The sequence below is a fragment of the Ochotona princeps genome, chromosome 13, assembly GCF_030435755.1.
Source record: "Ochotona princeps isolate mOchPri1 chromosome 13, mOchPri1.hap1, whole genome shotgun sequence".
Taxonomy (NCBI): domain Eukaryota; kingdom Metazoa; phylum Chordata; class Mammalia; order Lagomorpha; family Ochotonidae; genus Ochotona; species Ochotona princeps.
In genome coordinates, this window is record NC_080844.1 from 15,590,276 (window position 1) to 15,662,364 (window position 72,089).

Here is a 72,089-nt window from a genome sequence, read left to right on the forward strand (position 1 = left end):
TCACCCACCTTCCTCTAGCCTTTGACCCTAGCACCCTAATCAGTGTAAGTGAACTCTGAGCCTTGGGGAGGAAGAGATTTTAACAGTGAAGTGAAGAAGACATGAAGGAGTCCTGTAAGTTACAAGGAAGCCCAAATGAATTCAAGTCTAGTGTTGGGGTCTCACTTATTTTCAAAGTGCATTCTAGAGATTAATCTTCAAATATAGATTACCATTTCCGACATGTGCCTGCCTTTTGCTGTGTCCTCAAAAACAGACGTACTGATGACAAATACTGCAGAAAAGTTGAAAAGGTGCTTCATTAAGCTAAAAGGGAATTTTAAAGAAGTACTTTCAATGTCCCCTGAAAGTATGTTCAAATCTGCCTGTTTAATAGATACATTAAATAGCAAATGGCCCAAAATTCCAACAGGTATACATGGATGAAAGGGGAAACTTTATCTTTAATGTCTGGAGATGTATTCATTTTATTGTCAAAAACACGTAGTAAAGAAAGACATCCAGAGAGTTTCAACTCATGAACTACAATATGACAAAAACAGTAACTTGGGGACAGCGATCTTGCATCTCTCTGGGAAGAATAAAAGATTTCAACAACAAAAGATATTCTGTATTTTCAGAATGAAGGAGGCAAACATTTTGCTACAGGCCCAAAGTACAACACCAATGTTTCTAACATCTGATAACATCCATATTAATTCCTTCAATAACATTGTATTCTCTTTCTTCCAATATTTCTCAGAGTGATGGGCCTCAAGGCTTATATTCTCCTCTTACATTGACAAGAAAGAGAAATGTGAATAAAGAATTCTGGCTTATTTACTAGAGCAGACAATAGCTGAGGAAATAGGAAAGGAAGTCAATACTGTTCTAAAACACGTACGGATAGAAAAGAAGATATTGGGCCCGGTGGCGTGGCCTAGCAGCTAAAGTCCTTGCCTTCAACGCCCCAGGATCCCATATGGACGCCGGTTCTAATCCCGGCAGCTCCACTTCCCATCCAGCTCCCTGCTTGTGGCCTGGGAAAGCAGTCGAGGACGGCCCAAGACTGGTAGACCCGGAAGAGGTTCCAGGTTCCCGGCATCGGATCGGCGCACACCAGCCCGTTGCGGCTCACTTGGGGAGTGAAACATCGGATGGAAGATCTTCCTCTCTGTCTCTCCTCCTCTCTGTATATCCGGCTTTCCAATAATAATAAATCTTTAAAAAAAAAAAAGAAAAGAAGATATTTCTAGGTTTCCCTTGTTGTTCTAAATGTGAACGTACTAGAGGATCATCCTATGAAAGAGTGACAGTGTGAGAAAAAGCACTGTCTACTGGTCGCAGGTATCAGGAGCTACACGAATGCCTGCCTACCCTGCAAAGCCTGATGGGCTTGTGCTGGTCAGCTTTTCATTAATTAACTACAATCCCTGACAGGAGCAACTCAGGAGGTTTGAAGATTGAACTGAGCTCATGGATTTGGAGGCTTACAACCTGAGCTCTTCCAGCCTCACTGGTACAGACACTTCATGTGACAAGAGGATTATAGACAAAAGATCACAGGATGATCCACAAAACATTTCCTCCCTCCCTTTGGGCACTGTCTGCTTATAAACCTATCCCAGTTCAATTGTGGGGCTCCAGCCTAATAACCCACCACAGCCCAAATACCCCATCATAATTAGATAAAGCTGCCACCCAAGTCCATCAACTATGATCCCATTAATCATTGACACACAACTTTGGGGTTTAAACATTTGCATGAGTTTGGATAGCCAAACGCTGTTTAATCTACCACATGGTTCTTCCAATAACCAACCAGGTCTGTCTCCTCCTGCAGTGGATACAAAGCCAGAGGTGGCTTGGGTAAGGCTCGTCAAAGTAGTAGCATGACAAATGACAGGGTTACAGAACATATCCTTCTGGACAAATACCTGGTCTTAGCCATGCTCAGTTTCACCTGGGAATGAAAAGCTGAAGAAAAGTTAAAAGAAGTGTGCTTCAAAGAAAGTCAGACAGATTTATGGATGTTTAGGGATGGATAGCATGTCTTTTTCAGCATCCTTCAGGGTCATTAACCCTTCCCCACAGAGAGAAGGCACTATTTGTTCTTCATCTACTTGTCCACCTGTAAGATCAAAGTGGCAGATGGACGATAGTCCTCAGGCATTTCCAGGTTTGAAATTCTTTCTCAAGATCCATGGTTTTTCTACAGCACAGTCTTTTTGATGGTACTGTCTGTGTAAGCACCAACAGCAAAATGATTTTATAACTGTGTTTGTGATATTGAATAGTACATGAGAAAACATTTAACACAAAAAAGTGGATCCTAATCCCTAAATAAAGGGCTTTAACATGGCATATCTGCATTGTGAGGAGGGGATGTTCCCAGCTCAATTTGTTGCACATTCTTGTCTTTGCATAAGAGAAAGAATTCCAAGCAGTGACAAATAGGTAGGACCCTGTTTGCTGTACCCATTATTGGTAGGGGATGGGGTTCTAACTGAATGTAGAAATGGGACGGATTGGGGGTGACGCTCTGTATTTGATGACCTCTGGGAAGGATTTATGCATGCCAAGAGGTAGAGAATTTAGTTGTGCAGGTCTTTGGAAATCCCTCACTCTTGGTCCTCACTGAGCCTCTGCCTAGGTCAAACCATCTGTGTTCAGGTTTCATTGTGCCTTTAAGTGAGTATTAGGTTGGTTGGCCTCCAAGGAATTTTTGGATTTCAATAGTTGACTTTATCATTTCCAGATTCATTCTTTTCTCTTTTTTAATTTTTTTCTTAATTTCCATTTGAAAGGCAAAGCAGAATTACAGAGTCTGGGGAGGGAGAGGGAAGGAAGAGGAAAGGAGAGAACGGAGGAGAAAAGGAGAGACCTTCCATCTGTTGGTTCATTCCCTTTCAAATGGCTGCAGGCACTGGAGCTGAACCAATCCAAAGCCAGGAGCTTCCCTCCAGTCTCCCAAGTAGGTGCAGGTCTCAAAGCTTTGGGCCATCCTCCACTGATTTTGAAAGCATAAGCATGGAGCTGGATCAGAAGTGGCATATCTGGAACTGGATGTGCTGCCCATATCAGATGCCGGAGACAGAAGCAGACACTTAGCTTTTTACAGCTCAGTTCCAGTTCTACTTCTGGGCTCATTCTAATATGTCTAAGCACTTCCCTATTAGCCTATAGTCTGAGTACTCAGAAAAAGGTAGATTGTACCCTTTAAATAATGCTTTTGGACTTGCAGCCAAAAATGTAAAGCAGGTTTGTCACAGACAGCCTTTGGGGTTACAAAAGTCTGGTTTACTCAGATGGATTTGAACTGATATCATGAGGATATCTGCAGCAAACTACATCTCTCCAAAACCACCAAATTAGGAAAACAGGGTTTTGTTTGGTTTTTGTCTTTATTGCCAAAAGCAGCTGCCTCTATTTGACTGGCTTAAGAATAAGTACAAACCAAAAATAAGCAGCTTACTTTTTCCTGTTGAAAGCTATGAAAGCCCCTCCCCTCTCTTTTTAGAACATTTTCTTTCAAAAACAAGCAAGTTCTTTCTCTGTTCATTTGAGATATATACAAATAATTTCAGAAACTAAAAAAGCCTTTTGTTAGCCTTATGGCCTGGAAGAATCCAGGAGCCACCTCTTCAAAATGTAAACATCTGGGGACCTAGAACTCCTGACTCCAAGTTTCTGTGAGAAGACAGGAGTCTAATTTTGATGGGCACCTTGTTCCAAGTTATGAAACTAACGCTGGTTCCCTAAGATACACATAACACATAAGCAGAGCTTGCTTTTCCTCTGGATATAAAGTCAATTAGTTAACATAGATGGTTACCCCCAATTACGAGATGAATTTAAAATGAACCATGTGTGACAAATGGTGTTGCCAAGTTCTCTTACTTGAAGATTATTTAACTGTTTATCTTGAAAACATGCTTGTTGTCTGTTCTTCCTGTGTGGCCATATATATACATGTGATGTCATTTATCCTTACAATCTTTTAGCAGATCGAACACTGTGATTTAATACATGTTCAACAATAAACGGTTTACTTTGTCTACTTTCATTGAGAAGAGGTGTTGTGAGCTGGAAGAGCCTGCCTTGAATTGCATTTCCCCAACAACAGGTATTCTAGATCACCCATCCTCAAGCTCTGTTGTCTGGGGAAAATGACAAGAACCTTCTAAAAGCAAGTGATGTTGAACTGTGTCATGTCCCCCAGTTTCCTGTTTGATTGACTTTATAAATTAGTGCTCCAGGAAACATCTGTCTGAAGTCAGGGTGCCTCTGAGTAAACAATAATAACGTTGAAAAATTTATTGCCTATTTTATATCTATATTGTAAGTTTTCATTTACCATTTCTCTTCAATGATACAAGCCTACTGATAATAAATACTTTACCTATGTGTTCACTGCTAATTTCCCCTAAGCTGAGAATAGTCCTTGAAACATAGCAGATGCAAAATCAGCTTGGGTTGAAGTAAGGAGTGATGGAGAATATGAAAGACATGCCAAAAGAAGAGAGAATGGCCACAAAGGTTTATAGAAATGCCTTGGACACAAAATGTGTTTCACTTGTATCTGCGGCCTCCTTGGATTGTCTGTGTCCAAAAAATGTGTGAGCCCAAAGATATATATACATATACATATATATATATATATGTATATATTATATATATATTATAATATATATTATAATATATATAATATATATTATAATATATATAATATATAATATATATATTATAATATATATTATAATATATATATTATATATATATATTTTATATATATATATATATATATATAATAGTACTCTCATATTTAAACACACAATACTACATGGTGACCAAAAGAGCGGGCTTCACTGTAAGACAGCTTGGATCAGCTAGCTTTGTCATGCCCAACAAGAATCAATCTCCTTGCAAGGAAAGAATCTTGATTGAATTTGAACTGTAATACTGCATCAAGGTGGAGGAATCCACCAGGGGGGAGGGGAGGGGGAGGGGTAGGGGGATTCCCAAAGCCTATGAAACTGTCACATAATGCTAAATATTAATAAAAGAAAAAAAAGTATAAAAAAAAAAAGAATCTCCTGTGGCTCAATTTCTTTTGCTATAAAATGATAGTAATATTATAGCTTAACATCAAAACCATCCTTTAATGTATGCAAGATGGACTCCTGTCCTGTGTCCAGGCCTTAAAAAACCCTACAGATCACAAAAGGTGTGAGTGTGTTTGAGGAAAGAGTTTCAAAATGTCTCTAGACAAACCGAATTAAAAGATCTGTTTATTTTTGGTGCAGAAAAAGCTTTGCAATCCTTTCATAGCTTTTCTATTTTGGAGATTCCCATGAACTTTTTGAAGAGCTCAAAATTTTATGCATCAAATAAAATCACAATGGAGTAAGGTCCCTCTCCTTCAAATATCTCAAAATGGGGCTCCATTTCTAACTGTACAGACTTGGTGGACAACAGAAATACATCCCAACCACAGCATCCTCCTTTCACAGCTTGGTAGAGAAGGTGAGTTGCCTGAGACAGAATCCAACAGGCCATACCACATCAAAGGGTCAGTCTCCAGCTCTGTAGCCATGAGAAATGGATTTCTAACTCATTCCTGCCTATCCCTCAACATTGTAAGATTGTTGTATAGCCTCTTGAAATGGAGTAAGATAGTCTAAATTATAAAAAAACAACCATTTTGTAGACTTTACCCTGGATCAGGTATCATCCAAGAGACTATATGTATATATAAAACTATATACATATAACTATATAGTATATGATATTTACATATAAATATATGTGTATATCAATATATAAGTATAGTTATATACATGGCTATATATAGCATATATACTATAGTTATGCATATATGCAAAATATATATTTACAAGTATATAGTTATATATACAGCTCTATAGTTATATATAGTATATATACTATGCAATCATTCAGTTATGTGTATATAATTATACATATATATACAAAATATATAGTTACAAATATATATCTACAACCTCAATGAAACCTGCCTGCAACATTTTCTAGATGAACAAAGTGAATCTTAAGGAGGTTATATTCTTCACTGAAGGTCATTTAGCAGCAAAATGTGAGAACCTAGATATGTTTTATTGCAGGGAAAGTGATGTGTTCTTTAATGAAATTTTCTAATATAGTTACCTTGAGGGTCTAATGTCTAAATCAGCTCCTTTTTGAGATAAATGTATGTATTATGATTGACTCATGCATTAAATCATTATTTTAGTTCTTTCTTCTGTACCTTAAGATTCTTAGTGGTCTTTGGACATTTACACACAGTCAATAATGAAACGACTCAAAATATTTTCCATTTCAAAAACAAAAATTTAAATTTCATAAGCCATCTTTCAGTTCAATAAAGGTCTCAGATTGTTAAGGTTAAGATCAACCCAGAAGTGTGTATAAAATTTACATAAGCTTTTATTCTTCCTTTCTCTTTTCCTGAAAGTGAATGACTTTGTGGATATACACAATTACAAAAATCATGTTGAGATGGTTGGTTCTCCCTGTGACATGACCTAACTCACTCATAATGCAAATGGAAAGTCATCAGCTTAAAGGTGGAAGGATGAAATGGGAAAAAGAACAAAAGCACTAATCGTGCAACCTTCTTTTAATCAAAGAATCACACTGACCCATCAAGGAAGTACATTATCCTCAAGATGTACTGGCTGCCAAGAACATACATCATTTTTATGAGGAGTGGCTCAAATATCGTCATAGAGAATTGAGACCCTGCCACCCTGGGCCAGGCACCATCTCCTCCTCCTCACAGCTCACAAAATTCATGCTGGTCCAACCGTCCACCAATCAGATGTAACCTGGCATCTTACTTGAGATCTCTACCCCCGAATCTCGTGCAGGACCCTTCCCCAACCCTCGCCCACTTACCAATCACCCTTAGGTAATCACCTGTAACTATCTCAGGTATCAATCCCCTGCGGCCAGCTCTCAGTTCCTCCCAATTCCCTGACACCTTGCAGGCTGAGTGACATAAATGGCCCCCAGTTGCCTCCCCTCTTCCTCTTCGCTCTCCCATCAACCCCATTCCGTTCCTACCCTGCTGGAATTAAACCTCCTAAAGTACCTTGGTGTGTCTGGTTTTTTCAGCTTAAGGTAAAAAGACTTCGCTGTGTGTAAGAACTTTAAGTGCATTTAAAAACATAACAATTTTTTTTATATAAATCCAAGTTTTCTAGAATTAAAGTGTCACACCAACCACAAATATCCATCATCTCTGAAAACTCAAACCCACCCCTGACACCTGCTAGGGCAAAATCAATCACTTTTTCTCAACTTCTGGAAGTTTTTCTGTACCTCAAACGTCCAACAGCCTTGTTTCAAATGCCATCTAATTTAGGAGGAAATTGATCTGGTTCTAGTTTAATCCTCTTTATCTCAGCACGGTCTAATCAAGTTGAGCATTTTAAAAAAGAAAAGAGGCCAGAGAAAATAGTAAAGCCAGCCATCCACCTCTCCCATTCTTCTGTCAGAACGGAATATGCCAATCATCCAGGCATTCTCTTTCTTAGGTTGAAGATGGCTGACGGAACATCTAATAGCAGCTTCTTTAAATTGCAATTCGTGTAACAAAGCACTTGGATAAGGAAAGTTGCAGGAATGCAGCTGGCCTTAGGTAACCAATCATGCAGATGGCTGACCTGCACAGCCTATCATGGCACTACAGAACTGTCCTTTCCTAGCCTTTCTATCCTGTCCTCCTGCTCTTTCCATTAGAAAAGGCCTAATCCCCTTGTCTGTGTCCCAACTTACTGTGTGTGAGAGAGGTTCACCAATCAAAAATTCAAAGAAGGCCCTGGGATGATAATTTACTTACTGAAACTTATAACATTTATGGGCATAAAGTATCATTCAATTAAAATCTACCTTAAATTCAGGAACTCAGAGATATGTTATCAATCAAAATACACTCAACATACGTTAACATATGTACTTATGTACATATGGGTCTCATTAACATATGTTAAACATATGTACTTACGGGTCTCATTTTGATTTCCTTAAACTGCTCACACAGGACATTTAGGGCCCTTTATCCTAAGGATTACACCAAACATATCTGTATACAATAGTGTCCTGCATGGACAAAAATGAGATATGCATCCATGTCTATCTTTTCCATATGCAACACACATTATATGTTGAAGCAGCAACTTGTTTTGCTGGGAAGTAACTTATGCTGCTTTGTAAAAGCTCTGAAGGCTGACCCCCTCTAAGCCAGATTCATTGTATTACTCTACCACACCAATTTCCTACCTTCCAAGTTACTGTGGAAAGGTGCCATAATGATTGACATGAAAACCCTTTGACTCCAGGCATGGGGAAGACATGGACTGTAAGTGGGCTACAATTTGAGTTTTAAGCTGTCCATTACTGACCAAAAGAGATACACTGAATAATAATGATTATAATATAACATTCAGTGTTCATCAAGTACAAGCATCATGTCTAGATCTAAATCTTCAGTGCATAAGCTTGATAAATAACTACAAGATCACTCATGTTACAAATCCAGCTATGATGAGGAAAGCAAAGCACAGAAATTAGACATCTCATCCCAGTGGGCACTGCAATCCAGGTTGTGAGGAGTGATTTGAAGGTCATCATGGAGACTGAAATCCTGCCACCCTGGACCCAGCGCCATTTCCTCTTCACAGCTCACAAAATTTGCATCAGTCCACTTGTTCACCAATCAGACAACCCAGGATTTCACCTGAGAATCTCACCGCCATCTTCAAACCCCTTCCCCAACCCTGCCCACTTACCAATCATCCTTAGGTAATCACCTGCAGGTACCAAGCCCCTGGGGCCTGCCCTCAATCCCTCCTAACCCCGCCCGAACATAAGGAGCCCCAGGTGCCTCCATCTTCCCTTCTTCCTTGCTGCTCTCGCACTACCTCCTTCCTGTTGCTGCCCCGCTGTAATAAACCTTCTAAAGTACCCTCGTTGCATTTGGTGTTTTCGGCTCACTGTCAAAGAACCAGGCCACGGAAATTACCTGTATGTAACAATGTAAGAACTAGAACTTTAACTGTCTTAAATAACTAACACAAGTGATCTGACTGCACAAGTAGACTTTTAAACTCCACATTCTCTGTAGTGATTCCCTCTATGACACTTGAAAGTTTTCAAGATGTAGTATCCAGAATGTTCATGTCTTTATGTGGCTTCATTTGTGATGTCTGTCATCAGAAGTAGGATTTGTTGGCTTGCCAAAGCTTATCCTCACATTGCACTGCTCACATTTCCTGCTTGGGCCCTCCTGATCACTGACTACATCTGTGGTTGGCGTACATGACCTCAGGTAATCCTTGAACACACATTTATTGGAACCCAGCAGCATCTCAGAGTACTATCTATAGAAACCAGGAAATCAGTACTTCCCAAAGAACTGAAAACTTTCCAGGAAGATTCTATGGCTACCCAAAATCTGAAAAATCCACTAACTCTTGAACTTTTCCCCTACAATTCAAATATCTGAAACTCTTTTGCAGCCTAAATTGTTTCTTACCCCAAGGCAAAAATAAGATTAGCCAAAGACTTCATTTTGCAGCCTTCCCTAGCCTTCCAGATTCTGAGAGTACTTCCCTGTCTGCTATAGAGAGAAACATTCACTTCCAGCCTAATCACTGGGCAGAAACTTTAGAATAGTCCCACTGTGTTACACATGAAATCGAATAATAATGCTGGTTGCAGTAGCCAAAGGAAAGTTCTAATCCTAAACTGCTACTGCTTTACTACAGCCTTATACCTATTTAGTCCCTCTCATTGGCCAACCAACAGCACCAGAGTATGCCAGTAATAGAACAGAACACTCACTGGATTATTTAGTTTCCATTCTACTTGCCCGTAGGGATAAGGGCTGGCAAAACATTTATGTGGGTTGGAATACTTTGATACATAATTGTGAACCAGAAACTACCCTAGGGTCTGTTTCTTTCCAATGTTAAGAAACAGATTTTAAAATCACGGTATGTGTTTTAGACTTAATGGATCCAAATTTGAAAGATTCCTTTATGCCCCAAATTAAACTCTAAAATAAAAGAACATTGGGGGAAAAAAAAAAGAAAGATCAGGTAAGCAACATAGTCAAGGTCACTATAAATGCACTTTTCATTATCAGTTGAGTCTCCACCTCCCATAACCAGTAGGCTTAATTATGCCTAGGCAGTAGCCTGATCTCTGCTGGTTGTATGACTTTCAATGAGAATGCTTAGTTGTCTGATCTCTGTTTAGTTATCAAAAAAAAAAGAGGGGGGAAGATAACATTCTCTAAGATACAATTTATCTAAAACTTGAGGTTTGCAATTAATACATACCAATATTTGGATCTGGACTTCAACATTATAATAGCTATGTGAACTTGATGGGGCATAGCTTCTCTAAGACTCATCTTTTTCATCTGTAAAAGGGGCACCTAACTTACAGAGTGTTACAAGAAATGAACAAGATGCTGCACATAAATGAATGGCATTAAACGAAATTCTATCACTCCTCCCCAGAGCATGCTCAACGATATCTGGAGACATTTTCTGTCGCCACAACTATGGGAAGGTGCTGGTATCTAGTGAGTAATGGTAAAGGATGTGACTCAACTCTCTCTCTCTCTCTCTCTCTCTCTCTCTCACACACACACACACACACACACACACACCCCTACCATAATAAACGTTAAATCCTGCAGAGGTTAAAAATCATTGGATACAACATCTAGCTCACTGAAAGTTACAAAAATTATGCTGGTTGATTATGGTTGATGCCAGATAATAAAACATTGCAAAATGTTAAAAATGGTTGGAGTATGTGAAAGTCTCCATATGCACACGTTTTGCTCTCAGAAAAGAAAACACTTCCTCCTGCAGATCTCTCCCCTGATCAGACCAGAAAGGATTGAGGGCAGCAACAGGCCTGCATCTTCATGCTTAAGTCATACAAACGTCAACAAAATATTTACCACATATTTTGCCAAGTAAGGTAAGGCCCAGAAATTTTCCACTATGCTTTCAGCCTAGCCAGGAAGAGCTCTAAACTTAATTAATTTGCATTAAAATTCCTCCCATTTCCAAATTAATAATTTAGTGAGGGTCAACCATAAATCATTTACTCCAAAAAGTCCTATGCAGTAATCACTCCTTTCCAATACAGTGCACTAAATTAGATTGTAATTGTTAGTCACACTTGCAGCTTTTATTTATATTCCAACTCCAGCCAACACAAAACAAATGTTTGCAATGTTTATAAGCACTTTCTTTCTCTTTAACTGGACAGGCTTCTTTATATTTAATAGAAATCATTATACAAAATTTGCGTTTGTTTGCCATCATGCAAATTAGAACAAACAACCTGGCAAACATCTACCCACAGACTTCCATAACCTTTTTAGACCTGATAGGACAGAAAAAAACAGTATTACACACAGCGCAGTGAGCGGTCTACGGCCCTGGAAAGACTTTTGGAAGTCTCATGGATTTGTGATTTACTATAGACCTTCATCTCCAGAAAGAAGCAAAGCACAGTGATAAAAAGAATAAACTTTGAAGTCAGATTTCATGACATCATCAACCAGAACTCACCAACTCATCTACCAGTGAGGATACCTTGGGAAGCTTTTTCTCTAAGACTTGGTTTCCCATCAGAAAACTGCACAATATGTATCAGCAACACAGAGTTGTGGTGAGAGTGAACAACTCTAGGATTTAGGAAGAACTTGATAAATCGCCAAGTTCTAACTTAGGGATTATGAGCTCAGATGCTAAATTAATAAATAGAGGCTACTGACCAGCAGGGTGGCATTGACCAACTGATCCAATTACCCTCAACCTCAAAATGTTAATCGACAAGGAGGAAGGATTATTAGAAAATTACATAAGATAATATTTGTGTCAAAGCCTGACACAAAGTGTTACTGAATATTGTTTATTACTATCATTAAAATTATCACCATTATTAACTATGTGTTTCTCTTTCCATGCTTTTTTATATTTAACATATTTAATATTTTATATATAATATATTTAAAAGAAATGAAATCTACATATGAGAAAAGTGACCTGTGACCTTATATGTTGCACAATTTACAATAGTGGAGGCATGGAAACCACCCAGATGTCTGTTAAAAGAGAACTGGATAAAGCTGCTTTATGGGATACTACATAGTCACAAAAAGGAATAAAATCCTACTGTTTGCAACAAAGTAGTCCCAACTGGAGCCCATCATGCTCCATGAAATAAACAAGTCCCAAAATGAATAATATATGTTCTCTCCAATATATGATAGCCTTCATGTAAAATGTAAAATAAACAGATATATAGGTAAACAAGAAATGCATACATTCTCATAGGTGAACTACGTAATGAAGACTGGAATACTGGGAAGTGAAGATATATTGCAGTCCACATCTCTATCCCCCAGAAAAAGGCAGCCTCCCAATGAAGCTGTTCAACATACTCCAACAGTATGATACTAGATTTTCTACTTCTACCTGTAATTACCATGTGATGATACACTTAAATACCAGAAGGTTAAACTTATAACTGTTATTAAGGGACAATAGTATTGTGCTAATAAGGAGTAAAATGGTGGCAGTAGAAAATAAGAAGGGAGAATAGAAGAGGGAAGGAGAAATCCTATACTTTCTTTTTTTTTTTACTTCTTTTTATTATTATCATTTTATGTACAATTCCATAGGCCCTGGGATTTCCCTTATCCCCTTCCGAATTCCCTCCCCAGTCACTGAGTTCCCCTATATCATAACCATACTACAGCTCCCCATACACAGTCATATGTCCATCATTGCGGGCATGGGCACTGGCAGAGTCCAGCATCCTACTGTTAAGATACAGTAAACAGTTTCATTGGGAGTCCACCTTTGTCTGGAAGTAGAAATACATACTACATTGTATCCTCACATCTGGATGTTAGTCTCCTTAAATGAAAAGCCACAAATCACAATCAAAAACAGGAAGAAAAAAAGGAAATTAACAACACCATGAAGTTAAATATCAAGCTACTGAATGACTAATGTGTCACTGAAGAAATGAAAAAGAAAATCAAGAAACTTCTTGAAGAAAATGATGATACTATATGATCTATGAGTCACTGAAGAATTTGATCAGAAGAAAGTGTTTTGAAGAGACGAAGCTAACAAAAAAAACCAAAATCCACAAGATATAGTTTTCACTGATCTTTGTTGGAGAAATGTGTCTCCTGTAAGCAACAAATAGAGAGGTTTTGTTTATTAAGCCAGTCTGCTAATCTATGACATTTGACTGATGAGTTTAAGCCATTTACATTCAGGGTTAATACAAATAGGTGGTAAATTGATACTGTCATTTTAGCAATAGATTGTTCATTGATTTAGTCTTCTGTTGTTTTTTTTACTGGGATGTTCTTCACATTTGTCTTTGGTTCTGGTGGGTGCTATTCCTCTTCTCTGTCAAGAGAACATCTTTAAATATCCTTTGTAGGGCAGGTTTGGAAAAGGCATATTTTTGGGTGGCCTGAGGGCCACGCAAACCTATTTTGATCCGTATTATGCCATAGTCAGTATTATTTTCCTGTGGGACCAGTGCAATGCACTGTGCTCAGTGAATTCTCGCCAAGCTCAGCACATGCGCAGCTCACTGTTATCCCCTGCAGTCTTAAATTCTTTGTCACACTGTAAGAAATGGCACCTGATGTGCCTCTACTACAGTTCTTGATCTGTTGGCTATCAGATCAGAGGGCTACCCAGACCTGTCTTGGGTGGAGCCTGTAGGATGCCATGTTGTTACAGTTTACTGAGCCAAAAATGAATTCACTCCCAGCCCCATGCCTGTGCAGTCCAGTCCCATAGCCCTTGCCTCCTTATGAAAAATGGTACCTAATTTGGTTCTAGGAGACAGACTGGGCTGTGAAATCCACCCTGTCCCCGCACTGCCCATCTGGGCTCTGCTGCTGTGCCTCTGCTCCTGGTCAAATCAAACAGACCAGCAAGACGGGCAGTTCTTTGTCTGGGTTCACCTCTGGGGCTCCCAGTAAACATCCCTTCCCACCATGTTGCTGGTGGAGTTCTGGTTGCTGAATGCCGCTGGGGTATCAGTCACTGCAACACCACACCATTGTTTATGCTGCTTTCCTATGTCTGTCAGTCTCCGGGTGCCCCTCTGCTGTTGTTCTGTCCTCTCCGATTTCCTGGAATGTGCCCTCTTTGCTTTACACTGTCTAATATTTCTCCATCTGTTTACACTTGTCCTTACCCTATTCTGCCATCTTGATTCTCCCCCTTCTCTCCATTCCAGGCTTTATTTTCTCTACCTAAAAATACAGACACGGCCTTAACTTCTCAGGGGAAAGTGGAGAATTGTTCTTGGGCAGTTTTAGGATGAGCCAGCAGGAAGTGATGAGAGGAAGCAAGAGCAAACGATTGGGAGGGCACTTACAGAGGAGTGATGAGCCGCAGAAAGCAAGAACGCAAGGGAGACAACAACAGGGTAAATGGAGAAGCAGAGACGTTCTGAGAGATTGCACTGGATCCTCCTGCTGTCTGCCAGAAAGGTATGGAGCTGGGCAGGCTGGCAGTCAGAGACAGATTATTCAAAGGAGTTTTTGAAGGAGGGTGTAAGCTAGTGTTGTCAGTTTACCATGGTCCTTTATGCACAGCTGCATACTAAAATACAGTTACTGTTGAATGAATATTTTCAGTTCTTTTTTTTTCTGGAAAAGTGTGTTTTGAGCTTTTAAGGAAACCACAAAGCAAAAAATAAATTTCCATAGACTGTTTCTTGCTGTCCTACTGACAAAAAGAATTAGTGCTAGTTCTCTAGTGTATATTGAGGACCTACTATGTATCAGCTTTGTTTTATATGCTCATGTAAGAGCATTATAGCAGCCCTCAGAACAGAAATTTAATTTTTATGATTCGGCTTAATATGTGTGAACGAAATACCCAAAAATCTTTCTATTGTAGACCTTACTCGCTAATATAGATATAATGTAAATGAAGCATTAGCTAATTACACTACACCAAAAAGATAAAGGGTATGGAAAAGGTAAAGTGTGGTAGGCAAAAGAAGAGAGGAAACTCTGTGGGCCCAATTTTAAATAGTATGATCAGGGGCCCAGTGTGGTGGCCTAATGGCTAAAGTCCTCACCTTGCATGTGCCGGGATCCCATACGGGCGCAACTTCTAATCCCGGCAGCACTGCTTCCCATCCAGCTCCCTGCTTGTGGCCTGGGAAAGCAGTTGAGGTCAGCCCAAAGCCTTGGGACCCTGCACCCATGTGGGATCCTGGAAGAGGCTTCTGGGATCGTGGCTTTGGATTGGCGCAGCACTGGCCGCTGCTTGTGGAATGAATCATTGGATGGAAGATATTCCTCTGTCTATCCTCCTCTCTGTATATCTGACTTTGCAATAAAAATAAATACATTTATAAAAAAATAATATGGTCAGGAAAACCTTTAATGAGATGACTTTAAGAAATAGTTTAAAGGATAATCCATCACTACATCTTCCTAGAGCACAAGGCCCTCCCCTATCACTCACCCACCTAATTTGTTCAATACTGTGGCTGAGCAGTGAGCCATTCAAGGCGCCCTTGAAGCTAGAATTTGGTAGGACAGAACAGCACATGCAATGACCTAATGGCAGCTCCTCAAATATGTCCACACCCTATCCTCTGAAGCTTTGACTATTACTTCATATAGAAAACATATAACGTATCTTGAGAAAGGATGTTTTTCTTGAATTTTCTGGACTGATGTGCAAAATCCAATCACATGAAAGGAGGGAGATGTGAACATGGAAGCTGAGATTAGAGTGATACAGACATAATCCATCAACAGCAAAGAGTGTCTGCAGTCACTAGAAACTCGAAGAGGCTGCAAAGCTCGAGAACCATGGCCATACCAACACAACGATTTTAGATTTCTAGCCTCCAGTGTATGAGGAAAAAATATTTTTTACTTTTTTTTAAAGATTTAAAGATTTTTTTAAAAGATTTATTTCTGTTGCAAAGTCAGGTATACAGAGAGCAGGAAAGACAGAGAGGAAGATCTTCCATCTGATGATTCACTCTCCAATTGACCACAACAGCTGGGGTTTCACTGATCTGAAGCCAGGAGCCAGGAACCTCTTCCAGGTCTCCCACGCAGGTGCAGGGACCCAAGGCTTTGGTCTGTCCTCAACTGCTTTCCCAGGCCACAAGCAGGGAGCTGGATGGGAAGTGGGGCTGTCACGATACAAACCAGCGCCCATATGGGATCCTGGTACATTCAGGCAAAGACTTTAGCCACTAGGCCACCTCACTGGGCCCTTTTTTTTTTTTACTTTTAACAACTGTGGTTGCAGTAATTCATCACAGCACACTAAGAAAATAATACAGTGCACAGATAACTACATAGTCATGATTTGTTAAAAGCGAAAAGTACATTTCACATAATAGAATATGTCATAAAAAAACTGATTTCTATTGAGTGCATTGGAGTAGAAGACAGATAAGCAATATAATTATGGACAACAATATAAACTAACTAAGCATATAGAATCTGGAATTACTAATCATAATGCTAAATATAGGAACACAATTATATCTATGCACTTCCAGAGGAATGTTGTACCAGGCATATGTTTCAAAGTGCAAAATTCGTTTAGATAAGAGAGCAGACAAAAAACTCCTAAGAGAACATGTATATTCAAATATGAGCAGATAACTAGAAATTAATTGAAATTTAAAAAGCTCATTTTACTTCATTATCTTCAGAAAAAAGTTTCTACATGATGTTTTTGATAGCAGTATTGATTATTCTATTTCTAGCTTACAATTTCTGGTAATATCATCATGGATTTAGTTTAATTTTTGATGTCCCCAAAACTCTTTTTAAAATGCACCAGAATTAACAAGACAACATTTAATAAATACATCCATAGTTAACATCATCAACTGTACCAGGAGATGGGCAACTACAGGATGGGCAACCAATAGGTCTGTGAAAGCAGTGGAGGATGGCCCAAAGCCTTAGGACCCACATTGGAGACTCAAAAGAAGCTCCCAGCTCCTGGCTTCAGATCGGTTCATTTTCAGCCATTGTGGTCACTTAGGGAGTGAACTGCAATGGATGAAATATCTTTTTCTCTGTCTCTCCTTTTCTCTGCAAAACTGCCTTTCCAATAAAAATAAGTAAACCTTAAAAAATTAAGTTACAAGAAAGTGCAATATGCTCTGACATTGCAGGAATAATTTTAAAATGGGAGAACAGAAAGTCAATAAGCATTTCATTTTATTTTAAAATGTGGTTATTCTACGAAAATAAAGTATCACTTAAAACTAAAAAAGTAACATGTTTATTTCCAATCACAAATATAAAAACATGAGCAACAAGTGGACTTTAGGCAAGTGAGAGGAAAAGAAATTATTATTAAGAACTAATTTCAATATGATTCACACAAGACATCAAGGACCAGAAAAGAGATAAATGCCCATAAAGAGATAATTAAAGGTATTATGTGACAGAAACATTCACTTGGTGATAAACACAGCCAGAGATACAGCTTCTTAGGAGAATACTATAGAATGAAAAAGAAAAAGTAACTCTGAGTGAAAAGCTTTAATTAATGTGCATACATCATAGTAACAATTTATATTATGCACAAGAATAAATATGACAAGAATAAATTCCTTATACATACAGACAGATAGATAGATTTTTATCATCAATAAAGAATACTTTATCCAGGCTTTAAAACCTCAACTTAGTTTTATATGTAAATAAACATACCTCAAAAATAAATCATAAATAATTCAAAGGTCTTTTATTCTAGAGAAAATAGAGGAAAAATTAGATATGCCAATAGATGTATTAATCCAATTTTGTCACAAAGGGAAAATATAAAACAAAAATTTCTAGAATTCCTAGAAAACAATCATGAAAACAAACACATCTAAATCTATGAGATATAGGTATAAAAGCAATCCCAAGGGATTTACATTTCTTACCAGGTGAGAAGCTTGTAAAACCACGGAATAACCTAATTGTCCGTATGACAATTTTCTTCTAAGGGTTTTAGGCTCAGTGTTCCTCTACCAATGTCTCAATACTGTGCAAGCTTTTCATCTAAGGAGCCAAACAGCTGACCACAATGCAAAGCCACAACTACCCCTCCCAACGGGCAAAAGAAAAAAAAAAACCAAGAGTACCCAAATTCGTGACACTAATAACAGAATCATAACGAGTTCTAAATTTCCTGGCATATCTTAAGTATTGACAAACTCCTCGTTTCAACTTCATCATCATTATGTGTACATTTGAATTACACACACTATTTTGTTTTCTAAAACTAGAAAAAGTTCTCTGTTCTATCTTGTGGCTTCCCTCATTCCAAAAACATCTTCTGGTACATCTTCCAAGTTACCCCAGAGTTGGGGCTGATAACCAGTTAGGAAATAGGGCAGGATCACCCAGACCAGACAAAAATCTCACGAAGACTTAGAAGATAAAGAGTGAAATTGTGATGTTATGCCATTCTCTTAAAGACTGAGTTATCTCCTAGGGAACCCTGTGAGGTTTTTCTCAGTTTCCACTTAGTCATGCCTGAGGTGCTATTATGGACAATAATGTATTCCATGTTCATATGAAATCTGTGCTCACATCTCTGTCCTCAGAAGAAATGCTAATAGAACTAAAAATGCATATGTTCTATATGTCCCAAAGGACGCAAAGTATAAGGTCTGTGTCCCTACTTTCTCTCTCTCTCTCTCTCTCTCTCTCTCCTTCCCTTCCCTTCCTCCCTCACTCCTTCCTTTCTTTTCCCTCCTTCTCCTTCTCTCTCTCTCTGAGATCCATCTAGGAAACTGCCTTTTAGAGTGCTAGTGACATGAGTTCATTCAAAATCCTTCCGCTGACTGCATCTGAACAATCACTATATGATGACAAACCTTCTTGTAGTCAACCTAGAGCATTTCACAGTGTGAGTCATGGCCACCTAAATAAAACAGCATCTGATTGTCTCTGATTTCCTGATTCTTATCTATAAAGTGAACAGTTTGGGAAAAATTCTCTCCTGTTCCCTTCCCACATCTCCATGCCACAGACAACCCTACTTCACCTCCAATCCTTCCTACTCCTAAGCATAAACATAGCATACCTGCTTCATACAACAAGCTGGGTACACGGCCCCGGTGGGGCCAATCATGGAAGCTCAGTGACAGGTATAAAAGGACAGTGCCTGGATAGGTGTCAAGTTCTTCCCCAGAGTGTTTGAAGCAGAAATGGAGAGAGAAAAGGAGATGCTGGGCTTCCTCCCTGGGTTCTAACTTATTAAACTGCAGCTCCAGAAGTTGCCAGTAGACACGATTTATGATACAAGGAAAAGGTCATCCAGTAACAGAAGAAGATGAGGCCAACAAGCAGAAATCAGGTATGTGGAGGCGACCCTGGTGTTTTTCGAGATCCCTGTTTCATTTTCCAAAGCACTTTGCAGGTTTAATATTATTTCAGCTCTGGTGACTCACATACCACCATCACTCCCCCTCCTTTTTTTAAAGTACATTACATTGAATTTCTGTCATTTGCCACCAAAACAATCACATAAAATATATGTATGACTGTTTGGTGATTTGATGGCTTCTAGAATGCTTGGGCTGAGCGTAGGTGCTCATCATTCTTCACTGTGAAGTGTATTTCCTATGTCCTTCCTAGGAGGACACATAAAGCTTAATAAAAATAAAAGTAATAATACTCTGCCCCAATTGCTGAGGATGTACTACATATCCGGCTCGATGCTAAGCACTTTCGTAAATGCACTCCTGTACTACCATATTCATGTATATGTGTATTATATACATATAATACAGGAGAAAACTGAGACATTGAAAGTCACCAAATGCACACAGTTCACAAATAGCAGAGGAAAAATAAAACCAGAATATTTTTCCTTTTAGAAGCTAGGTGTTTAGCTACTAGTTTTTACAGTACTCCCTGAGGCATCTTAGTAGACAAAGGGGTTCCTTCACGCTGTTGTTCCTAAGTGGCACTATGAAGCAGCTTCGCTGGGTTTAGATATTTATTTCAGCAGCCCCCTAGAAGGCACTGGAGGTGTTTAATACCGGCTCTGAAACCTCTACAGAAAGGAAAGCTATTTCTCACTTTGCCTGGAGAATGTTCTAAGTTTCTACAAGTCAACATAAATTCAGGTAAAACTGGAAGAAAAAAAATGGGAGTAATCAGTGATTTGAAGCCAGTGAGAAAGCACTCCTTGGAGGTAAGTGTCCTGAAAAAAGTCAAGTGATTTACTGTGATTTATGTCCTAAATTGAAACACCAAGTTAAAGAAATGAGACAAAATGCGGGCATCTGTCTCGATTCTCAAGTCCATATGCCTGCATTTGTTAATGAAATAGATTATGCTGCTACATCACTTTACCATCTTTGCTACAACCAGTAACTCAGCAATCACATTATGCCAGTCAAGAGAACAATAAATGGGATATCTTGGTATATTCTGCATTGCACCAATACATTGCTTCAGCCAGCTAACAGTCCTGACTTTCCTGCCTACTTCCTTTCCTAGTGAGTCTGAATCTATAGCAGGAGTACAGAGCAGATCCTGTGGTCCATATGTGAGGTTGTAGCTTCATGCTTAAGTCAGATGTAGAATCCAGACTTGCAGAATTTGAGAACTAAGCCATTTAGCCTTGGCAGTACTAGCAACAGCTTTCTCCTCCCCGAGAAAAGAGCTACAGACCTCTTTGTCCTCCTTCCTCCCAACACATCTAAGTTATAATAAATTATCTGAAAATCTGTCTTCCTCGTTAGGGAGTAAACCATAGAAACAGGAAGGAAGTCAGTCACATTTAGACTCTAGATCTGGAATACAGTAGGTGCATACTAAACATTTGCTTTATGATTATATGATCATAAAGAATTCTAAGCCAGATCACATAAGCAGTCCGCTCAGAAATATCTTTGCTGTCTATCTCATCAGTAACCTCTGTGTTAGTGTGCACATGCTGGGGCAAAGATAAATAAAGGCCTTCTATGCTCCAAGCTAATTTGCAGGTTTACAAAGAGTAGAGACAACTGCAACAGCTGTGATCCAAGGTGAAGGATATACAAATAAAACAAAACAAAACAAATAAATAAAGAAACAGTACTACAGGGATTCGTGAGAGGCAGATATTTTATGCATTATCAGGGACTTTCAGATGACACAGGGAGAATGATAGGAAATTTCAAGTAGGAAGGAATGATGGAATAAACTAGAGAGGACAGCAGAAATAAAGCTACAGAGGGAAGACAGGGAACGTTTCCAGGAAAGTCTAGTGATGACTGCAGATATCTTGAGCTAAGTGTGAAATGTGGCATCAACAGTGTTGGTGTTAAGCTGCACCTGCAGGAGGAGACCTTGCATTTTGGTGAGGGGGAGGGCTGGGGTTTACTTCAGATGCTCGCTGCATCCTTTATGACAATGATTCATGGGAGAGGCAATGTTCTTTGAAGCTCTGTGGTACCTGGATGGCTCCAATTCCTTCCAACCCACCCACTTCAGTAACACTTTTCTCCTCAAGCCAGGGCTCTCCAGGCCCACTCTGTGTTGGTGGCATCTACATCACCTTTGTTATCCTCTGACACTCATCAGCAGTCCTCAAATACTGAATCACTTCCAATAATTATAAAATAATTCCGGGACTTTTTTTTCCCCTTGATTTTCTATCCTAGAAATTTTGAGGGAAGTTAGGGGAAGAAGTTGACTATAGGTGAAACATAGATTCAAGCCTTGTAAATTATACTTGTCTCATTTGACTCGCACAAGTTAATCACTCAGATACTGTTGTCACTGCCAGCGTACATATTATTTAAGTAAGGCTATGTACCTGATAAGAATAAGAATAATAGGACCCGGTGGCATGGCCTAGCGGCTAAAGTCCTCGCCTTGAACGCCCCGGGATCCCATATGGACGCCGGTTCTAATCCCGGCAGCTCCACTGCTCCCTGCTTGTGGCCTGGGAAAGCAGTCAAGGATGGCCCAAGGATTTGGGACCCTGCACCCGCATGGGAGACCCGGAAGAGGTTCCTGGTTCCCGGCATCGGATCGGCACAGCACCAGCCATTGCGGCTCACTTGGGGAGTGAATCAGTGGATGGAAGATCTTCCTCTCTGTCTCTCCTCCTCTCTGTATATCTGACTTTGTAATAAAAATAAAACTTTAAAAAAAAAAAAGAAAAGAAAACAGATTAAATAATAACACTTGAAGAATCAGGATAACGCCTGATAAGGGTTAGAGGGGAATTCAGCCTCAGATTAGTGTGACCTAGAAGCTGAACTCTTAACTGTCACCACATTGAATCACTTAAACAGTTCACTTACTGCAGCATAACATAAAAAAAATGCTTTGTGGAATTTTGTGTGCATGTGTGTATGTTTTGTTGGTTTGTTTGTTTTTTGCCATTGGTGTCCAGTGTTCTTACAATTACCTCTTCCCATGAATGGGGTTTATGAGTCTCCATAAAAAGAGAAAATCTAACTGCAAATAAACTGGTTTGTTTTGCCTATGCACAAAAGACACCGCACTGGCACTATTCCTCACACTGTCAAATATTTTTAAGTCTGGGAAATTTTCCAAATTTGAAATGCTGTCTTTATTTTCCCCAAGCCAAATAATAACTGCCTTGTATCCAACAAAATAGTGACAGAACCGTGCTTGCTTCTGGCTTTTATTTTTCCAGATTACATCTGAAAACACAGAGGGAAATGATATTCTCAAAATATATTAGACAACAGGACTGCTAACACATTTCAGGCACAGTAGTGAACACATAACCCTGGTAAACAAATACATATTGATTTATTTGATTTATTCAATTCTTACATACTACAAAGAGCTATCCATAAAATGTTATAACTGGATTTACTATAACAGTAGATTTGATGTGTGTTCTCAGTCACTGAAAGTCCAATCCTGAAATAAAGTCTCACTTTTGAAAGATAATGCTCTCAGCTTAAAAAATAATGCAGATGTTACAAGCAGATGTTCAAGTCACAATACGAAGTATAAATGTTAGCTAGTGAAAATGCAGTAGGGAGCAGACATCTATCCTAGCTAAGTGCTGGGCAAGTGGCTAAGATGCTTAGACGCCTACTTCCCATTGCAAAGCACATAGGTCTGATACTAGGCCCTAGCTCCAGACTGCAGCTTTTGCTAATGTGTGAAGCAACAGTGACAGCTTAAACAACTATGTCCCTGTACTCCTTTTGGGAGACCTGGTTGAGTTCCCAGCTGCTGGATGTGCCTCAGCCCAGGAGACTGAAATACTGTAATCATTATTTCTCTCTCTCTTTCTTTCTCTCTCTCTCTCTTTCTCTTTCTCTTTCTCTCTCTTCACACACTGTTTTTCTGTTACTGTGTCTCTCACATAAATACCTTTAAAGAAGCAGATACATCACAAGGACGGTTTTGAAATTCAAGAATTCTAATTGCCAAGCATAATCTCAGACCCTGACGATAAATCATCCACTCAGTGTTATACTGAACTTGACACTGTGCCTGCTATGGAGGTGCAGCTTCCACTTGGGAAAAAGAAAAGGAGGATAAGCAGGACAAGAAGGGGAGGAGAAAACAAAACAGGAAAAAGGTGGAGGAGAAGGAGAAGAAGAGTCCAGAGTGAAGACAGCTATGGGAGGCAGGAATAAATGATAAATTATGCCAGCAACGAGCAGTCAGAGGAGTGACAAGCAAGGTCTCCAAGGCCATGACCTAGATATGGCCACCAAGTCTAAGATTCTGTCTGGAGAATAAGTTTAATGCCATTACTTAACAGCTCTAGTCACAAGCCAAAGTGTCTAGGCAAGCACAGCAATGTTTCTGTAGACATCATTCTTAAGTGAAAGATTCCCTGGAACACATTTCTTCACTTAACAGGTTGGATAAATGCTGCCTAAGCCTCATTTTCATAATTGGAGGTGTTTCAATCCCATCCACTGTCTGAGTTTTATCTCATTCTACACCTTGTGCTTCCTTTAAAGATATTTCATTCTTATTCACAGGCATCTCTAGCTGAGTGCTTCATTTATTAATTTTCAATCTTTCCTATTTCCAAACATATGCTTTTACATCTATAAAGTTTTACCCTAAATATCCTTTTCGCCGAATTCTCATTTAAGTTGTATACTTATTTCCAGGGCTTGCTAAATATTTCATAACTTCCATTAAGCTTCCTTCTTTAACCCATTAAGTATTTAGACTTGTGCTCTTCAGTTTCCAATTGCATTTACTGGAGAAGGAAGCTATTTGGTTTTAAAAATTTATCTCTGATTTATTGAATTGTGGCTAAAAACAGACTTAGAAAAATATTCTTTGGAGTTTGTGGAGACTTGTTTCTGACAACAAGGTCAACTTAAAAAATAAAGTTGTTTCATGCTTGCTTGAGAAGAATGTGAACTGTCAGTAGTTGGGTACAGATTTCTGTGTGTTCCTATTCAGAAAAAGCTAACTGTGATATTCAAAACTTGATCTCACAGTTTCTAAAATGTACTTAAGAGTTTAATCATTTCTTTTTAGAATTCCGTTATATATTGTTTTATGTAGTTTTTAAAAAGGTGTATTGATTAATGACTGAGACCACTGTTGTTGTGTAAGATGTAGTATTATCTGGAACTTTAATATCCTCCTGTTTGTTACTCCAAACAGTTATTACTTATCCACACCTTCTTAGATTTGTAAACACATTTTAAGTGCCTCTTATCTTCTTGTTTTTGCTCAACATTTTATTTTAGTTATTTGAACCTTGGAAAAATAGCAAATGGAGTACAAAAATTCCTACATACCCTTTGACTTGCTCCCGACTCCCACACCAGAGCATTCTCCTACAAAAACCAAAGTGTACTCGGCAAAATAACATTATTAAAGGTGCAACATGTAATCCACTCTACAGCTTGGATTCCAGCTATAATGATAATGCCCTTTACATGGTTCAGAATCACATGCCGCATCTAGTTGACCTGTGTCTTTCATCATGATACGTTCCTCGGTCCCTTTTTGTATTCACTCATATTGGGATATGGGTCACTTAAGGAGGTGATGTTGTGTCATGATTATGGTTGGGGATTGAATATTTGGGGATGAATATTACAGAAATGAAGTTATGTCATTCTCAAAGCTCTGTATCGAGGGTATTTAATTCTGAATGCCCCATTATGGCTTAGGCTAAATTTGATTAGCAGGTAAAGGTGATATACATTACTATTATCTACTGTAAGGTTACTGCTTTTTTCCCCCTTTGCAGTTCATAAATCTTTTCTAGGGAGACAGTTCAGGGTGGGATAGAGAATGCTAATAATCTATTCCTTAACACATGTTCACTCACTAGCTTTAGCTCCATTGATGACTCATTGAAGCACTGATTTCACTGCCAGCTACCAAGTAGAAATTTCCCAGCTTCACCGTTCTTTCTTTATTGGTGGGCATTCCACCCTAAGAAAAAAACTTGCTCTTTTTCCTTCTGTTCTGGATATTGTCAGTACACAGCACAATGCCCCCAGTGACCTGAACGGTGGCCACACATCCTGTGGCTCAGAAACACAGAAGCTGAGTGACAAAGAGGGATGCTCTCAGCTCTGATGCAGGTGGCTTCACTGAAGGACACCCCAACTCATCAGCTGTGACCCAAACAGCTGCAGGCTGGGGAAGCAGAGGCTGCACAATCCCATCTCCACTCTCACCTTTGGTCCTTAGCTGGGCGAACCAGAAAGATATGCTCAGCTGGTTTGGAACCTATAAGGCTTACACACACAGCCTCTCTTTTGACACAGAACAAAGCAACTTGCTGCTGAGAGAGACAGTGTCCCCAAGGGCATTTCCATAAAATGAGACATCTAGACGAGTCAGATATAGCTGACTTCCTTAGTGGTTGGGCAGCCTCGTTTCTACTGGATTCTAGTAACAAGGTAACAGTGCTCAGAATCAAGGGCGAGGAAAGTAGAGCACAGCTCCCAAACAAAATCTTGATCAATGTTTTAGAACAACCACTCAATCCATGCTCTCACTCCTTCTTCCCCCTCCCTATTGGGATGCATTCACAGATTCCTTGTATTCAACAGTGTCTTGATCATTATTTTGTTTTGATGGTGAAGCTGTGTCAGAGGGGGCTAGTGTTTGACTCAGTGGTTAAGTCACCATGCCATTTCAGAGTGCCCAGTTCATCCCCCATCTGCTCCATTTCTGATCTACCTTGCTGTTACGATACATTCTGGGAGGCAGCAGACGATGGCTCCAGTATTAGGTCCCTCTCATGATTTTAAAATAAAAACAATATATTTCTTAAGTTTTATATTTGCTCAGGAGGAGATCTTCAAAGCAGATCTTTTGTTAATGTTTCAAACTAACCTTGTACTTTTCTCCTTCGACCTTTCAATCAGCCATTTTCCTCAACACTATGGTTTCTTTCATAGGAACTGGCACTCCAAAATCAAGACTTTTGGCTCAAAATGCTACTGGGTGTCATTTAGCACACCCGGAGAGAGAGAGAGAATAGATGGAGGAGAAACACATGTATGTAGATACAGATTTTAGCTTATGATAGACATCCACAGTCACTGGTATGTGTATCTATTTTATATGTACCTGCAATTATATATAATATTCTTATTTATATGAATGCCTCCAGTGTATTCCAGCACTACAGAAATCAGGCCAGCCTGTATTTGTAAATCAATGATAGTATGTTTTTAACTGCTTCCTCTATAGTGAGAAACTTTTCTTCCTTCATATTGATGTATGTGATATTTTTTCCAAGAGACTAGGAATAATAGATTTGCTAGGATATACATCAGAGTTAGTTGTTGAATGAATTTTCTCAAAATCTCTGGATTTTTTTTTAATACACACTCATTTTGAATCAAAAATTCATATTTCAGAAAGTATTCTTAATTATTATTTCAAGACTTACTTGTATTCGTTTCTCTTCTTCAGGCAATTAAATGATCAACTACCTACCTTCCATTGTACCCAAACTCTCTCTGACCCTTGTTCTTCCATGTATCTTATGTACATTCTCTTACCATTTTTCTGCTTTTCTTGGCAGCCTAATTCTTTTTCATTTGAATTTATTTGAGAGAGAAACATTCTATAATTTAGCCTTGGTTTCAGATATAATTTCTTCCATTTTCTCTATTTCTTCCTTAAATTCAACTCAGTCTTGCTTAATTAACTTTTAGTCGTCTTAGCTTTGTTGTTTTAAAAGTTATACTTAGTTATCTGAAAAGAAAATAACAAGGAGGGAGAAAATGGAGAGAGAGAGCAAAGGGATGGGGGACAACTTTCATAGGCTAATTTACACCACCAAAACCTGTTGCAGCTAGGCCAAGCTGGGCCAAGCCCAGGGGCCAGTAAATCCATCTGGGTCTCTGATGTGGGTGGTGGGAAATCAAACACCTGAGCCACCATCTGCTTCCCCCAAGGCTCATTGGTGTGAAGCTGAGCAGTAAGTGGAGACAGAACTCAGTCCCAGCACTGCCATGTGGATGACAGGCATCCCAAGTGATGGTTTAACCTACCACAACACCTGCCCCTCAAATTCATGTTTTCAATCTATACAGCTCGAATATGTTTTCTTCCTGCTAATGCTTTCTGTCATTTTTTATCTCTACATTAATAACTACAAAGATAATTTTCATCAGGTAACGTATTTTTAACTTCCGCTTTCTTTTTACTCTATGGGAAGGCATGAGACATTCTTTTGTCAGAGATTAAGCAAAAAAAAATTTTTTTTGGCTAAGAATACAACATGAATAAAAATCCTCCTCTGTCTGGATATTAAGAGGAAAATAGCCAGGGAACCATGAAGCTGATACACACACACACACACACACACACACACACACACACACACAGGAGCACATCATCTTCAACAAGGCAACCTTCAGAGTGTGGAATAGAGGTTGCAGCTACAGAGTATAAGACGTATGGATGGGGTTCTGTGCTCCCTTGTGCACTCACCCTGTCAAAGTTATGCCCCAGAACCAATGCTCCCCTGTTGTGGGAGCAAAGATAAGCACCACCCTTGTAAGAGAAACCACTGGCATATCACCGCAACCGTCATAAAGCAGGTTCTTTATACAAAGTGTGCTCTGTCACAGAGAGGCGTGTGTTGCAAATGAATTCTCTATTTTCTCAGTACCTTAGCTTAAAAGATGCTTGAATACATTGAACCATGAAGGTGAGTTTGAGAGAATTAAAAATACATTGCAAATATTGAAACAAGCCCACAGTCACCAACTATACAGCATCAGTGCAAACAAGCTTCAGCCAATTCATTTTCTCTTCAAGCTCACTCCCTTCTTTGGGCCTTCACTGCCTGCCCCCAGTGACTGGGGCTTCCATCCAACAATCTACTGGATCCTGTCTGGGAAATCAAGTGATTCTCAGCTCCTAGGAAGAAACACTACATCTGCAGACTTGTCTTTCTTTTTTTCAAACTAACCTCTGGATCATGACTTTTTTTTTTTCTCTCTTCTCTTTTCTCTTCTCTTTTCTCTTTTCTCTCTTCTCTCTTCTCTTTTCATGAGGACTTGTTATACAAATGTTCTATAGCGGGAGGCAGCCCTAACAACAGATACCTCTTCCAATCCAACCTGATGAGCAAGGAGAACTTATTGCACCCATTCAATCATTAAGCAAAGCTGAGCCATCTGACTGGCTCTTCACTGACTGCTAGCAAACAGCATAGAATTCAATGACTGTGATTCCCCCCCGCCCCCACCGTTTGTATCCCTTCTGTAGGCAGGGGTAGCAACTGTTTCTGAGTTCTGCTGGATCACAGAACTCTCTTCATAATCCCAAAATCAGAGCATTTTGTCTGTGTGCTCTTTGAAAGAGTGTGTGCATATGTTAAGTGTTGCCAGTGGCTTGCTGAAAGAGCCAATCAAAAGATAAAACGTCCAGGAGCCGCCGTCCTGCTGGAGATAAGAGCCCTGGACAGCAGCCTCCAGCGTTTGGCAGACCATTCTCTGAAACCCCGAGGATAGGGTTGTTCTCCAGCTGGGATAGGTAGGTGTGTACTTTATTTACAAGCCTGTGAAAACAAGTGCTTTGTGTTCTGGCTGTTCTTTCATTTCAACGAGATTTGGGAAGCCAGAGTTAGCAGGGTCAGCTCTCACATTGCAGTCTGAGTATGATATTTTGCAGTATCTACACATGAAAGCAAGGCAAACTTTTGGAAATACTGTCAAAATATGCCTTTCACCTCCCAAGCTCATTACCTCCCACTTGCAGGAGCCCAGAAAGGCGGCTTCCTGCTATTTACCACTGTGGATGTTGCCTCATCATAGGACTAACAGTTTCCAAGACTTCAGGTTGCCAGAGCAGAAATCAGATCAGATTTATTCATGAGGTGCTTGATTTTGTTGCTGATTTTATACAAAACTGAATCAAGCTTAAGCTGCATGTATATCTGCATGTTGATGTTGGCATTTGCTGCTTCCAGAAGTCAACATTCGCACAGGCTCCACGTGAGTCTAAGGGTTGAGCCAGAGCTTTACTCCCCAGCGCGACAGACACCAGCCACCTGTGGCCACATAGCATTCGAATGGTAGCCAGTTCTACCACAGATAATGCTGCATATATACAAATACGAATTTCTAAGACTTCTCCAAGTAAATAAAAGCAAAATACTGATCACATGATTAGATAATATTAGAATTTTTGAGTTATGTAAAATTTAGTACTAAAATTTTTCCACTGGTTTCTCTTGACTTTTTAAAAATGTTACCACTAGAAAACTTAAAATAGTATGTTTTGGTATATTGGGTATCTGGCACAACATTAAAATGCTGGATGGATGCCTCTGTCCCATACTGGGGTGCCTAGCTCAAATCTCAAGTCCATTTCTGATTCTAGCTTCCTGATACTGCAGACATAAGATGCCAAGCACTGCAGCCCAGCCACTCGTTGTACAGTATTATCTTCTCTCAGGACTGTGTGGATGACTGAGAGCTACAGCAGCCATGCTGCCTCTTCATGCAGGGAACTATGGAACCATGTATCACTAGCCTAGGGAAAAAATAAAAATTCAATATCTAAGATACAGTTTCTACTGCATGTGCAGTATTTTCATAGCATTGTAAAGTTCAAAGACTTGAAATCAAATCACCAGCACTCAGAATCATGTGCATTATACAATGAAAAATGTTAAGATCTTGTTTTAAGCTCTCTTACAACAATAAAAAATATTAAGCTTTAAAAACAAAAGCAAGAAAGTACGCTAGTAACAATTTCCACTCCCTGAGTAAAAGCAAACAATATACCGGAAGTCTGGAAGTAGGAATTGTAAGCGTGTCTTCCACCTGGGTCTACTTGAGCCTCTCCAAGGAGGTTGATGCACTTGGAAGATAGGGAATTTGCTTTGTTACTTTATCAATTCTCCCTGGCACATTCAGAGGGTTGGAAGCACAATTAATACTCAGAATTACTTCTTCTGGCCCTCTATGCTTCTCACTGTGATAACTTCAGATAATAAGTAATGCAATTTGGTGCTCCCCCACAAATCCTTCATGGATAGCAGGTGCTAAATACATGCCACCTTTCTTATAATCTTGACTCCAACTCATTAACTTCATTGAGACTGTTCCCATGCATGAAACAAAAGGAATAAAATATAAGTTTCTTCTTCCTAGTACTGGGACAGCTAAATGAGATAATATCCAAAAAAATAAATCTCAGAAGCTGGCACACAAGAAGTGCTTGGTAAATGTTAATCATTCTTATTGTCATTATTTTTATCATCTATGACCTATTAGTATCGTTATTATTACAAATAATAGCCCAAAGGGATGACTGCATTCCTTTATTTTTCAACTCAATCTCAGAGGGTACATTTTTATGATCAGAATGGTATTTGCTATGAATCTATAAATTTTAATCCATTTTAAAAATGGTACAGCATTATCTAATTTGCTTAAATCATCCATTAGCTCCATTAAGTGCCCTCTGCTCATTATTAAGATAGGAAACTATATTAGTGTGTATTAAAATTCCATCTCCTGGAAGCTGACTTTTCAAAGCAATCTCCCCTAATCTCTATGATGGCTAATTCAATGTGTCAACTTGGACAGTGTTCTAGAGTGAGATTAACATTTCATTCGGTGAACTTTGAATAAACAGATCACCTTCCATAATGTGAGTGGGACTCATCCCACCAACTCAAAGTCAGAAAAGAACACAAAGATCAAATCCCTGAGTGAGAGGAGATTTCCAGCACAATGCCCAAGGGCTTTGTTGTGCCTGCCAGTTCACCCTGCAGACATGGGAATTGCCAGCCTCCATAATTACGAGTCTATTCCAAATAGTAAGTCTTTCTGTAAATATACATGCATAGTATTGATTCCCTCCTTTGCAAAATTCTTTCCAATATGTTTCCCAGAAATATTGCTATCCTTGTGTCATTTACGAAAGCTCAAAAATACAACTCCTGTGCATCTCAGAGCTTTGTCTGAAGACAGGTGGTAATGGAGAAGGGGCAATTGAGGCTGTCGCGGCAAACATGAGTTTCTATATTCTGACTCTGCCATCAACCTGTGTGAGTCGTTTGCTCTCTCTCAGCCTCAGCTTCCTCATCTGCAGAGAGGAAATAAAACTGATTTCAACAACTCATGAGAGTTTGGAAAGCTCCCAAGAAATGGTGGATATACAATAATTTGGCTTGACAGGAATAAAAACCGTATTTTCTACCCCCACGGGTTATTCTTGTTATTAACTTATTCCTAACTTACTGTAGCCACTCACTTGAGGCAGAAATCAAGTATACTTCCTGAATCTCAAAGATTTCATTCACTGATCAATATTCAGCTAAGGACAGACCCGTTTCTCTCATTCCTCTGAATGCTGCAAACCTCAGGTAATCAACTTCATTGTGTGGCTGTATTTCTCTCTACAAGGTATTCATAACAAGAACACAATTAGATGCAATTACCTCCAGAGACTGAACTGTAATCACCACAGAATGGAATTAAATTTCCATATTATAAAGGAATTTAGGAAGCAAGGTGTTGTATCAACCTAGGCAAATTATTCATTGGCTTGTCTTTTTGCACAGAATCATAACTTAGAAAACTATTTTCTACCAAAATAAAATGGACAGTCTTACTTTTTGCCTGTCAAAGCTGGTATAAGCTGGTATTTCCCTGCACAGGATTCCTTACTGAGGATTTCAATTCATGGAGCATGTGCTAACTGCCAGGCTCTGTGGGTGATGCGTCATACTTCTTAGCTGATTCTATTCTGACAGTACTTCCAAAGTTGTCATGGAAAATCTCATTTTGGCGACTCAAAAATTAAGGCTTAAAGGGGCAAGATAAACTTTCCACTGCCATCTATATTCAAGTGCAGTATGTCTTACTGCACTGCACTGCATCATCAACACCATACCACCATTTCCAGAACAACAGCAAATTCTTTCTTCCAGAAGTTGGTCTGTGCCTAAAGAGAATTCTTACACAGCAGCACAATAGTTTGTTTTTCTGTGTTGAGTAAAGGTGAATGGGTGTATTTGTCTATTTCACTGTCATTAGTAGACAACTCACATCAAATATACCTAAATTAGTGCCTTCTTCCCCCAATTTGATTCCTCCACAACCACAACCAAATCTCATATCCACTTGTACGCTCATATCCTGCACCTTCTGTCCATCTTCTCATCATCAATGACTTCTCTGGACCATCTGTCATCGGTCTCATGATTATGAAACTTTGTTATGACAGTTATACGGCCCAATCATTAACCAAGCACCTCACCATCTGGCAACTTTGCTTTAGAAATACCCACTTTTCCTAATTGTACCATTGCCTGACTTCCATGTGACTTTCAGTTCATTGATCCTTCTAATGTGCCCAAATTTGCTATCCCATTCTCTTTGACTTTACCCAACTTAGTAATCTATTCAATCTTACCAGTACTCTAAAACCGTTAGTCACTCTGATTCATTGTTTCTCCCTAACACTAATAAATCAACACATCCACTCCATACCTATACCCAAGCAGCTAATCTTCACTACAAAAGAAGTCATACTGTAGTCACATTGGTTTGACTAACAAATGTGTGATGACTGCCTTCACACAAGCATGAGGCACCTCCCCAGAAATATCATCCTATATCTCAAGAACTCCTCCGAGCATGATTTCAGATCTGTTTTATTTCTCTCCATTACGCTTCTGCTACCCCACACAAAGAAAGATATCCCTTATTTTACAGGGAAAAGGAAACTCACCAGATTATGCATCAAACTAATCCCATCAACCTTACACATGAACTGCTCTTCTCAAGGTTTATGTTAAAAGTAGCCCAACTTCTGTCTAGGACTATCACTATAATACTTCCCACAAATGATTAAAAGTTTTCTGCTCTGCACTCAAATTCTTTGCACCTTTCCTGGAAAGTCCTTCAAATGTCAAACATGCTGAAGTCTCTTCCTTTTTCAAAACAAACACAACAGAGGAGTGGAAGGGGGCTCTTGAATAAATCTTTAGCCGCCAGAGCTAAATCGCCCTTCTCCAAATAGTTTATAACTTTGTGTCTCTAGCCTCCCCTGCCACTTTATCCTCAACCCACTCTGAAGTGATTTCTGTCCTTAGCATTCTAGCAAACAGACACCAAAGAAAGCTGCTGACAAATCTTTGTGACATCCTGGATAATATCCTTAGTTTTGAATATTTCTCTTTCATGGCATTCACGATTATAGCGATCTCCCAATCTTACCTCAAGTCCACTGAATGCTTATCCGTCTCTACAGGGCTATCAAAGTTTGAATTCCTCCAGGCTCAGTCCTAAGCAATCCTTTTTTTTTTTAACTCTGTACTCACTTTCTGGACAAATTCACTAATACATATTTTTTACAATGTGATAATTTTTTTGAGATTTATTTATTTTTATTGAAAGTCAGATATACAAAGAGGAAGAGAGACAGAGAGGAAGATCATCCATCCAATGATTCACTCCACAACTGGCTGCAACAGCCAGAGCTGAGCTGATCCGAAGCCAGGAGCCAGGAAATTCTTCTGGGTCTATTTGACTTTCTTTTTTTTCCAAATGTCTCTAAGGGGTTTCAAATTCAACATGTTCAAAAATAATTTATAAGTTTTTTTTATCATAGTCAATTAAAGGTTACTACAGCAATTTTTGCAAACAAATTGGCTGTTTGAAATTCCAAATTACCACTTATTAACTGTGTTCTTGGGCCACTTGAATTTGGTGTGTCAGGATTCTTATCTATAAATGAGAACAATATTAAAACCTACTTCCAAAGATTTTTTTCAAGAATCTATGAGGCCATCTATATAAAACATGTAAAACAGGGAGCTGGATATTAGCTGTGTGCTGTTATGCAACTAACACGAGTACTACCAGTCCCTTCAAACATGATCATCCTTCTAGTTTCTACGTACAACTACCATACATCAAGGTAGCTGTTCCAGAAGCTACAGTGCAGACATTGAAACCTTTTCTCCTTCTCAAATCTTTTGCAAATCGTCTCCTGAAAATTCAACATCATTTTCCTTTTCCTCTACTCTCTCTGGGATAACAAGAGATGGAAACCAGGGAACTATATTCCCTTCAAATACCTGCCCATGGCTAGACGGTACCACAAGAGGAGTTACTGGAAATCTGGAAGGTAGATGACAATGAAAAGCCTCCTTGTTATTTTTTTTCCTCAGCACTACAAAGCAGTATTTTATTATAAAGTCTTACAGGTATTTTTCTGTAAATAACCCTGCCGAAGTACAAGAGAAAGGTGTGATCATGACATTCCTTCCCGATGCTTCTTGCAGCTCACTAACTCCTGGGAATGTGGCAGTGGAACCAGTGATTGAACAGTGGTTTTCCTTTATCTCTGTCCTTCCAGTCTTTCCAATGGTTTCATAAATACCCAGCCCCCTACATTAAATCTCTCACACACATTTCAGCAGCTGAATTTTTCCATCAGCTTCTAACTGATGCTCTCCTTAAACCAAGGCTTTATTGTTTTCCTTTGGGATATCTTAATTCTTATTATTTCTCTCATCTCTCCTGCTATACTTGAATTCAAGTTACTATTAGCTGTCAGAAACTGTGTAAGCCATTAACAGCATGTCCCTGTATAAGCTTCCTACAAATGCACTTACTTATTCCCAGTCTTTATCTCAGTTTCAAACTAAGCCCATCTTTCATTCAAAATAAAAAAAACCCTAAACATAATATGATAGCTGTCTTCTAACTGCAAAAAATTGGAATATTTAACACAATCTAAAATACTAGACTTGTACCTGCCTTCGAATATAACACTATTCTTCCCTGGCTCTCTGAACTCTAGTCATACTAATCAGTGTGGTATCCCTTTATATCACTATGTACTGTCCCACCCTACCAGCATTATACAAACTATTCTTGTACAGGGAATGCTCTTCTCATTTCAATCTCTATTTTTGGTTACTTATTTGTCTTTGTTCAGATTTCAACTCTAAACTAGAATATAACATGTTTATCTAGCAGGTTATTGGAAGTAAAAAAAAAACTGAATCATCATCTTAAATGATATAGCACAATAAATTCCCTGTGAATTAAGTAGGGTGAAAAGTACAAAACCAGTGTTTACTAGAAGAAAATTCAGTGACTATGTATACAGATATCTTAAAAAAAAACAGAAAATACAATGTAATCATATTTTATCTAAGGAATGTGTATAAAGGAAATGAATAAGCAGGAAAATATTGTAGCACATATTACAGACATCAAGCTAAAACTATCAAACAAATAAAAGCCTCAGAAATCAAGTGTTTTACATTGTACACTCACACATCAATATAGGACTAGGTATATTAAGAGTCATTCACAAAAGAATTAAACATGATCAAAAGGTTTGCAAGGAGATGGGTATTGTGGTACAGTGGTTAAAATGCCTGTATCCCATGTAAGAGTAAGATTTGAGCCTGGCTATCTGCTTGGGAAGCAGGTCCTTGCTAATGAACCTGAGAGCTAACAGGTGATAGTTCAAGTACTTGAATCCCTGCCACCCATGAGACCCAGACAGAGGTCTAGGCTTCCATTTTCAAACTGGCTTAGTCCTGGCTGTTCTGTCTATTTGAAGAGTGAACCAGCAGATAGGAGATCCCTGCTCTCTCTGTCTCTTTTCTCCTCCTTCTTTCTCCTCTTTTCCCTTGTCCCTCACTCTGTCTCTCATTTTACCTCTCAAATAAATTAAAATACAAAACTGTACAAGGTTACTATAATACTACTTTTTTTTCTTGTGGGGATCTGAAAGCACTGTCCTGTCTTCACAAGGTGCTGAAGCAAGGACACAGGAGAGGGCTGACCCTGTCAGATGGGCAGGGGGGAGGGATGCTGTCTGCACTCCCGAGAAGCAGTGTTCTCTCAGGGTGCGGCAGTGCTACTCAATAACCCAGTCAGGACCACTTTTGCTGATTCTCCTGAAGAGCCCTTCAGTGCGCTTCCTACACTCAAGCCATGTGGGAACACGTCTGCTTAAAAATATATCATTTAATCAAAACATTTAAACATTGAGAACAATTGCTTTCAAATGAGGATTACACCCATTAACACACCAAATCCTATAAACAGAAAGAAACCGTATGATGAGTATTCATGTGACTTTGACAGAAACATCCAACGTACATGCTCCTAGCTCAAGGATAAGGTAATTCCTTCACAAATCAAAAAAGAAAAAAAAAGGAGAACCTGTAACACAAGTTGTCACATTGCAACTCTCTCTCTCATTATCACAGAACAATGGAAAGAAAACAAGCTGTGGACTCAGGCAGATCTGCACTGAAGGCCCAGCTCTGCCACAGCCCACTTGTGTAAACCTGTACAAGTATCTACCTTTCTGTCTGATCCTCTGCTTCTCTGTCTGCAAAATGAATATGTGGCCAGGCAGGGAAAACTGCTGACGGCTCTTACACTACATAACTCAATGACTGGGTTTCAGATTTGGCTCTGCTCCCAATTTTAGTTTCCTGTACTGTGCACCCCAGGAGGCACTCGTAACTTCTCAAGGTAGCTCGGTCCCTGCCTTCCGCATGAAGGACATGGTTTGACTTTCCAGCTCCTGGCTTCAGCTTCATTCAGCCCCACTGTGGAAGTAAGCCAATGCTTCCCTGTTGTTCTCTTTCTAGCACATTTTGCAATGCATTCTGTCCTCTGAAATACATACAAACAAAACACTTCAAAATGACATTTACTTTAGAAAGCTTTAGCGAAAATTAAAGGATAAAATACTGTACAACTCCTAGCTCAAAGCCCGACACAATCACCAAGAGGGCAGAAAAGACATGCCACAAAGCAGAAGGAAACATTTGTAAGAAAGATAGATAATAAAGTTTAACAGGAGTGAGCATTTAGCTTTGGAGTTGACACGCTCACATCTCACACCTGAATGCCTAGGCTCAACTTCCAGCACTTACCTTTCCACAATGCTGGCAGCACAGATCCTGGTGGGAACAATGACCCAATCTCCAGTAACTGGGTGCCTGCCACCCATAGTGGAGAACGCAATTGCTCTCCCAGCTCTCTTGGCATTAGCCCTGGCCCAGCAATGACCTTTGTAGTTTTATGGCAGGAGAACCAACATGCTGGAGATTCTCTGTGCGTGCATATGCATGTTTCTGCCTCTCAAATAAATATGACTTTTTGAAAAGAACTAGATATCAATAAGACAGAAAATCCAGTAGAAAAAAAATAATCTTTCTAAAACAAAATCTCCAAGTGGCTGATAGGCAGATGAAAATATGTCCTGTTTTATTAATCATCAGGAAAATCGAGGTAAGAGGTCAGGACACACCTCATGGAAGCTACAACAATTAAAACATAAAATCCCATATTGACAAAGAAAACAACTGGAAGTTTTTTCATTATCTTCAAGTGGGTGTGTTAATTGGCAACTCTCAGTAAAAGGTTTTTGTCCATGACAAAGCTGCCTACACTTCACAGTTCCACAAACAGAACTGCATATACAAAATGAAAATGATAGCACAACTTGTAATTCCCATCAAGTACTAGAGCCAGTGTCTTTCAGTAATAAATTGTTACATCCATGTGAAAGACGGTTCTGTAGAGACAAATATGACTACAATGTCACTACAGCTTCATGCAATTCAATGAATTAATTGCATGATATAATCTTGAGAAAGGTACAACAAAAGTCATCTGTTACGATAGAAGTCAAAATAGTGGTTACCTCTGAAGTGTTGTGATAGGGAGGGCATGAGGAGGCTTTGTACATTTTTTGTACACGATATATACTTCAGTGGGTTTTTTTAAAAGATTCATTTATTTTCATTTGAAAGGCAGATTTTACAAAGAGAAACAGAGAGACAGAGGTCGATTTCCTTCTCCTGTTTCATTTCCCAATGGCAACAGCCAGAGTTGAGCTGATCCCAAGCTGGAAGCTCCTCCCACATGGATGCAGGTGCCAAGGACTGGGACCATCCTCTGCTGTTCTCCCAGGCCATGAGCAGAGAGTTGGCTTGGAAGTGGAGTAGCCGGGACACACATCACTACCAGTACCCATATGGAAACCAAGCAGCACAGGGTGAAGGGTTAGCATGCTGTGCCACTGCACTGGCCCCAGTAAATGTATTTTTTTAGATGAACTGTGAAAGCTGCTTACTTATAAAAACACAGCTTTATCTTTATGTCCTCACTATAAGTACATCAAATATTAGCACCACAAGCTTTACCTTCTTACCTAGGCCTGCACTGTCCATTCATGTAGCTACATGTAGCCATTGGAAACCACAGTTAGGGACCTGAAAAATCACATTTAAAATTTTTGTTCAATTTTAAAAATTGATACTAAAAATTGCGAGTGGAAAAAAGTGTGCTTCAAACAACTCTATGTAAAATTACTGTTTCTAATAAAAATTTTGCATTTTAATTAAACTTGCTGTAGTTTTAACACGTATGCCAAAAAGACAACTCTAAATGTCCATCAAATAATAAATAAAGAATGTAGTACTTATATACAATATCATAGCATTGCAAAAAAACAAAATCTGGTCATTTTGATAAATGGATGGAATCAGAGTTCACTGTGTTGTGTGAAATAAACCAGGCACAGAAAGACAAGTATGCCTGATCCCACTCATTAGTACAATATTGCAAACTTGGTCTCAAAGTTTCGAGCGGTCACTATCAGAAGCTAAGGAGAGGTAAGGGGAGGAAGGGATGGGCAGGTGCTTATATATAGTTAGAGAGGAGAAATGAGTTCTGGTGTTCTATTGCATTGCAGATATACATACGCTGTATATCATTTACAAATCAGAGGAACAAATTTTGATTTCTTTTACCTTTGAAATGATAAAAATTTGAGAAGACAGACATGTTTATCCTGATGTGAAAGTGACATAAGGTTTGAATACATTGAAACACCACATAACACAGAAGTATGTGCAATGATGAGTCAATTATTTAAAAAATTTTAAATGTAATAAGCATCAGATTTTGAATATTTAGTAAGAATTTAAATGCCTCATTTATAATTTTCATATGGATAATATGGTGATAATATTTTTGACATAAGAAATTAAATGAAACATCAATATTAAGTCTGTTTTCTTTTAGCCTCTTAACATGGCTACTAGGAAGTTTAAAATTTCACAAGTAAGAGCACATGCTATCATACAGCAGGTTGGGACAATGCTTGGAATGGCCACATCTCATACTGGAACTGCCAAATTGAGTCTTAAATATTCTGCTTCCTACTCATGCACCTGAGAAGGCAACACACGTGGTCCACATATTTGGGTCTCTGCCACCCATATGGAAGACCTGGATGAAGTTTTGTCTCCAACATTTTGTTTGAGTTAGCCATGGCTGCCATGTTGCAGGCACCTGGGAAGTGAACCAACAGATGGAAGATACTCCCAATCTGAGAGACAGCGAAAGTGAGTGAGTGAGAGAGAGTAGAGAGAGGTGCTACCTTTAAAATGCATATTTAAGATTATATGAATTGCACATAAGACTTGCATTATCTTTGTTGGAATTGATGAAGATGAATTAGATATGGGACAAATACAATGAGAAGAGGCTCTCTCTAGTAACTACTTATAAGTACTCCTCTACTTTGGTTTTAATATATAAGGTCAGTTGTTTTTCCTAATAAATAAAAGATACTGATAAATAAAAGATACTGATAAAATTGTTTCTTCAATGTAAAAATTAAGCTTTAGATACTTTCCCACCTGCTTACAATGTTTCCTTTCATTTCAAATATACCATTGTCTCCTTAGATAGACAGTAAGCTTCTTGAGACTTACATCCAAGTCTTTCACCTCTTTTCATCGCCAACACTACTTCATCTAAACAAGTATTAGGTGCTCAATACATGCTTGTTGATTACTTTTTAGATGCTATTCTAGAAAAATAAAGACATCAGTCACTCTGTAAAAGGGATTTTGTTTGAAGAGATGGGCTTTTTTCCTTTGTTGCTCCTGGATAGACTGCAAATTGAAATATCAGTGTGTGTTGTTCTAGTCCATAAATTTATCTGTTGCTGCTTTGGGGCCTTGTTGACTGACTACAAAGCTTCTGTTGGAATCAAAGCCAGAATGGAAGAGTAGATAATTGAAAATACAGGAAACCAAGGGGGTATTTATTTCACAAGGGGCTTCTGAAAGCATGACTTTAAAGATTGAACTTTTCAATATACTTATGTTGGAAAAAGATGTAGAATTCTACAATGCTTAAAGAAACAAGAGTGGTTCAGCGATTTCAGATCAAAATGAAAACAAACTTTTCAACAATGTGCACTGTCTGCTAAGTGACACATTTTCTGTGAAGGTGATGAGCTCCCAGGTGCTGAAAGTTTTCCTATCACAAACAAAAAGGAGATAGTGAGGGAAAGCAAGCTAAACCCAAAGGCCCTTTGAATCCTTGGTTCTATTATTCATGCCAAACCTAACTGTCCCCTGGAACTTTCTAAGGACACGTAGTATGCATGCCCATATGTGAAACAGTGACACATGTGGCACCACTCAACTTATTCTGAGAACACGTTACTGAGGAGAGACAGAGACAAAGATCTTCCATCCACTGGTCCACTCCCCCGACTGACCACAATGGCCAGCATTAAGCTAATCCAAACCCAGGAGCTTCTTTTGGGTCTTCCACACAGGTCCAGAGTCCCAAAGCTTTGGGTCATCCTCTACTGCTTTCCCAGGCCACAGGAGCTGGAAGGGAAGTGGAGCAGCTGGAATATGAACTGGTACCCACATGGGATCCCAGTACATGAAAGGAGAGGATTTAGCCACTAGACTACCACGCCAGGCCCTGGACAAGATTCTTGCTATAACACGGCAGGCAGATTTTCCTGAATCACACATTAAACCAGCCTGAGTGAGCACAGGCCACAGACTTTGTGCACCATGCACAGCAAATTGCAGGCATTTGAGACATGTCAACCATCTTCCACGTGGGCATGGTTCTGACACTCTGCTATCCTCTTTGGATCCAGGGGAGACTTTCTTCCTGTCTTCCAGGCCCTATGTTAAGTTCTGCTTTGTTCAGTTTTCTGATAGCTTCAAAAAGGAAAGCATTTCACTACAGAAAACTATGATAATTCTCACTGTTGCACCTCTGTGATTGCATTTATCTAATTTTACTTAAGTCATCTATCTTATATTCTAAATTATAAATTCTCCCTTGTACTGTAAGTTTCTTAAAGTTAAAAAAAAAATATATATATATGTATTTTTCAGCTGTGTTCCTCTCATCATCTTTATTTTTAAATTTCCTATTAATATGTAATATTCTCATTCCAATAGCTTGGCAAGAATATACCGGGCAACCATGTTTCCATTTTCTTATCTCTTTGTGTTTTCAGCCAATCAGCTCCTCTGTTCTAGGTCTTTAAAAAATAATATACACTACTGTAATCTATAATTATTTTACTCTGATGCCAAAAACCAGAAACTATTTTAATCTCTGCTATCCACCTCTCACACTCTGCCCAGTCTCTACTCTAGTAATCACTGTTCTAAATTTCAATAGATATGTATGTACATGTGTAAATACATATTAATATATCAGTATATATATATATATATATGTATACATAAAATTCCATAGTGAGAGAGAAAGATATGGTATTTGGCTTATTCTGCTTAATATGATGTCCTCCAGTTTCATACATTTTGCATATGTCAGGATTATATTACTTTTTATGACAGAGTAATATTCTGGATTATGTTAAGTTTCACGACACAGAACTATTCCACTATTGTTTACATTTCCTTTGTTCATTCCTTCGTTGATGCATACCTATGTTGATTCCATATATTGGCTATTGTGAATAATGCTGCAAAGAAAAAAAGCATGCTGGCATCCCCTTCATGTCCTGGTTCCATTTCCTTTGAAGAAATACAGAGAAGTAGGAGAATTGGGCCACTCCATAGATCCATTTTTACATATATTTTTAAATTTCTACCTACTTGAAAGGCAGAATAATGCACACACATGCACACACAAAGAGAGGAAGAAAGGGAGAAGGAGGAATAGAAGAGAGGGAGAGGCAGGCATCTTCTGCTGTTCATCCCCTGAAGGCCTGTAACTATCAGCACTGGGCCAGACTTGAGCCAGGAGCACATAACTCCATCTTGATCTTGCACATAGGCTATAAGGGCCCAAGCATTTTCACTATCAACTGCTACTTCCCAAGATGCATTAGCAGCAAATTTAACTGGAAGCAGAGTAGCCACAATGTGAATTAATAGTCCACTATTGAATGTGCATGTCCCAAGTGCCAGTTTGACGCACTGTACCACAATGCATTAACCTCTGTTTTTAGTTCTTTGAGGAACCTCCATGGCCTCTTCCACAGACGCTGTTCAAATGTACATTCAATCAACACGGTACAAGGGGCTCCTTTTCGCCACTTACTCATTAAAATTTGTTATTTTCTGTTTTTCTTGCAACACCCATTTTACCAGGAGTAAGGTGATTGATAATTGTGCTTTTGATTAGCATTTCCCTTACGGTTAGTAATACTGAGTATTTTTTCATGTACATGTTGGCTGTTTGTATTTCTTCTTCTGAGAAGTATCGATTCTGATCTTTTGTCCATTTCTTAACTGCTGTAGTTGTTATTTTGCAGTTGAGTGCTTTATTAAAGTTCATTACACATTCTGGATATTAACCTTATTTCAGAAGAATAACGTCTCCCATTCTATTCCTTGTCTCTTCATTTTGTTTAGTTTGTTCTTTGCTGTATTGCAGCTTCTTATTTTGATATAACTCTCTTTGTCTATTTTTCCTTTTGATGCCTATGATTTTGGGATCTTACCCAAAAAGGCTATGCAAATGTTTTGAAGTCTCTTCCCTATATTCATTCTACTCTATCATTTTCATAGTTTCAGGCTTCTGAGTTGAGTTTTGTATTAGGGGGCCTTTTTTTTCAGTTTTCTGCATATTGATATCCAGTATTGCCAACATTATTTGTAGAACAGTATGTCTGCTCCATAGTAGGTTTTTAGCTCTATTCTCATAGATTTATTTGTGTGGTTTCTATCATGCTTCACTGATGTATGTGTCTGTTTTTATGCTGGTACCTGCTGTTTTTGTTTCAGTATCTCTATATATTGAGATATGGTATTACAATGCCTCCAACTTTATTCTTTTTATTCAAGATTGGCTGTTTGATGTTTTCATATAAATGTTTTCTGCTAGTGCTATAAAAAATGTCACTGATATTTTGATTGGAATTTCACTGAATCTGAAAATCTCTTTGGATAATATAGACATTTTTAATATCAATTCTACCAGTCCATGAATAAGAAAGGTCCTCCATTTTCTGTGTTTATTCTGTTCAGTTTCATTTACAAATGTCTTACAATTTTCATTGTGAAAAATAGTTCAAACCCTTGACTAGATTTATTGGAATGTATTTTTGTGGCTATTTACAATGGAATTTCTCTTCCAATTTCTTTCTCAGCAAATTCTCTGTTTATTAAAATATTACTGGACAACCTCCAAAATTGAGTTTGGATTGAGCTATACTAGGACACAGGTGCACGCACCAAAACCAAGGTGGAGTAGAGAAGGTAGCCTAGACTCCTGTACATAGCTAAACATACGTACAATTCTGTGTGAATTAATACTATAGTGGAACTGGTGTCAGGGATGTTATCAAAGTAGAGTTCCAGTACAGCACGTAGCCATGTAGCCCAGGTGGGTTTGTGATGTCAAACATTCTCCAGAGCTGTGTTGGACTTTGGTTATAGTGGAGCTGGACTCCAGGGCACTCATCAAAGACACAGACCACTAAAAAATGGAAGTACACAAGCTGGGCATGTTAGCACGATTAACCATGATCCCCAGTAAGTGGGGTGTGAACAAGAAGAGAGTTATAATAGGGCAGGATAGGCATGTGCTAGCATTCACTGCTTTTGAGGAAAAAAGGAACTGTAGGGGCAGGGTTCCAAGTCCCCGGTGCCCAACAGACCAGTCCATAATAGTCTTGGAATCAGGACCTGTCTTGTTGTGCCAGATCTCCTGTCCTGTGTAGCCTGGGCTGAGGTGATGGGGCTCCTATGGTGGCTGTGTGTGGTTTTCATATCATCTTTAATGAACATCTTTACTAAACACAGATGCAATGCAATTTCATTTAAGTTCACTCAAATACCCTCATAATCTATCATCCAATGTTTTAAAGCTTCAATGAGGTATGGTATAAAAATAACATTGTATCTGTTTAAAGTATACATCATGTACATTTTTAAAAGATTACCATAATCAAGTAAATACTCATAATCACTGATTTTATTTAATTATTTATTTCTATGAAAATACTTAAAATCTATTGTCTAGGGAAATTTCGGGTGCAAATACTGTATTATTAACTCTAACTATGCCGCAAATTAGATCCTCAGAACTCATTCACCTTATAACTGCAAATTTGTACATTTTGGCCAATATTTCCCCACTTTGCTTCACTACCCAAAACCTGGTAATGACCATTATACTCTGTTTATACATTCAACTTTTTATTTCAGATCCTGTAAATATTTGATACCATACACTCTTTTTCTCTGTCCAAGATATTTCACTAAACACAACACCCTGCAGTTTCGTTCATGTTGTCCCACATGGCTCACCCTTGTGGAGGTAAAAGGCCAGGCAGCTTGATGTCATGATGATCTTCCTGCTGGTCAAGTCCAGAGGTGACACAGAGCATCACATGGCCAGAGACAGTGTGCCTGTATGGGTCTCTGTTATGGGATGAGTAGGATTTGTCTGTCCAAAATTCATGAGGTTGTTTCAATTCCAATTCCTCAAAGTTACTGGTAGATTAAGGCAGAACCCTTGATCTAATGATGGCATTGGAGAAGGGGCAAAATGGAGCTGTTTGAGTCACTGGGGGTTTGCCCTCAGAGGATGGTTCTCACATCGCTGATTAGTGTCTCAGTTCAAATTCAGGCCAGAGTCAGTCAGTCAGTCAGTCAGTCTCTCTCTCTCTCTCTCTCTCTCTCTCTCTCTCTCTCACTCACACACACACACACACACACACACACACACACACACACACACACCCCTTCTTTGATCACCATGTGATCATCCCTCCACTCCCACCATGAGCAACTTCCATCAGATGCTAATGACTGCCCAATCCTGAACTCTAACATCCAAACTGTTAGACAAAATAAATTTATTTTTCTTTACCAAAGAAGCTCCTTTGGGTATTTTAGTTAAAGTAATCAAAAGCAGACTAACAAGGTTTCTTCTTATATAATCCTGACTCCATCGGGGGAATTGTACCCTAATGGCCTCATCTAATCCTAATCACTAACCAAAGCACAGACCTCTAAACAGAAAAGTCAAATTACAGCTTTTTTTCCTACTTAACTTCTCATAAAGCGGATTAAATTTCAATGCAAGATGGCTGGAGCAACACTCAAGGTACATCCAATCCCAGTAAGTGTCAAGAAGCTTCTCCCCTGTGTTTCCTTTTGGGAGATTTAATGTTTTAGGGCTTAGGCTTAAATCTTTAATCCATTTCAAATTAATGTTATTAAGTAACATAAGATAGGGACTCAGCCTCATTTTGCCTTTTACATGTGGAAGTTGGTTTTTCATTTTTTCCCATATTGCTGTTTTATTTGAAAGGAAGGAGACAGAGATAGACAAACTGACTCTCGCATCCATGAGTTTTCCCACCACATGCCTTTCCTACATAATTGCCCTAAGCAAAGCCAGGAGCTGGGAATTCAGTACACATGAGTGGCAGCAACCCAAGTACTTGAGCTATCATTGAATGCATTGCAGGATGCGGATTAGCAGAAAGCTGGAGTCAGCAGTGAAACCTGAAATCAAACACTCAAATCTGGTGTGGAAGTATCCCCAGCAATGTTTACAATATGGCACTGGACACTTCAATGCTATTTATTGAAGACAGTATTCTTTCAGCCTCTTTGTCAAAGAGTAATAGCCTATATATGTATGGGTTTATCTCTAGACTCTATTTTGCACAATTGATCTATTTATGTGTTTTGTGTCAGTGCATATAATTTGGTACTGTCATGAAACAGCATGGTACATATTTTTATCACTTTGCTGTGCATTTTGAAACCAGAAAATGAGACGACTCCGGCTCAAGTCTTTATCCTGAAGCTTGCTTTCACTCTTTGTGGTCTTTTGTGGTTCTGTGTGAGTTGTGGGACTATCTTCTTTATTTCTGTTAACACTGCCATTTTGATCAAAGAATCCATTGAATCTGTAGACTGTTGAGGGTAATATGGACATTTTGAAACTATCAATCTTCAAGCATAAGCATAAGAATCTTCATGTTTATTTATGCCTACTTCAATTTTTCTAATCAATGGTTTTTAGGTTTTGGTGTATTCCTCCCTGCCTTCTGGCTAAGTTTATTCCTATGTATTTCATCATTTTTTCATGTTGTTGTAAATAGAACTTTTCTTAACTTCTATTTCAGATAAGTTGGTGGTGTGCAAGAACATAACTTATTTTTTAAAGGTTCATTTACTTCTTTGAAAGGCAGAATTATTTACAGAGGTGGGGAAGGAAAGAGGGAGAGAGAAATCTTCCATCTGCTGGTTCTCTAGCCGAATGGCCACAACAGCCAGTTAGGCCAGGCCAAAGCCATGAACCTGCAACTTCTTCTGTGACTCCCACATGAGTGGCTGGAATGTAGGTACATCAGCCATCCTCTGTTACTTCCCAGATGTATTATAAGGGAGCTAGGGGCCTGGCGGCGTGGCCTAGCAGCTAAAGTCATCGCCTTGAACACCCTGGGATCCCATATGGGCGCCGGTTCGAATCCCGACAGCTCCACTTCCCATCCAGCTCTCTGCTTGTGGCCTGGGAAATCAGTTGAGGACAGCCCAAAGCTTTGGGACCCTGCACCCATGTGGGAGACCTGGAAGAGGTTCCTGGTTCCCGGCATCGGATCTGTGCAGCACCGGCCCGTTGCGGCTCACTTGGGGATTGAAACATCGGATGGAAGAGCTTCCTCTCTGTCTCTCCTCCTCTGTGTATATCTGGCTTTCCAATAATAATAAATCTTTAAAAAAAAAATAAGGGAGCTAGACTGAAATTTGAACAACTGGGATATAAATTGCTGCCCCTCTGGAATGCCAGCGATGCATACTGCAGTTTCAACCAACTGCAGCAACTGATTTTTATAGGTTGTTTTTTTATCCTACAACTTTACTGAATTCATTCTGTTTTTAGTGGCATTTTGGGGATTTCTTTATATATGAGATCGTGTTAACTGTAAACAGAGACCATTTAACGCCCTTTCCTATTTGGATGCTGTTTATTTCCTGCATAATTGTTCTGGCAGGACGTCCAGTGCTCTCTTGAATAGAAAAGTAGCAAGAATGATTGGCGCTGTCTTGCTCCTGAGCCTGGAGAAACATCTTTCATTGAATGTGCTGCTAGACTTAGGCTACACATATTTTGCCTTTGGTATTTGGAGATACGTAACTCTTTTTTTAAGGTAATAGATATGTTCATTATTCTCTTAACACCAAAAGTACTGAGAGTTTTTAATCATAAAATACTGAATCTTATCAAATACCAGTTCTGCATCTATTGAAGTGATCACATGACTTTTTCCTCTGCTAATATAGTGTGTCACAGGTATTGATTTGTGTATGTTAAAACATTGCTATACCCCAAGGATAAATCTACTTGATCATGGTGTATGATCCTTTTATTATGCTACTGAATTCAGTTTGCTAGTATTTCAATGATAATTTTAGCATTTCTATGTATCAGGATTTGATCAGTAATTTTCTTACAGTGTTCTTGTCTGGCTCCAGTATTAAGGTAATAATGGTCTTATAAAATGAATTTGGAAATGATTTCTTCTATTCAATTTTTTGAAAGACTGAAGAACTGATATTAATTCATTGACTGATAAAATTCACCAGCGAAGTCATCTGGTCCTAAACTTTTTTTTGGTGGGATGTTTTTGTTTTATTTTTTTTTTCTGTTTCTTCACAATGCAATCTGGGTAGAATATGTTTCTGTGAATTTATCCATTTGCTTCTGTCATCTATTTTTTTGGCATACAATTACAGTCTCAAGATCCTGTGTATTTCTGTGTCATCAGTTGTAAGATCCCCTTTATCATTTCTGGTTTTATTTCACATTCTTCTTTCTTAGTCTAACCAAAGATTTGTTACCTTTGGGATGTTTATTTTAAAAATCACAGTTCAGAAAGAGACAGAATGTGATAGGATTTAAGCAATGATGGAATAATGTATGCTCAAGGGAAAGTAGGGATAATTTAACAGCTTTGAAGAATGGAAAATAGTGAACAGGATAATCAAATTCACTTTGTCTATCGAAAAATCTTCCCTGTGCCTTTGATGATGAAAACACTTGCAAGCATCCACTTTGGACATCCCGTGTAAAATACAGACTAAGCATGTTTACCTCTTTTCTTTCCTAAGACATCACAATGTTGCAGAGGAAGGATGAATGTACTGATCAGGATAAAGGAGAATACAAACAGCATGCAAAAGATGTCAGGTTTGGAACCTGCAACCATGTGCAGATGTGATAACTGTCTCAGCCAATCATACACAGCAGAGGCTGGCTGCATGTAGGAGCAAAATCAACAGGAAAGTGGATGGTGCACAAGCCCAAAAGTCTCAGAAACAACAGACATCAGGGACACCTAAAATAGAGCCAATCAGGGAAGGAAAGGACAGCTGAATGTATTGATGAGGAAATGTTAGTTTGACTCACTGTCTTCTTTTCCAATTTCAAGTTTTCAGTCACAGCATTGCCAAGAACAAAAGCTTGGAACTTTTCATCTGTTATTGGGTGGATGTTTACTTCAAGATCCTAAGTCATCAAGATAAGCAGTTGTTCCAGCACTCGCTTCCCCTTCTAGATTCATAGCTAATCCAATTTAGCCTCTGAGGATTTTCTTATGCCAGCTCAGCCATTCACTTTAAAATGCACATGTGTTGGGGCCATAAATTAAAGTACTTGTAAAAAAAAAAAAAGCGTATACACTTTGGGGGCTGGTCATTGTGTCACTGTGAGTCAAGCGACCACCTATGACACTTAAATTCTATACACTGGTGTCCCATAAGTGTGAAGTTTGACTTCCACAAGCTCCTTTCCAATCCAATCCCCTGCTAGAGCAACTAGGAAAGCACCAGCAGGTGACCCACGTATTTGGGCCATGGATACACACAGGAGAGGCCGGGGTGCAGATTCTGGCCCCTGGCAAACTAGGGAGTGAATTGGAAGACTCCTTTCTCTGTCTCTCTTTTCTCTTTCACTCTGCCTGTAAAGTAAATAAAATTTTTTATACAACGTATGTGGGTGAACCCACTTTTTTTTGTTGAATGGAGTGTGTTTAACAGGACATTTTTTAAAGATAGCTCATGATGATATTTCTAGAAGTTTAATCCTATTATTTCTTAAATCTTTTTAACGTTTTTTATTATTATTCTATTTTATGACACAACTCCATAGGCTGTGGGATTCCCCCAAGCCCTCCCCCCATATTGATTCTTTTTAACATCTTAAATACTTGATAGTAATTTCTAAAGACAAGAGTCCTAGAAAACCTCTCCCAGTCCATTAGTTAAGCAATCAACCACCTCTCCTCCCTACTTCATAGAACATTGGTAATTTGCTCTCTTGAGCAGCTCAAATGAAGGACAAGAGGAACTGGTTAGGAAGGGGTGAGATTCTACTTTCTTTGTCACAGAAGGCTGGTAGCTATGCTCAGATCTGTACTTGGTGTGGAAGAACCCCAGGTAAAATGACTAGCCCAAGAGAAAAAGACCTATAAATGCTGATATTCATTGTTCTCCAGTAGAAACAAAGTCTCTACTTGAAAACCCCATAGTAAAACCAACCACTCAACACTCCCACGAACACACATGCTAACACTGCTTTCATTACATTGTAGAACAGCAATATTAAACTTCCAGGGCAACTAGTAACCAGCAGACATTTAAGAAATACCTCTACATGAAGAGTATTAAAAGAGACAAATAAGTGTCCAAGAAAGAGACAACACTTGAAACAAAAGAAAATTTGCCCTAACCCTTTTACAACTAATACAGGAAAGAGACTTTACTTCTATAAAACAAGATGGGGAATTAAAAAGAAACAACTACATTTTAGACCCATATTTTAGACTTTAGGATAAACAGCAGATTCTAACATTTTACAGAAAAAGTGATCACATGAAAGAATCAGTAATCAAAATTTCAATAGATATTCTAGTGATAATTAAAGAAGCCAGCATGTAGAGTGACAATGCAAAAAGAATGCAGCAATACAAGGAAATCTGTAGAAACAAGATATAAACATGAAGACATAGGAGTTCTCAGATCATTTATCTCTCAAGAACTCCTTCTTAGGAAATCAATGGACAATGTGTGACACCAAAAAAAAAAGGTATTTATATAGTAGCCCCAAGGAAAAAACAAAGATAGGTTCCAGGAAGCAGAGATTCTACCCAGCAGCACAGTGCCGGAGTCCAGCTCCAGCCGAGAGTCCGGAGCTCGGGAAGGGTGCGTCGCGTCGGCGATAAAGAAAGACACAGACACTGACACTTGGTGGGTTCTTACTATATGCTTTTTTTTTTCAAAAGAAGCTGTCCTTTTTATTTACTTAGACACATCACTAGCCTCTGCACAAACATTTGATTTTTTATCTTTAACTTTAGAACTAAGACAGCATACACAGATGTCCAATTAATTTTTACTTCATGGTCAACCAGGTGCTCTTAAAGATAATTCTGTAAGTTACTATAATCAGTTTCTTTAAAGTAAACCATTATTCATTCTTCAGAAGTAGCCATTAGGTGACAGCCAGAACTCCAAGGCCGAGGCACAGATGGTTACCTACTAATCAGTAAAACATTCCTACCTACTACATTTTATTTTCACAACTTATCTATCACATAATGGGAAAGATACATCAAAAGAAAAGAACATAAGGATCTAAGGCAAAAAGTTTCAAACATTAAATCCCCCTACAACTGCAAACCCTACAACCCCATAAACAATTAAACAATAATCAAAAGTATATCTCTGTGATATTAGTAGAATTGCCCTATATTTCCTCTAGTTAAAAAATTATAAAAACGGCTAAAACAGCTGCCTTTTCTATGCTCTAAAAGTTGCAAGGACAGGCTAACCTTTAAGGTCACAGTAACTATATTTTTTTGCCATAGCAGTTTCCACTCATACTCCCATCAATTCTGTTAGTTTGTAAAATTCTTATTAAGCCATTTCCCAGAAGGCATGCTGTATGTCTGGGCCAGATTTCAGGACAATGGGTAGGTACACAACAAGGTGTCCAGAAATGGCATGGGTTTAATTGCACTCCTGTGCGTAGTTAAAGGCCCACTCACCAAGACATTATCAGTAACATTAACTCTCAAGCTCATATTACTTGCCAAAGCCATCTCACAGGGGCAAACAATGCCTCAATAGATTACAGGATTCTTAGTGGGGTGCTTGAGTGTCCATGCAAAAGGGTGGTGAGACTGCATCAAGGTGGTCAGAGAGAAATCCGCCGGGCCCTGCCAAACAGCTGGAAGCTCCCCCGGGCCCTGCCAAGCAGGGGAGCTGTTCTCTTCACACCTTCGTGCCATCCACACCTACTGCACGGTCCCCTGCAGCACAGTGAGTAGAATTTCCAGATGTTTATAGAGCTGGACACTGTGCAGCAGTCAGTACACATTCAAACAGGGGAATGACAACCTGTGAGAGGAAGGGATAGCACCAAGCCAGTGGGCCTCTTACAACGCAGGGAAGAAATGGACCCTCCCAGTCCTTGAATAGGTATTTGACCTATGATAACTCACAGGGCAACAAGTAGTCCATTACCAAGTTCGTTCAAAATGAAATTCTGTCATCATAGGAAACATGTGAGTCAGCTGTGAATGATAAAGTGGTCAGTAAATAATGAAGACACCAAATTGATGATACTCCTGTACAGAGAGCAGCGGAGTATGCACAAGGTAAGGAGTCAGCACACTTCCCTTCTTTCACACATGGCAGCCTTGCAACAGATGGAACAATGGATAACACGTATCTGATGCTCCTCTCAGTAGAAACATGCTATTTTGAAATTGGTAGATGAATTGCAGAAGATACATTTCCTGAAGTTTTGAGAGCAACTGATTTTAAGGAATTACAGGGGAATTCAGAGGAGTGTGGAGGAAAAGGACTACTGGTCTCATCATTCCTCAAATATTTGTCTCTCAATGATACACATGCATTGATCTTTTAAAAGCTAAAATGAAAAGTTTTTGAAAGCAAAATCCTGTATATATCATTCTTCCATTGCTTTAGAAACACACATGTATCATGTCTGAGTGTGATTCAACATGTGTTGGTGGGAGTCCATGCTTCATCCAGTTTGGGAACATACTTCCAACTGCAAGAGGTAGGCTAGAGGATTCACTGATACCCACCCTCACTTCAACGCACTGAGGGAATTCACTGTAGTGCTCTATTCAGAGTAGGAAACTGAGAATGCAAAACAGGAAATAAAAAGCAATGTTCCCACATTGTTTGGAGTGAACAGGAGTTCTGCGACACAACTCTGACCCAGGAGACACACTCTGCAATGTGCAGGCAGCACATTTTCATGTCAGATACATGGGACAAGCTGAAGTCCTTATGGACTAAGAAGCATACAAAACGTGATCTCACTGAGCCATCAAGCCACCCAGGACTTTGTGTCGCTAGATCCTTGTTAACCGAAGAAACGAACAACGCTTAGAAACACTTCAACCACTCTGGAAAGATTTATTGTTGCACACCTGAACACAACCTAGCTGATACAAGCTCCAAGGCCTCTTCTTTCTCTCTCAGATCCTGCTACCTCTTGGATGCCAATTACAGCTGTCAGAGAAGCTAAGAATACCTCCCAGGACAGACGTCTCACTCTGCTCATCCTATCTCACATTTCTCTCTGAAGACGCATGGTGGTAGAAGCATAAAGGCTTGATGGATTACATTGTCACAGAAGCAGCCAACTGCCTGAGATGAGCCATCATTTCTCTGGCTTGCTGGACTAACCAATCGAACCTTTGCTTTTGAAGCTGTTGATGGGATTGTCTAAGATGGCAGAATTGCCTGAAGACAGAGCCTACAGTGAGGCAGAATTGTGCTGAACTTTCTTAACTATTTGCTGTAATTTTTTGTTGACTTATTTTAGTGTGGTAGACAAACATAGCAAGAATCTTCCATAGACTGAATGCTTGTTTCCTCCAAATTTATGTATTGAAATCTAAGTATTTGCAGGAAAATTCTGAGACGTGATTAGGTCATGAGGGTTTCATGAGAGATGCCCTTTAAAAGAGATCCCAGAGCACTCCCTCATTCCTGCCCCATGCAAGGGGGCAATCAAATGACGGCTGCTTATAAATCTGTAACAAAGCTCCTTCCAGAATCCGATCTGCCGTGACCCTGATTTTATACTTAAGACATTCTGGAATTGTGAATTCTGCTTTATGTACACCACTTAGTCTCTGACATTTTGTTATAATTGTTACAGCAGAGGAGGATCCAAAATTAAAGCATCATGGGGAGGCTCTGCATGGTAGCCTAGCAGCTAAAGCCCTTACTTGAATGCACTGGAATCCCACATGGGCACTGGTTCTAATCATGGCTGCTCCACTTCCCATCCAGCTCCCTGCTTGTGGCCTGGGAAAGCAGGAGAGGACAACCCAAAGCCTTGGGACCCTGCACCCAAGTGGGAGACCAGGAAGAGGCTCCTCACTCCTGGCTTTGGATCAGCTCAGCTCCAGCCATTGCAGTCACTTGGGAAATGAATCATGGGACAGAAGATCTTCCTCTCTGTCTCTCCTCCTCTCTGTATATCTGACTTTGCAATAAAGATAAAGAAATATTTTTTTTAAAAAAAAGGATCATGGGGAACAAACCACTGTTATACTCCCTGTTGTACCACAACTATTTTCATCTTTAACTTTTGGATTCCTTGGAGTCCACGTAACTCATGAATTCTTGCTCTTCCCAACTATAACTCACTTACTACTCTACTTAACATTATCACAATAGACCAACTATTTTCCTGGCACAGTCTCCATAATTTTTACTTTAATAGTTAATTCTTTCAATACATATCCACTAAATGATGGGTACAAATGTAAAGGTTGCAAGTTGAATAATTGTCCATTAAGTAATTATATCATAGAGCTTATTTGACTACTGCATTAAGAATGAACATTTCTTACTTTTCCTCTTAAACAAAAGGTTGTGGTGATCATATTTCTTATTTCTGATCATTATTTCTGATTTTGAATATCTTAAGATATAGTACCTTAAATATTTCCAATATTGGCTTAGCCAGCTCTGCCCAACAGGCACTGAACCTTCTTCAGCTGGGGGCTTCCAAATCAAACTCTCCATTGGTAGAACCTTGTTACACATCTATGCTCTGGTATCAAGAAAAGCTGCAGAAGCAATATCTAATTTCTATCCTAATGCACTAAGATTTACTGAGGCAAATTCTCAGGCATACAAATTTGCTTTAAGCAGCCAAAACTCATATGTTCTTTCAAAGTGAGTGAATGAACTGGGCCATTTTTCCACTTGACCCTTTAGAGTAGCTTCAGTCAGCACCACTTTATTAGAACTATTTTTTGGATCTGGCTCAATGGCTGAATTGGTCAAATCTCCCGCTTCCAGTGCCAGGACCCTTTATGGATGCCAGTTCGTATCCCAGATGCTCACATGTTTGTGGGCCTGCAAAAACATTAGAAGATAGCCCAAAGCCTTGGGACCCTTCACCCACTTGGGAGGTCCTGAAGAGACTCCTGGCCTCTGCCTTCAGACCAGCTCTGTTCTGGCTGCTGCAGCCACCTGGGGAGTGAACCAGCAAACAGAATATCTTCGTTTCTCCTTGTGTTTCTTATTTGTAGTCAGCATCTCCTAACTCAGTGAGGGGGAGGGAATTGGGGAGAGGATAAGGGAAATCCCAAGGCCTATGGAACTAAAATGATAATAATAAAGAGTAATAAAAAAAAGACTTCCTTTCTGGTAAAAATAAATAACTCTTCGCAAAAAAAAAATAGTATCATCATAATTGGTACCCCAATCTCATCCATTTTTTCCAGTTTAACTAAAGTCATTTATACAACATGCAAATATGACCACACTATTCTATTTTTAGAGACATTTATGGCTCTCCTCACTCTGCTGTACATTAAAATCTTGTGATTTTGTACCTGTTGGCCTCAAATTCATCTCCTCCAAGTTGTGCCTCTGGTTCCAGGCTCCTGAATGTCCAACTGCCACATGTTCACACAGTACCCTGCATGCATCACGTGCCCAGTCAATTGCCCCTGATTAAGTTAATGAATGAAGACATGGGATGATGCATTTTCATTCTGAAATCAAACTAAAGAAGTCTTCTGGTTCTCTTACATCCTGCTTCCCTCTCATCACGTGCAGTGTGGGGCTCAATGCCCAGTGGGTGTTCAAAGATGCCTGTTAACTAACAAAATTAGCACATTCATTTTACCACAAAAGAAAGAGCTCCACTGAGTTTTGATTCCTGGCAATTTAAAAAGATTTTTCTTGGTATTATAATTATGGGTCTGCTGCAGGATAAGGAGTGGGTGAAAGAATTCATTAGCTCATTAAAATACAAAGAAAGAAACATAATGAAAACACTTAGGCAAATTCTGGATCAGAGAAAATAATCAGAGGTACAAAACAAACCCCCTGCTAGTTGGTTTGCTGTGGCAGGTCCACACTTCCTGCTCTCCCTATCCCTGTCAACATGCGCATTCAAAACCCTCTCATCGGTGATCACAGAAGACGGTTAAGAAATCGCAATTGTTTTTAACATATTGTTTACTCAATACTATAACTATTAGTTACACAACGAAGTTAATCGTTGCTGAGGGTATGTTGGAGCCTTTAATTGATCAGGTAGATAATCTGATGGTTCTGCCCTCGGACCGCACAGGGTCTCCCCAAGAAGCTGAGGAACTAGACTGGACTATAAGATGTTGGACTCTATGTTTAGTTTATGCTTGCAAAGAGGGGATCTCAACTGTACTTGATCAGTGGATATGCAACAAGGTGGAATATTCCACATGGGGGGAGGGCAGGGGGAGGGGTGGGGTGATTCCCAGATCCAACAAAACTGTATCACATAATACAATGTAATCAATGAATAAAAAAAATGTAAACAATTAAAAAAAACCCTCTCATCCATGACCCTACCTTCACAAGAGAATTTGCTTTAATGAGCTCTACTCTAAGCACAGACACAGGAGGTAGAGATGGCACAACTGATGGCGGTGAGATCCTCTGAAAACTCCAAGAGAGGGTCCTGGTGTTGCCTTTTTGCCATCCTGTAATTTGATTTCGGCCCACTAATTTCACCTGCCACAGTGTTCAGTGCATTGCATATATTGTCTCATTGACTTCTCGCAAGTGGAGTTTTTCTAACTACCCTCCTTTCAATGAGTGAAACTTTCAGTGATATGTCCCAGATCACTATATTCAAGAGTCAGAATAAAAACAACAGGTATACCTGAATACACAGGGAGCCCTCTCCTTTGCAATTTGCTTTATTATTTGGTGTTCCATGACTGGAATGGAAGAATCCATTCTGCTCATCCCACCCTAATGCAATCAGACATGACAGCCATTGTATAGGTAGTTGATATCTATTCTTACCTGTTAACTTTCCTACTGCTTTCAACTCATGAGAACTCCTCCCACCCCTCGTACCCAAGTACTCTTCAGTTCCTGCCAGTGGCCTGCAGAAAACCCAAGGAGCAACAGCTGAAGACCTGCTGGGAAAGGAAGAACAGCTGCTTTTTCTCTGCAGTTGCCCAGGGGAAGAACTCAAAGACTGCAAACCTCTGTCAGCAAGAGCCGTGGGATCCAGTGCTGCCACACGGTTAAACTTGGTCTGAGAAATGGAAACACGTTCAATTTCTACTTCCAGTAGCATGTCCTATTAGACACTATTCCAGATGTATTCTTATTCCCTATACCATGTGATCCTACTAGGAGGCAGCATATCTCATTGGAGTTATGCACTCTGACATCCTTTTCACATTCATAAATTGGAATGTTGAAGCTTTAGGGCACATTCCACAAAATAGCCACTCAAAGAAGTTTCAAAAACAAAACCTAGTGTACAAAAACAAGATTTAGTGCACTTTATTTTTCCATTCTAGCTAACTATTTTTGTTCATTAGAAACAAAGTTCTTGCTTATGGGATGATTTTGTGAATTTGCTAAGTCTGAATTTTTTGGATATTTTTATTTATTTATTTGATAAGATAGTAGATCTTCTATCTACTGTTTTACTCCTCAAATGGCCACAATGGCTGCCTCTCTTACCTTAGTGCAGGGACCAGAGCATTTGGGTCATTTTCTGCTGCCCTGTTTGACACATTATCAGAGAGGCAGATCAGAAGCAGAGTGGTCAGGATTCGGATCGACGCAGGCATCCCAGGCAGCAGCTTAACGTACTACATGACAACACCAATTCATATATGTAAAATCCATGTAAAGTATATCAAAGTCACATGCTCTCCATTTGATGCCCAAATCTAGACCTCACACTCAAGCATGAAACTATGCCTGATGCATGACAAAGGTGATGTTAACAATCTACTCAACTATTAAAAACTGGAATGAAAAGTTTTATCAATTTACAAAGTGCAGAGTCACATTCTTACTAAATAAAAAAAAAATGTCGTGTATGTTTATAATCAGGACTCACACTGCCTCCCTTCTAAAACATCTTGATTTTGAAGATGAAACTCCTACGGTAGGATGACCCATTACCAATCCACACAGATGATAAATCCCTGGCTAGGAGTCGACTCCACTCCCCTGGAAAATGCTAGTTTTACATCCTCTTGGTCATCTCATTGCCATATCAACACAGAATTGGTGAGTGAACCAATAGAAACTTTCTTCTGGTCCGGAGGCTGACAAATCTGCGATCAGGTACCAGCTTGGCCAGCTTCTTGGTGAAGATTCTGGTTTGCAATTCCCACCTTCTTGTAGTGTGCCCACATGGCCCTCCCTCATGCAAGTATATGGAGAGAGATTACTCTCTCCATCTTTTTTTTTCCTTTAAGATTTATTTGTTTTTCTTGGAAACTCAGATTTACAGATAGAAGGAGAGACAGAAAGATCTTCCATCCACTGGCTCACTGCCCCAAGTGACCGCAATGGCTGGAGCTAAGCCAATCTGAAGCCAGAAGCCAGAGTACAGTGTCCCGAGGCTCTGCAGCATCCTCTACTGTTTTCCCAGGCCACAAGCAGGGAGAGGGATAAAAAATGGAGCAACTACGGCACAAACTGGTGCCCGTATGGGATCCCAGCATTTGCAAGGTATGGAATTTAGCCACTGCGTTACCGCACCGGGCCCTCTCTTCACGTTTTTATAAGGCCACTGACTCCATCTGATTAGCAACTCCTCCTCAGATTTTTACCTCAGTCACCTCCAAAAAGCATTATTTCCACAACACAGCCATTCTGAGGTTAGTACTGCAACAAATCAATTTGGGAGGAGTGGAGCATGGTTCAGTTCACAGCATAGGTAACCCTGTCTTTGACACTCCTTGACTGGGTACAAAACCTTCCTTTGGTGTTTGAAGAACAGGTGGAAACCAACGGTGGCATCTGAAGACAAGTTCAATCAATCATCAAAAATGCCAGAGACAGAATTATAGCTGCCTTCAAGCCAAAGGGGGGAAAACATGTCTGAAAAAATAGTAGAAATAATATCACAGCTGTTCAGTGAAGAGAGACTTTCAGGGATGACAGGGAGACAAATCTATCAAATTGCAAAGCGAGCAGAACTAGTCTGCCACAGGCACCAAGCAGAGGCAGACTTGCAAAGAGAGTGCCCGCCCTCCCAGGAAGAGGTCCTCACTCTTTCAGCCCAAGCCCTGTCTCTCTGGCTGCTTCCGTGTACCCCCGCTGTGCTGCCCAGAGCCCACTGTATGGCTCAGTAACCTCTTCATTACCAACAGGCCAAGCCAAGGAAATATTGTGAGCAGAACAACAAAGTAAAGTCCTTCACAACAGTTCTCGGCATGGACCTAAGTTGCACTCCTGTCCTTCCTGCACAAACTCGGAGAAACAGATGTCCTTACTGGTACCACTCAGACCTTCTGCAGGCTGCAGTCCAGGAACAGACCTGCACCACCGGCTGCTGTTTGGCCTCACACGCTTCTGGTCAGCTGAGCCTCTTGCAACCAACAACAGCCACAGTAGGGTGCTATCAATTGCCCTTCCCAGTGCTTGGCATCCTAGCTTCTGGGCCTTTTCAACTCCTTCTGGAGACTCAGTGCCATCTAACGGGCTTTTCTAAGCACAAAAATTACTGGGAGGACCCAGCATGGTAGCCTAGTGGCTAAAGTCCTCACCTTGCATGTGTCAGGATCCCACATGGGCACCAGTTCTAATCCCAGCAGCTCCACTTCCCATCCAGCTCCCTGCTTGTGCCCTTGGAAAGCAGTCAAGGGCAGCCTCAAGCTTTGGGACCCTGAACCCACATGAGAGACTTGGAGGAGGCTCCTAGCTCCTGGCTTCAGATCAGCTCAGCTCTGGTCATTGAAGTCACTTGGGGAGTGGCTTCATTGGATGGAAGATCTTCCTCTTTGTCTCTCCTCCTCTCTGTATATCTGACTTTGCAATAAAAAAATATAAATCTTTTTTAAAACTTACTGGGAATGGCATGGTGGTTCAATAGACTTATTCTCAGCATCCCTTACAGGTGCCCATTCTAGTCCTGGCTTCTGGCAATCAAGCTGCCTGCTTATGGCCTGGGGAAGTAACAGAGAATGGCTCAGGTCATTGCATCCCTGGACCCATGTGGGATACCCAGCAATTCCTGGCTCCTGACTGCAGACCGATCCAGTTCCAGCCTTTGTGGCTATTTGTGGAGTAAACCAGAGGATGAAATATTTCTCTGTGTGTTTCTCCTTCTCTCTGTAAATCTGCCTTTCAAATAAAAATAAATCTTTAAAAATTATTTTAGCTAGGGGTATATGGATATGATTTTTTAAATCCAAACAGATCCCAACAAATCCTCCTAGATCCTCTCCCCAGAAATAATCACAGTGCTTGTGCCTCTGTGCAAAGAAACTTTATACTTTAAGATACTTAATCAACACAAATGACTGCATATTGTATTTGATGATACAACCAACGGTTTTTATAATCATCATGTATGTAACTATTTCAGAATTGCTAAAATCTGCTTAACTGTTATATACAGATATCACTGAGATGAATTGTAGTAATGAGTCACCATGATATTTTCAAAGTACTAGTTAAATATAGATGTTCCTCAACTGACCAAGGGGTTACATCCTGATAATCCCATCACAAACTGAAAACATCAGAGCTCCAAGTACACTTAAGCAATGAACTACCAAACATCCTAGTTTAGCAATGCAGCATGATGTGGTTTCTCAGCTGTGTCCTGGTAATGATCACAGGAGCTGTGACTTACTGATCCTGCTCAGGATCACAAGCAAGCATTATGCCAAGTACCACTAGCTGGGAAAACACCATAATTCAAAGATGGCTTTTACTGAATCATAGCACGTTTACCTTCTTAAAGTGGAAACTTACATATCAAATCATTATAAATCATGGCACACCTGTGTGCCATCATTTGTTCTTAGTAAGGAGATTAAAATCGTACATAAAAATGAATGGCATTATACTGCTAGCTCCTGTATAATCATGCTTAAGTAAACTACAACGGTAAGGGCATCAGAAACAGTTATCCAGCTTCTCTCATTTCAGGCCTTGTGGCTGAATCAAGCAGTTTACAATTGACTATATTCATATTTACAATGCGTCAGAGAAAAAGAATCAAGTGACACTGAATCCCCTTGCTCACCACCACCTCTCCCTGTCTCCAGAAATGTTGCCTGACTAGGCAGGATAGTTGTCCACCTACAAGGTTAAAAGCATCTTTTATGATAACCCCTAAAACTTCAGTTTCCTCCCACAGCTTCTGCTGGAGAAGGACAGTTGGAGAAACAGGATAAAGACTCAGAGCACTAAGAAACCACAACTGCCGGAGTCTAGCAGTGTCTCCAGTTACACAGAGGTTAACGCTAAACCTTGACACCGGTAAAAACTTACACACACCAAAGTATCACTGAACTTCTTTAGAAATGTGCTGTCATTGAAATGAATTCTCTCAAAAGTTCAGAAAAACCAACCACTGATTCTGCAGTCAAGGTTCAGAAGTGGTTGATTTGTGTTTAGAGTCTTTGCTGTAGATCTTGGAACACTGGAATCACCTCTACACAACAGCCTGCTCCTGTAGAAAAATCACAATCATATGTCTCACTCAGTCTATCCAGGACATATACTCACTCACTGCATAAAACTGGGAGTGAAATCACTAGCCCTGTGAGATTACCTATCGCCCCCATTCCACTTCCATTCCTGTTCATCTTCTGCTTTCAGTTGATTATCCAAAGCTTATAAGCTTAAAAGATGGAACTGTACTCTAAAGCAAACAGCAGTCTTGAACTGCAAATATGACTCACAAAGTTGTTAAGGTTTATTTCTTTGAAAAGCAGAATGGCAGAAAGAGAAGTAGAGAGACAAATCTTTCCCCCATTGGTTCACCACCCAAATGCCTTCAACAGCCAGAGCTGGGCCAGGATGATCAAAATCCAGGAACTCAATGTGGGTGGCAAAGACTCGGGTGCTTGAACCACCCACTGCTTCCCAAATACATTAGCAAGTATCTGAATTAGAAGCACAGTTACTGTTACTTGAACTGGTATTATGACAAGTGATGTGGGGGTGAAAAGTATTATTTTTTTTACTGAAATTTATTTTATTTATGTGAAGGGAGGGAGATAGACACAGAGAGAGAGAGTGAAAGAGAGAGATGTTCCAGCTCTTTGTTCACTCCCCAAATACCTGTGACCACCAGGGCTGGGGGGAGACAAGCTGGAGCCTGCAAATCAATCTGAGTTTCCCACGTGACAGGAACCGGGGACTTGAGCTGCCACCTGCTGCTTCCCTGGATGTGCATGAGTGGGGAGCTGGAACTGAGAGTAGAGCTGCACCACAATGCCCAGTCTTGCTGAGATACTATCCAATGTCCCCCTACCTGTCCCCACGTAGTAATTTTATCCATTGTTGCCTTAAAGAATCATTTCACCTCAGATTTCAATATAAACCAGATTACAATTTGCTTATTTCTCACTGAGTTAATTTTTATTTTTCTGGAAGGAAAAGAGACAGAGCAATCCCAACTGCTGGCTCACTCCCCAGATACTAAACCATTTGTAGCTGGGCAAGGGTAGCAGCTGGGGACCAGAAACTTAGTACAAGCCTCCCACAAGCATGGCAATAATCCAATCACTGCCAGGGTCTGTGTTATTGGGAAGCTGGGTTCAGGAGCTGAGAACTTAGCCCAAATACTCCAATATGAGAAGTGGGCATCTTAATCTCTGTATAAATGCCCAGTCAACTCATTGACTTTGGATAACACACTAACAGAAGTCCAAGGTGGCTGAATAGCTGGATCGTCCTTCAAGAAAAATTCACAAGTTCTAAGTATTTTTATAGTCAGGTCGTGCTAGCCAGTACAAAGCTATTAGCGCTTTATTGTATATTTCTAGTTCAAATATCTTCAGTTCACACTTGACTTCACCTTTCTCAGCACAGAATCATCTCTGGGTAACACTGGGGGTGGGAAGAGGATACTCAAGTTCCTGTGCTTATTTATTCTCCTCCCAATGTGAAGTAATCACAAATAAACCCTTACAAAATGTCCTGTGTAGGTGCAACAGTTTTCTGAGTCACAGAAATGGCATATAAACAGAAAACGTTTGCTTGCAAAGGAGATTTTATTTTCAGCTGGACCTGATAACTCTCTGTAAATTTCACTTGGTTTAATAACTTAAAAAAGAAAACTCAATGAGAGCCTTCTCTAAGACCCTCTTGGAACACTATTCCATAGAACTTTTTATAGGTATTAGGCAATTACTTGGGGTCATATTTTCGTTTCTGAGAGTTTCATTGGGTGCCAGACTTTTCAAGCACTTAGTATGATAATATTTGTAGCATGTCTCTAAGAGCAGAGTATAATATATACTGTCTCCCAAACATGATCATTATGTCCTTTTCAAAGAGTATTTTAGGAAGGGCAGGCATTCAACAACAGTTGAGACCCTGTTCGGGATACCTGTAACCCATAGCATACTGCTTGGTCTGAGTTCCAGCTCCACTCTGAATTCCAGCTTCCCACACACGCACATCCAGGAAAGCAGCAGGTGGCAGCTCAAGCCCTTGGATGCCCATCACACGCGAAGCTCAGATTTCCACACTCCAGCTTTAGCTCCCCCCAGTCCTGGTGGTCACACGTATTTGGGGAGTGAGTCACCAGATGGAACATCTCTCTCTCTCTCTTTCTCTCTCTCTCTCTCTGTGTTCATGTGACTATCTCCCACCTTTGCATAAATTAAACTAAATTTCAACTTCCCATAAAAGAACCTTTCATGTGACTAGTGTACCTTGATGCATCTTCCAGAAAATGCTGCTCTGTCAGACACATCTAGGATAAGTCTGAATATTAATGATCCTGAGACAATGGAATTTTTCAGAGGTAAATTGTCAAGAAGTACTATTTTCCCAGGTACATTTGTAGAATTTAGCCCCATTGCTTGTGTTTTCAGGACAAAGTAGTGAGTGTTTTTAGGAGATCTAGGTTCACATCAAATAGAATTCATTAATAAAGATGACTTGCCAGAAAAAAAAGAGGAGATATTGGAAATCAAAAAAAAACCCAAAAACATAAAGGGTCCTGGGAAAAACATAAGGCAAAATTAAGATGAGAGACAGCATGAGACTGAAAACAGGAACATGAAAGATGGATAACATATAAGCAGAGAAGGTCAAACATCTCTGCAATAAATTTATTCCCATTAACAAACAGCTTTGCTAATATTAGCCATTCCTAAACACTTAGCATATCCCATTTCTAAGCAATGTTTTCTCAAAGCTAAATGATTCGTGTACAGTCGATAATATGGATATTTCCATAACACTCAAGGTCAGTATGACACTGATCAAAAAAAAAAACTACAATTCCATGTTTTGTCCAACTCCTACTTTGCCAGTCAGAAGAAACAGAGGCCCAGAAACAACTATCCAACCTGTGTGTCTCTCACTTGTTAATGACCTCTACTCATTTTTAACTACCAAGTTTCTGCCATTGACCTACTCAAAAAAGCCTATCTTGACTTCTACCACAACTTTTAACTCATTGCCCCACCAATTACTCCACCTCTTTTGGGCCACAGCCTTGGCTTTGAATTCTAGACCCTGGAGAGACCAATTGAACAAGCTCCTTCTGCCTGAAAAAAAAAAAAAAGTTCAGCAAATACAATATCTATAATTGCTGTACCACCTGTGGAATTTGACTGTTTTCTCTCTGACATGCCTGCCTCGTGTCTCTTATACCTGAAACTTACTTCAATCGGATCCACCAAGGACTAGAAGCTTTCTGTTAACTTCTTGCCTAGTATTGTTTTCCAAGAGGAGTTACTAACCAGCCTTTTATAGTTTTTAGATGACAGAATGTGTCATAGTCAAAATCCGTTGGCATCATTTTGTGATTGGGATTCTGAACCTTTCTTTCAGGATATTGTGATATTACTGATCTCTGTTTCAGGTCTTCAAAGACATTTCACAGTTTCCCAGTATCTTCTGAATGTTGGCTTCCCTCCCAAATTTCATAAGTCAGAATCTAAGGCTTAGTCTTGCAGTAGCATCACCTGACTTACACTGGTGCAAAACAATTTACTACACCTTTCCATCTCTCCCAGATTCTTAATTCTGTGAAAAAACACACAAAATCAGCAACACATATTTATAGTCCAGTAAAATTCTTCTGTAAGTAGATATAATTCAGTAAAATTCTATTTTGCTATTTTGTCATCATTTTAATAAGATGCCTAACATTTTGAACCTGTTCTTTTCCCTATTGGATGGAAAAACAGCTACCTCAGTTTTTGAAAGACTGATTCAGATGAGACACATATTTTTTTATTGTTTTTTTATACAATGTAGTTGGCAATGGGCTCTCCCCCCCCCTCCCCTGCACTGTGTTCTCCCCTCCAGGTTCATAGTGTGTATCCATCGAGAATTTTCCCAAGTCCATCATGCTTCCTCTGGGGTGTGAGACACATATTGTTTTGCACATTAGCAAACTGACCTCTTCCTAGGGAGAACTGTGACTTTCTATTTGTTTGAGTTCTATAATTTGGAATTGCAATTTAAACTTCAAAGACAAAAAAAAATCACAACAAAGGATGGCCTTGTATCTCTGTTCTACAAAGCCATGTTTAAAGATATTTTCTGTGTTACCAGATTGTATTGTTGTCCTAAAGCTTTTCCCTTGCCTAAGATTCCCTTCCTAAACAACAAAAAAAAAAAGAGTACAAAAGCAGAAAGCAAAACTCAAGACAGAAATTGATACATATCTGGCACTACACAATGAGTTGAAACGAAAGTACAAGAGAAGCATTATGTAAAAGTTTATTTAAAAACCGCAATTAAATTGACATGAAGAAGTCCCTGGCCAGATTAAAGTCAAGTACAGTTAAAAGTAATGAGTCCCAAGTAAATAATACTCCCTAACCATTTTGGCCATGATGGACCTAGAGAAATAATCCACTTAGGAGCAATGACATGGCTGCAATGCTGCAACGCGGTAAGACATTAATATATTTCTGTGACTTTTCAAGGACAGTTTGCTCCCAGTCAGTTAAGGATGGCTGTCATAGCAGTCAGTTCTCAGTATCCATCTTCTTTTTTAGAGATTCTCTTTCCCACATGGTTTCCTTTACTCCTTCCACACCATACATTAGAATAAATCGCAGAGGCAAAAAGATACTGAGATTCTGTGTCTCACAGCTGCCCAGTTCACCCAGGATGAGCCAGCTGCCACTCCAGTGAAAACAAACTAGAGACTCTGAAGCATCTGTGGCATTCTCTTGGTCCCTGCTACCCAGCAAGCTGGGACAAGAGGCATACCCAAGCAGTGCTCCCCAAAACCTATTAGAAAGACATTCTCTGCTCACCCCTGTCCCCCATTGTTTCAAGTACCCTGGTTGTTTTTAGCAATGACTTTGAAGAGAAACAAATGGAGCCTGGCAGAAAAAAAAAAAAAAAAAAAAAGACAGTCTTGATCTTGCAGCTGGAGTCCAAATCTGACCTCTACCACTTCCAGTGAAGAGGGAAAACGTGCTTACTTAAATATTTACACAGTCTTAAGCACTTGTTGCCAGTTCCTGCATACTTCAGCTTTCACTGCTACAAGGCAAAGTCCTTAGTCACTGCCCAATGGGGAAATGTCTCTTGTACAATGACTGGCCTATGCAGCTCCCAGAACTGGATCTGAACACTTTGCAAAATGCAGTCAGTAGGAACTCCCTCAAGGGATTGCTGCTAGTTTTCTGCTCTGATGCCTGTCACCTTAATGCCAGTCCTAATGAGCTGGGACCTGAAACATGCCAGCTGCCCCCTAATCAGCATGCCAGCTCTGGACTGCCACCCATAATGAGGCAATAGTTCCCTTCCCAGCTCCTGCCCTTGGGATGCCTCCTCATACACACTCCATGCCTCTAGGATCCACTCTTCCCCATCTACCCTCACTTATTTGGTTATGCAGCCTCATTCCTGGCTGTACCTCCTTCCTCTCCCCACCTGAGCCTTCATTCCTAGAATCCCCCTGCCTATGGCAAGCTCATACCTCTCCACCATGCCACCATTCTGCCTTCAAAATGTTGCCTGGGACTCAGCTTTAGTTGCAAGTGAATTACTTCTTCTCTGTGAATTAGACTGGGAGATTAGGAGTCATCATGAAAGTTCTCACAGTGCCTTTACCAACATCTGCTTTGGAAACACCTGGGATTAAGCAAAAAATGCAGACTCCTACTATCTCCTCAGAACTCTACCAGAAGTTGTGGAGTTACCAGCCGCCAATCCTCCCCTTTAACATTCACTCTGTGTCATATGCACATTGCATCTGATATTCTTACTACTCCAGCCTTCTCATTTGACAAATAATGATATCTGCTCACTAAACATGGACTGTTTGCCACAAACATAAGGATTAACTTATTTAATCAACCCAATGTCCTTGCAAGATGGGTACCTTGTGTATCATTATTCTCTCCATTTCTGCAGACAAGGAAATGGTATCCACTAGGAGTTAAGTAGTTCACCTAAGATTACACAGGACCTGCAAAGACTGAACTGAAATCCAGGAATGACTGAAGCCTGAAGAAATATGCGGACAGACCTAGAGGCTACAGAAAAAAAGGACATGACAGGCCAGATATGGTCAACCCTATTGGATCACACTGTGAATTTCACATTCTATTCCCATCCTATGCCACAAAAAGAGTATTGGTAGACTGGCATGGGATGGGAGAAGTAACAGGCTGAGAGCACTGGGCAGGTTTCTGTAGACACTGGCCCTGGGGTGCTAAAAAAAAATCGTGATATCAGCATTCCTTCAGAAATAGAACTTTCTAACACTTCCATGTGAGGTTCTTGCTTTTACTACCCAGTTCCTGAGGAAGAACAAAGAACTGCCTTAGGAGACTGAAAACAAAAAATGGAGCTCAACAACTGTTTTCTTAACAGTCTTCATGACTGGCAAAGTGTTTTTGTCACGATAAACAGTTTTGCTGCCTCTTCAACAAGGCCCCTTATTAGCAACTGCCTTTAAGACAACCGCAGACTCGGGTTCAATTCAAGCACCACTCAGGGATGTGAGCCACACTTTCTGGGTGTGATCTGAATGACTCTAAGGAAAGCAATTGTTCTCTTGATACAAACCACTTCTGAAAAAATGTTTAACACATGCAAGTTGTTTCCAGGGACATTGTTTTTGTTCTAATTCATCTCCTCCTTATACATTATGAAGCAATTGAACAATATAGACAGGAACAAAAGATTTAAGTTGTTGCACTAAAACAACAGGTGATACCAAGATCCTGAATAATTAAGTGAAATCAAATATTCTCTTACAGAAATGCTTGTTTAAACCAAAATGCTAAAATCTTTTCACTGAAAATGAACTGAGGTTTGAAAACAAATAAATATACATTGTGAAGGGTTTTGGGGCCAGAGAACCTTATTTCCATTTGAAGGGAATTAAAATGGATCATCATATTCCTATGTATAAGACTAGGAGGAACACACCTTCCCATTCACCCACACTTCATCATCACAAAATGGGAAGAGCAGATCAGGGCACCGCACTGGCCTGGAATTTTGAGTTTGGGGGAAAGGAGTTCTAATTACAGCAAATCATTTTTTATCTTTGCATTTCTGAGACTCAACTGTACTGACTTATTGAAGGAGATGTCCTCTGTGAGTTTTTCTTTCATTGTTCATCTTTTAAGCCCATGGTATCTCAACTGCTTTTTTCTAGACATAAGCATCTTAGACATTAAATTTTATTAAAAGCCCAGAAAGTCCATGTATAGAAAAAATAGTGTCCTTTACATAAGATATTAACTATTTCACGTTGATGATGTTCCAATCATTGTTTCTAGCACAGACCTATCTGCTGAGAGTCAGACTCAAAAGCTCACAGGAACATCCCACAGGTCCTCAAAGCTGATATTCTTCTCTGTTCCTCACTACTGCCATAAGCACCTAAGCCAAGAATCTGGACCCTGTAGTGATATTCTCCCTGTTCCTACTGATCATATTGCCCATTCAATCACCTAGCACCACCTAATCCCTTCTTAGATCATCCATATCTTCCTCCCCATCCCCTTAGCTCCCTCACAACTGGGACTCAATCAGCTCTAAATAATAGCAATAATTTCACCAAGCTTTTCCTTGAGCTCCTTTTGTATTCTTTCACCCTTCAGATTACCCCATCCTCTAAAGAAAACTTCTTTCTACAACAAATATAATTGCAGGAGCAATATGAGTAAGGCATAGGAAATATGTGGGTTAAGTAGTTTGGCTGATTGAAGTCTTGTCCCGTTTTTGCAGTTCTTCTCTATAAGAGCAATCTATACCCTTTGACCTTGAACTCAACCACAGGACCTGTACCCATCAAGTCAATGAGGGTAGAGGTCATGGTGTGGCCCAGTAGTGCCGACCTCAAAAGCCCCTTCAGGTTTCCTATGACCTTCTTGCGCTTCTGTCATCCCAGGAAGAAAACCACTACATGTCTGAAAGGATAAGTACATGTAGATCTGAGCCCCCATCTTGGAGCTTCCCACAGAGATGTGAATTTAGTAAGTTCTTATTAATATCTACCATGAAGGCTTTTGTCGTTGGATATTAGCAGCAATAGTTGATTTTTTTCCAAAACTAAACAATTTCTTCTTTTTTCATCTGTTCATACATATTTACAGGGTTATATTTCTTTCTAGTGGAATATTTTTTCCCATTAATGTTATCTCGAATATCTTTGTACATCTTCAGAAAGTGAAAAAAACAACGAAGGAGGTCTTGCAGCTATCACAGTGGTAGTGAAAAGCAAGTCTTGCTATGGGTACAGATGTAATTCAAAAATTTTTTTTATCAGTCAAATGCTTTTATTTGGTTTTTTTTCTAAAGCATGTCAAACTAACTTAAACAATAAGGAAAGGTATCATCAATGGATGACTGATCCAAGAGCTTAGCCATGCCATCAAGAACCCAGGTTCTTTCCATGAGGATAGAGGCATGTGTGCAGTCATGCAGAGGCACCTGAAGGCCCTCCTGCCCCAACACTGAATCTTATGGCTTACTCATTGCAGATTCCTGCCTCTAATTCCCACTTCCCTGAGTAGAAATTTCATCTACTGAATCACAAAATACCACAAGCTTAGCAAGTATTTACACAAGCATCTTATGCCATCCTTGGTGCAGGCTTCATTTGAACAAAAATGCCCCAGTCGTGCTAACTACAACACCCAGAGGAATAGATGCAACATAACACTCTCTGCTATGTTTTTATAAAGTAAAAACTAGCCACAATCCCTGCCACCTCCCTTCCCAAACTTCCCTTCACATCTCAGTAATCAGAGTGTCATGATTTGCCCATTCCTAAATCATCATATAATCACAATGCCTGAACTGACCTTCAGGAACTTCAAGTATGATAATAACTTGTGTTACTTGACACCAAGATGGTCAAAAGATTTCCTTTTTATTATTATTTTTAGTATAAATGAACATATAGTTTTAAACAAATACAAGGAAGAGGGTATAGATGAGAAACTATCATTAATATCAACTGCAAAAGGTAGAAACTTTAGTTATACCAGTTCTAGTCCCAGTTGCTGCATTTTTAATGCATGGTCTTACCAATGCACCTAGGAAAACAGCAGAGGATGGCTTAACTACTTGGGTCCCTCACCCACACTGAGACTCTGAAGAAGTGCCTAGCTCTTGGCTTTGACCTTGCTCAGCAGAGGCCTTTGCAGTCATTTGAGAAGTTAACCAGAGGATGGATGACACCTCTCTCCCTCTCTCTTTCAAATAGAAATAAAATAATTTCAAAAATAAAAAAAGAAGCGAAAAAAGAAAGGAGAAGAGAAGAGGGGAGGGGAGGGAAGGGAAGGGAAAGGACAGGAGGGGAAGGGAGGGGAGGGAAGGGGAGGGTAGGAGAGGAGAGGAAAGGAATTGATGAAATCGAGGGCAAGAAGGAGATGCTGTGTGATCCAAAAGGCTGTGACTTGGCACTTAGTCTTGCCCATTTCCAGCTGTCTGATCTTGGGAAAGTCAGCAACCCCCTTAACCGCAACTTCTTTATAGGTAAAACTAGGGGAATCCTAATATGACAATTTTGTTTTCAAAAACCAGTGAGTTATGAAAGTCAACTGAATGTTGTTCTTCCTCAGGGTGGCAGGCTTAGAGCAAGCCGCACAGATGCGTTTCTGCTTTGTGCCCAGAGGGTGAGAGTCAATGCCAAGGGTTCTTCTGTCCCTGAGAGACACCACCAGTGCTCTGAGCCACCAGACCTCTATCGCATCCACACATTGGTGGGGCACAGATAACGGACATGGTGCACACCCAAGGCAAGTGCCTTGCAGTACCACGTGGGAAGTGTCCAGGTGATCCGTTTCAGTAAGCACCAGAACCCAGTGACAGTCTAGGATAAAGGAATGGAATGTTACATTGTTTATAAAAGAATAAAACAATTCTGAGTCTATTAGAACTGAGCCCAGATTGAAATCTTTATTGTAAGCTGTTGCTGTAGCTGAACTTGCCTAAAGTAATCTCCAGAAGTTTGCCTTTAAAAAGGCCATTTACTGTACAGTATTCTTCATAATAAAACAGAAAAATGGAAAGAAATCATTAGTTTCCAAAAGGCAAATATTAACTTTATGCACAGCCATACTATGGTGACCGATTTCTCCGCATCTTTGAAAGCAGAGCTAATCTGACTTAAACAAGGACTGAATTAACCACCCAGCAGTGCATCAGGTGAATACTCAAACTGTCATCATCCTTCACTTTGATAGGAATGATTGGAACACCACCAGAGCCTCATCAAAATCAAGAGAA